The sequence below is a fragment of the Cyprinodon tularosa genome, unplaced genomic scaffold, assembly GCF_016077235.1.
Source record: "Cyprinodon tularosa strain WSP-4 unplaced genomic scaffold, ASM1607723v1 ctg206, whole genome shotgun sequence".
Taxonomy (NCBI): Eukaryota; Metazoa; Chordata; class Actinopteri; order Cyprinodontiformes; family Cyprinodontidae; genus Cyprinodon; species Cyprinodon tularosa.
Window position 1 is genome coordinate 213,063 of NW_024038764.1, and position 72,089 is coordinate 285,151.

Consider the following 72,089-nt stretch of genomic DNA (forward strand, 5'->3'; position numbering starts at 1 on the left):
TATATGAATTAGAGTTTCTCTTCAAGTCAATCAATTAATTGCAGAACCCTTTTGTTCATCAATATGTTTTGTGTTCTGTGCTGTGGTTATATTTTTTGCACCTTGTCTGACTATCTATGGGCTCCTCTATGACTGGTTTTAATCTTTAACTACTTACGCTTTCTACTACTGTGTTTCACTTGCCATTAGATTAACTACCAGCTCAATGTGTTATTTTTGTATGAATACTCAGTTGGCCTTTCTAAGTAAAAGTATCATTACATTAGTTTGATTAAGTTGTATTTTAGAATGCTGACTGAAGTCTGCTAAATCTGTGAAAGCAGACGCTCAACAAAAGAAGAATAAAAAAGTCTCTCCCTGAGGAAAACACTCTGGCCTCTAAGTGAGCAGTAAATCTGGCACTTAGGAGTGGTAGTGTGGGAATTTGAGCGTGTAAATGTACTGAGCGTCGCCTAGTCCATAGCCTCCAGAGCTGTCAAATGTTGCTTTGCTGCACAACATCCGTAACCCGTGACCCTTGTAACTCCCGGTCTGTTCTCGGCCCTCCAGCCCCTCAGATATCCCTCCATTGGTCCCAGATGACAGATACCCCTTTCGTCTCAGTTCCTCCAAACTACCCCAGTAGCCTCTGACCTCCCCAGCACCTCTGCCTCTGTGAACACTGCCCTCGCATTCCAGCCGAAGGACCTGAAACCTGAGCCCGTGGTGAGCTCATCGCGCGGGCCACGGAACAGAGAGTTAGACGATACCAAAAAACAGAGAAAACCTGAGAGAGAAGGGGGTGAGGCAGCTGCTGGGAGCAGGACAGGTCTGGAACTGGTTCTGTGTGCCTGCCTGCCTGCCTGCTTCGTCTCCTTGAGAGGGTTGAGTTACAAAAGAAAAAGCGAGGAGCAAAGAGGAGGACACAAACTCCTGGTGTCTCTGAATGCTCCCTGCCTATGGTTTGCCTTGTTTTCTTTTCTCCTGTCGCTGTTCCTCCTTTCCCGACCAACTGTGCAGCTTTTTTTTTTTTTAACAGAAAATTCACTGCCCTCCATCTGAGCTTTCAAGTTAAGCTTTCATGGTTGCCCTCTTTCTCATGTCTGGGGGCAGGACTGGGATGTGAGCGTAACGCCGTGAGGTCGTCCTCTCTGTTCTCTCAGCGCCTCTTTTCTCCCCTGACCCTGTCATGACCACCAAGTGACTAAAGATGGTAAGTGTCCCACTTGAGATTTTCTTTTTTGAATGTGCGTGTGCAAATAAGCTTCTGGATGGTATAAAAAGCTGCACAGCTCACTTTTAATAGCAAAAAGACTTTGTTCCAAAATTTTACTGTTGAAGCTGTATCTCATCATTGTGATTCATGTCTCAAAGGGTGATGAGTACCATTAAGATAAGTAATCACTGCAAACATAATTACACCAATCAGTGTCTCTCACGCTGAGTTTGGAGGATGACTGCATGTTTGTCTGTGCGGATGGGGTAGGGGCTTGTTGAGGCTTTTTAGCCAAGAGCATCCTCAGTTGAAAGATGAACTTTTAAAACTTTTAAGAGTGCCATTAGACGAACCTTTGGTTCATGCATTATTCATAACCGCCATACTCCCTGCTAGTTGGCTGTCTGTTGTTCACCGAGGCTCTCTGTGACCTCGTGCTTATCTTGTCAACCTTTGGGTTGACATGAAACCTTCGTAAAAGAGTTTTAAAGACAGTTGATGATTTTAATGAGCGACTCATAGGTGACAGTAAATAAAAGGTTGGCAGACATTATTTTTTTTCTTTTACATTTTTCCTCTAGTATGATAAAAGAGCTCTTGCATGCTTTCTCTGGGGTCTTTTTAAAAATTCTAATCACTTTAAAGGCCAGTCTGGAATCAGCCGCGCTTTTTATTTTTTCCTCATTTATGTATGTTTTTTTATATATTCCTCCCTGAAAGCCATTAAAAATAACTTGTAACCTTTTAAGTTTTATCTTCTATTAGTTCTAGGGTGAAATGCGAACATTTATCTCTAATCTCACTCTGCTGCAGAGGTGTCATTATTGAGAAAAAAGTGTGAAGTCTTCCTCTACCTGATGCAAGTAAACACACAAAGAAAATAATGACATCCACCATGATCAAAAGCTTTGTCACCGGGAAAAAAGCTGCCCCCAAATGCACTCAATTTACAAAGCTGCTTTATTTACGGCTTTCACTTAATACACCTCCGGTGCGCTGAACACCAGACTACGGCTGCCAATGGATGTGATTAATGACTGAGCGTTGAATCTTATAGAGAAAAACAACGGACACCTTTCCTGTGTCAACATAACCTCCGCTGTTTATTTTTCTGAAAACATCCAGGCTTGTTGTATAGCTGAAATGTTTGCTGCTTCTTTCCTTTTTTTTTTCTATATCTTAATTACGGAATGATTCAATGGCAGCTTTCACCGGAGCTACTGAACAGCAGATTGAGTCAAGGGTCAGATCTATAATGTGCTGAAAGGAAATAAAGGGCTCCATAACACTGATTCCCCTGGAGATCAGATGAGCTCATCTTCCCTGATCCACTGATTTGTTCTGTATATAAAGAAATTCACAATTATATTGGCTCCTGTATAGAAATCCAGGCTTTTTTCAGGCTCTTAAAATATATTTTTTTCCGCTTAAAGAGTCAAGTCTTGTTAGCTTGTGTCAAGTTCTAGTTTGATTCCTCTAAAACTCCTGCAAGAACCAGCACTGTGCCCAGTGTTATCTTTTTGTCGTTTCTGACATAAAAAGTAATGATTTAATTTTGAACATTTCTATAATTAAATTGATTTGGTTCAGTTTATTTTTATAGGGCCTATTCCCAACAACTCATCTCAAGATAATTCCATCAGTTATTAAGTCATTGCAGACCATTTTAACATAAACTATCAAACATTATGAGAATATTTATATGTCTAGCATATAAATAAGCTTGTTATCTTTTACCTTGCATCTTGTCTCTTTTTTCTCTAAAGTAAAATTAACATTTTAAGTGCCACAGTAGTTACATGAATTTGACAGAGAATGTATGAAGGGAGCTAGAAAATTAGGGTAATTAGAAAAGGAGGATATGTAAGTTGAAGAACTTATTTCCTAAGATAACTCTTCCAAATCCCAGTGAAAACATGAAAAACTGCTCAGCAATTATTGGAAGGGTTTGATTGCTGTGATACCAGTAAATAACTCCCACTTATTATTAATATAAGATATGAGAGAGGTCCTGTTAGTCATAATTTATATTGTTTTAAGATAGGCCTTATTTCATATTTTTGGGGGGAAATGTTTAGCAAGGGCATACTTCTGTGGATATTTTTTTATTTATTTGAAAGCTAAATAAAAAAAGTCTACTGCAAAAACCAGTCTTTGATTACCTTTAGCTTACCTCCGCAGCTTATGAAGGATTAAATATTCTAAGATTTGGTCTGCTATTGCTCATGTTTGTCCTAGCTTTGAGGAAATAGTCTGATAAATACTTCAGATTGTTATATTGAAATTAGCTTACACCAATTTTTAAAGGTAGGCTCTATCTTGATTATTAAGAATTTTAGAAATTAAGGATTAAGCAGCCCGAAAGGAATGCTTGTGATACACTACAGAAAAATATACTTTTTTATTTTTCATTTGAAAGTATGTATCTGTTAAACTTGATTTAGCTCAAGAGTCTGCAACTAATCGCTCTGGACTTTCCACAATGGCTCTAAACAAATATGGCAAAAATTTTAAATACTCAACCTATATTTTTAATTATAAACATATTCAAAAAAATGCAGTTTTCAGACGTTTTTATGATAGAATTACATTGAATTACCTGCAATAATGACACGAAAAATCTGTAATATTTTGTCATTATATTACAAGGTGTATTTTGATTTATATTTTCAAAAAATTTCAAAATCTTTTAGGAGAAAATATATCCATCCTCATTTTGCAAAAGTTTTTTCTTTTTTTTTTTTTTTTACTTTAAAATAAAAATAAAAAGGTGGTTCTTAAAAAGTTCTATTTAGCAATATATGATATCAGTTTTTTTAAAAAGGTATGTAAAGTACTATAACATGTAACAGTTGCAGCTCTGAAGATGCTTTTATTTAGCTGGACTGACAGTATTGCAAATAATGGCTCATTACAAAAAAATTGACTTTCTGCAAAAAAATTGTCACTTTTTAGTTTAAAGTGACGAAGTTCTAATTTATTATCCTTTAACATTCTTATAGTCAATGTTGTTTGTCGAATCTTTGCTGAATTTGGATAATTTTCTGGTACAATCCTTTAATAAAAGAAGATTTTCAAACTAGCATATAACATTGTTTCATTTCAAACTTTACAATTATTATTTTACTTTAAAGGGGGTGCATATAAACCTGCAGCATAAGCTGTACAGTTAATTAAATAATGAAACAGTGGGTTTCTTTTGTAATTCTCCTGAAGGGGCATGTTTCCATCTTTCCTAATCTGTGAATTCCATGCATTGTCATTCAGGTGTCAGCTCTAAAACAAAGTATGTTACTAATGTGTCAGAGTGGGTGACAGCTCAACAGGCTCCTTTTTGAGGCATTTAGGTTTAAGTGCCAAAAGTGAGCTCTGTCACTTGTAATTGCTTTGGGGGACAGGCAGGTAGTCTGAAACTGTTTTTTACATTGCTGCAGGAATGAACACATTCGACAGCTGGAATGTGTTTTTGCAAAAGAGAGAAGGGGGGAAAAAAAGGTTTGAGCCTCTGTTTCAACATGGTCTATTCTAACACTTTTAAGATAAGAAGTAAAATTGTCTGACATTATTTCCACACAGGAATGGCCCACTTAGTGCTGACACTTTTTGACAAGAATCCAAAATCAATTGGATGACATTTCTTGACTCACAAAAAAAAAAATCTCTTGAATTATTCTCTCATGTGAAAACATTTGCTCACTTAAGCCCAGTCCTGTCGTTCAGTAGAGGCAACAAAAGGCAACAGCCTACTATGAGCAAAAATCGGGAGCTGTCTGAAGCTGGACATGGCCAGGGGGCAATCCTGCAAGGCAGCGGAGAGATAGAAGGCGAAGATGAGAAGTAACAAGAGAGATCTTCGACTAAGGAAAGAGAAAACAGAGAAAAACTGTAGCATATTTCTCGGGCCAATAGGGAGATCCAATACAAGGAGAAGCTTGTTCTTGCATCGCTTCGCTGTTCTTTGGGCATGTGGCAAGAGGATACAAAATGGAGCCGAATACCGTAGGATAATGTGATTAAAGTCAAAGAGGAGAATGAAAGTTAATTGGAGTTAAGTGCCTGTAAAAAAACTCTCACTATATACATCTGCAGCGGATCTCCATTCTGCCAACTGGGCTCAAATTCTGTCTGGCTCTTAGAAAATAAACAGAGACGAAATAGTTCTGAAAGAATGTTGTAAATGTATATTTTCAGAGGATAATACCTGGGTACTTGGAACATGGTCATTAGATTAGAGTCTAAAGCCGAGACATTAGGACAACATGAAGCCTAATGCATAAAAAAAAAGCTAAAGAAATGACTTCACATCTTTCTGGAGGTCAGTTCAACTATTACAGCTTCAACCACTGGACATTTTCATCAAACACTCATAATACCTTGTTAGAGACCTTGTTTATCTGAGACCTGTCATTCAGACTTACAGATTACTTCAGCAGACGTTAGAAAAAGAAAAAAAATAACACCATGAATTTATCCTAGGGCTCTAAAAGATGACCTTCCTTTTGCTTCATTATATAAGTAAATATTAGTGTTTAAATTTAATCTCTTTTCAATGAACTACGGCCATATCAGATGAGAAAAGCAGCTTTGACTGCTGTGAAACTTACTGAAACTGCTCAATCGATGTTATATAGATATTTTTCAAACATTAAGCACATGATTAAAGAAATATTTCAGCTAGACTTATATACCTATCTAAATGGAAGAACTACCTAAATTAAAATAACAAAAATAATGTATTTTTTTTTTATAATGAAATTAAATGTGGAGGAAACTCTATTTATTTGTCATGGTTCTTTTAGCACTCTGAGTTTTTAATTTTCAGTTATTTGTTATTCTTTTTTGTTTTAGTGTTTAAGCAATGCTTTTCCTTCCATCCAGTACTGTTGCACGCAAACTGTAATTTTAATTTGAACTATCCATTGCAATGCAGTTTGTAACATGTTGCTATTAAGAACCTCTGGTAGGAACATTTCCACCTAGTGTCCCACTGAAATGGAATTTCCTGACGTCAAAGAAGCAAATAAAATAATTCAGAATGTTTTTATGGTTAGTCTGCTTTAAACAGACCAGAATTAGTTAAACCACTTGGTCTGGGCCTTTTATGCAGGTGTGAATGCAGACCAGCACACTGTGGTCCAGATGAAACCACCAGTCCAAGTCTGCGTCTAAACAAAGTCAGGTGTGGTTTGCTCCTGGTAAAAAAACCCCGTCCAGGACACGTCTCTTTGGAGTTATCGAGCCACCGCAGTAAACATACTACTATTGAAATCATACCCCTTCTATTGTCTGTTGCTTAGCAACACTGCTGCCAGGAAGTGGTGGCTTTTCCTTGAAGAATGTATTTTCCGACATTGTCACAAAATTTAGATTAAAAAAGTCTTGATATCAAAATTGAATGAGCTTCTCTAGACACTCCAAATAATTTTGCAGTGGAAATAACACCAGAAATATAGGAAACAGAGGTGCTGCATGAATCTAATAGTAGTTGTTCTCCATTAGCGGGTCTGTGCTCTGCCCTGCCGTTCTCATATATAACCAATAAAACAGTGTTCACACGCATGGCTTTGCTGTGAGGTATGGTCGACTGGCAAAAAGCACAGTTTGAATCCAAGCTGAACCAAATGAAAAAAATGAAATAAAATAAAGTTAGTTGACGAAACAAGCCAAACAAAGGAATATTCTGCTGTAAAAACACCATTAATCTGAAAGAAGTATGCAAATACTTCTACTGTGTTGAGTAAAAAAGAGATGTAACATTGCACATTGTACACTTTAAATCCCTTGTCTCAGTTTACATACAGCATAAATATGACAGGTACTAATGTTCAGAAATGTATATTAATTTAGGTTCAGTCCAAAATAAAATGTTTTTTTTTTTTTTTAGCAACAGTAAGTTCTGAAAACAGTGTGACAGCAGTATGAACACTGGGGCTTAAAATCTTCTGCTTGGGAATTCTTATATTGTTGATGACATGGCGTTGCTTATTCTATCTTCCACGGCCAAGGCACAAAATCCCCTGTGTGAAAAATTATGTTTTTTGCATTTGAACATGTTCACAGCGAACCTGTTTGAGGGTTTTGTTTAATAAAGTAGCTTTTAATTCAAAAGGAAGGCTGATATATGTTGGCAGAAAAACTGAATATGAACAATTTAATTTGTTCTCAGTCTTTAAAATGAAATCCGACATGCAGGAAATAATGTAGATTAAAGGTACAGAGCTCAGGCTATGATTTTTGCTACATTAGACCTTTGTGTAAATATTCATTTGGCAAATGGTAACATGAAAAGGGGACCTAGTTTGGACTACATTCAGAAATATTTCCAAAAAGCAAGGGTTTTTTGATACGTCCCTTGAGAGAAACTGTGAATATGACTGAATCTGTCTTGAAAAAACAAAGAGCTGATACTTTTATGATAAAAACCGGTACAATAGACCAATACTAATGTTGAAAGAATGTCGTCCAGCCACAGAATTCCTGTCAATCACCACCGTGGGAAATAAATCTACAAATAGTTTAAGCCTGAGGCCATTTTCACCAATTTGTTTGAAAAAAAAAAACAAGTTTTCCTGAAAAAATTATAACTCGCACTCATACTCTTACTAAGGTATAGCATCCAACCTACCGTATGTCGTCCAACATACCATTAATCTAAATCCCACAAGTGGGCCTTTCTTAAAACAAAGATTTATAGAATGTGAGCTCAACATTTAGTGTTAATCTGATATGAAAGGTAAAAACACCATCTTGCCATTTTGTGCACACACTGCTGGCATTGACCACGTAGGCTGACACACGTTTTACAGTGTGTAAGCAGAACCATTACTGTTTGCTTTGGAGCCATCGTAAATTGGCCAAAAAAGCATGGGTGAACGTGAGCCAGAAGGCCCGCCAACAGGCGTATAGCTCACAACATGGAACCTAACTCCTGAGCTTTCTGCTCCAACCACACTGAAGCTTTTTTTACGGGCCTCATGCCTCTGACACATTCTTCACTCAGCCGACCCTGCCTGCCCCAGTCTTTCCTCTTTATCTTAGACTTTTATGTTCACACCTGATAAAAAATACTCACCTTGCCTTTAAGAGCTTGTTTTTAAGACTCTATCTTGCAGAGCAAAACCTTTTGTTGTTGTTTTACTAGCAGAGTTTCAGCTGGTTTCTCTAGCAGCAGAACATTTATTGTGACAGATGAAGCAACATTTTTCTCTCTGAACCAAAAAGCTGATAAGATGAAGTATGAAGATAAGTCCTACTTCAGTACAGATCTAGTGGTGATGAGGACAGGTATCTCCAGCACACAGATGTTTTTTTTTCTTTTTTTCTTTTATAGAACTGTTTAACACCACTGTTTTCGTGTGTTTTCTTACTTTCTACTAAAATTTCTCCACAAATTTAATCTGGTTATACAACAATTTTAAAAATTGGCTACAATATGGTTCCTTTACCCATTAGTGTAAACTATAAAGCCTTTAATCATGCTGCATCTTAAAAGCTGTGAGAATAAATAGATGGAAACTGTGTTTAAATGGTTTAAAGGAGCCTTTATCTAACAAGAAGAAATACAGGTTTTTCAAATGCAAGAATTAGTTTTTATTTTCTTATCAAACGTAGCCAAATAATCATTGAATCTGAAATTTATTTTTATGTTCACCACAACAGCCACTTCTAATAGTGTAGATCTATGGAATAATATTTTATTAGATTATAATATCCTTGTTCTGGAGGAGCTGCTGATATTCACAGCGCAGGTTTGAAGGATCTGTCAAGGTGACAGCTGCTAGTGATACAATCAACAAGTCTGACATTACTGAAGAATTGGAAGAAAAAGGAGATTGACAGTAGAAAAAAAAAGTCAAAAAGAATACATTTTTCTGGTTTGGCATATTTCATGCAGAAGACCCAGGAAACTCCTGAATGTAAAAAAAAAAAAAAAAAAAAAAAAAACAAGTTGAAAGAAGCTGTGGAAGTAATGGTGGCACCAGACAAGAAATTAGAGCAGAGGTTAAAACCTCCTCAGTAAAACAACCATAAATATACAGCAAGAGTTATGCTAAGTTTTTAAATCGAGACAAAAAATGAGAACTGGTGTTCATAAACATTTTTCCTTTCAATATTTGAGAACCGAAACTTTGTTTTGGAGAAGAATAGGCACACGTTTTAGGCTTCGTTAGGTGCAAGGCTGGTAAAAACACAATCCCAAATAACTTGTAGCTGTAGCCGCACAAAAAGCTGCTGTAAGAAGAGTTGATGAGGATACGCAATTTGCAAATCTTTATAAAAAAATAATAAAATAAATAAATAAACTTTTTTCCTTACCATTCATAATTACCTCCTTATGGTTTAGGTTGGATCTAAAGTTTGTTGAAACTGCAGGCCGTAGCAGGACTAGGTGTCAGGAAGCTGGAGGCGTATGAATAACTATGGTATGACAACTAATGTTCTTGTTCCTTATTTAAATAGAAACATATCTTTTTCTCGTGGTCTTCTCAAACAACATTGGTAATGATTAACTTATAACTATGTGCTCTGCTTTACATTTACCATTTTAATGTGATCCTGATGATGGACTACATCATTAAAATTGGACGGGATTCAAATGACCATTATGTCTGCACTGTTAAATTCACTCATTACAATATGTCCTTTTTTTTTTCTTTTCTTTTCTGCCTTGTCAGTCTTTTCCTCACCACTGATGATGACATAATCGCTTGCATTCGTACTGAAATAACAAAAGTTGTGACTCAGAAATGCAGGTGGGAACAATGGGGTAGATGACACAGAACATTAAGTATCGTTTCCAACTCATTCTGATGCTATGAAACTCCTTCGCTTCTGCCGTCTTCTTTCATCAGATAGATATGTGCACATCTCCTCAGATATCTCCTTGGATATGTGTCTGTTTGTTTGCCCACATTACTTTGGTCTCACTTACACAAACATTTATCTTTCCTGTCTATGTACATTCCATGCCTACTTGTTTATTTTTTGTCTCAGCGTGGTGCGGACGCTCCTCAGTTCTTTCACAAACCACAATTATTTTCCTGTTTTGCATGTTGCTCGCTGAGTTAGCCTCAGTCTGTCAGTGGTCTGCTGAGTGATAGATTCCCTTTTATCACTAAATCTAAACCGTTTTTAGCCAGAGGATAGTTGAAAAAGACTCGCCTCTTAATATGTCACATGAAATCACTCAACCAAACCAAGATCTTTTTTCCTGCAGTAAGATAGCATAATTGGCTTCAATTATTCAAATAATCTAAAATGTCTTGAAACTGAGTGAAATAATATCTCCCAAGTGGCATATAGTTCTCACTTTGTTTTAAAAAATATGCTCTCTCAACCGAATACAGCCTTTGGCAACCATCCAGCTCAGCCACATTCCACTTTCACATGACCTTCTCAGCAGACCTGGCCCAGAGCGAGACGAGAGCCGCCCAGTCCGTCCCTGACCACACTTTAGCTCGAGTGGTCTAGATAATTCCAGGGCCTACTTGTCTCCTTTTCTCCTCCTCGGCATTTACTAAGTTGACTCAATTCCAGGAGGTTCAATTGGCTTGTAAATTTCAATCTGTGTATTTACAGTTTTGTTTTACAAGGACAGACAGACATCCTCTCAAATTGTTGGGCCTTTTAAAAGTCTGCATCCTCTTGGGTATTTTACAACCTGCCTTCAGCAGGTGTGCATAAATGTTGCATTTCTAATTAAAATAAAGACTTATTTTGGTAATGCAGCAATTTCTATCATCTAAAATTCAGTGTAATTTTTATTCTTTGTGATGATGTGAGCTAAACTTTGCATTTAAAAAGAATTTAAACACTGTTATAAATTCTGTGTTTGAAGTGAATTGGTTAAGGATTTGTTTAATCTTTTTCTCAAACTCTTAATACTCATTTCAGAGATTTTATTTGCAATGTCCAAAGATTTGCAGCAGTTTGACCTAAATGGTGATCAAATATCTGCTTTATTTATTGTGTATAACAACAATGTTAGAGACATAAAACATTATTTAGCAGTTTTTTTTCTTCTGTCGTTGAAAATTTTTGACATTTTCTGAACATCACAAAAAGTATGAACCGACTCAAAAGGTAAAATGACACATGTTTAATGAATTTGACCTCAGCTCTAAAAAAACTGACTCCAAGTCATGGGGAAAAAAAAAGAAAATTACATAAATGATCAAATAACTTTTAAACAACCACCCTTAGCACAGTAGATATACTGCCATTACCTGATTTTGTTAGCAAAGGAAAATTACAATCTAAGTTCCTTGTTTTCCTAGAGTACTTGGAGGGCAAATAAAAACGTGTTAGCTTACTTTAGCCTTTTTGTTAGATTATACATGTCCAGTTTTCCACCTCACCCATGCTGAATAATATGAATTAGTTTGCTTTCTGGTTCATCCATACAAGGTTTGGAAAATAATACTCATTAGCTTGAACATTTTTGGCAAGCTTTCCATTTAAGTCAGATAACATAAACATTTATGTGCTTCTCAAAATACACTGAACAAATTCTACAAAGAATTTAATTTACAAAAGAACTCAGACTGAGGGCTTTAAAAATGGGGAATCATAAAACCTGTATGAACAAAAATGTCTTGTATTGTAAAAATTCCTTTTTGTATGATGAAGTCAGGATGTGCTTCCCCCCTACAAAGCTTTAACAGCCCCATTATTCTTTCCTACACACTAAAAACTTTCGAGCTTGGTTTTTATTGATTTCAAGCATAATGGGGATCACGGCAGGACTAGTTCACAGACCAGGAAATAAAATTGGGTTTCACGAATGATGTGGGTGTTTATATTCACAAAGTCAGGGAGAAAAAACCGCACTGCACCTTAATTTGCCCAATAACGATAGAGAGATGGGGCATCTGTTAGGGAACTCAACATAAAAGCGTGCAGTGTGTTAGCAGAGCGCTATGCATATATTGCCCTCTTTCTCCCCTTTCAGCAAATAACAGGCAGACACACAAGTAGAGTTAAAGTAAACACAGAATTGATCAGGACTAGAAATTTTCGATGGAAAAAATCAAAATAAAGGGGATAAATTACCAACTATGCTAATACACAGTTACAACTATAGTACAACTTGCTAATCGGTTGCTTTCTCAAGGTTCTGTTCTTGTTTTGGACTTGCTGATGTGGTGATATTGCTGTTCTGTCAGAGCATCTGGAGAAGATTAGGGCCCAATCTGACACTGCAACCCAGCTGAAACATGACTCAGGGATGAATGGAGGACTTTTAGACTGGTGTCTTTCTTCCCACACGCTGTTCTGCTATTCTTTATTTATCTGTCACCCAATAAAACACTCTACGTTATCTGATACCCACAGATTTAGCAAAAAAACAAGCTTCTGACAATCCTATTGTCTACCTGCTTTTAAACAATCCTTTATTGGCGCTTTGAATATGTTTTACATTTGGCAAAAAAACAAGAATTCTCTCTGAAAAACAAGATGTTACCAACGGATTTCGATATTTCAAATCAGCTGTAAGCACAGACTATAGCATCATTGTGAGAGAATTTGTGAGCTCAGCAAATGTGTGTTTTTCTCTGGTAAAGGAATTGAGCTGGAGCAAGACAGAGAGCAAAGCAGAATCCGTGAGGGAATGTAACAGAATAACATGAGTTTAAACCCGGCCAGGGACCAAATTACCTGCTTAAAGACGTCCACATTGCGAGGGCCTTGTTTAGCCACGGTTTACGTGACTGTGGGTTGGACTCTTATTAGATTCTGACTGCGTTTCCACTCAAAAGCTAGACAACAGCCTTTATCCAGTTACTCGATCCCCCTCAACGCTCTGGGGGAATCAGATGGATTTCTCCTGTATGAGCCAAAGATGGAATCATGCGTGTCACCAATGCCACCTGCAGTCTGAATGAACATAACTGATTATAGTTCAGTTGAGCAGCAAGGTTACAGATAGAATAGGGGAGGTCTGGGGACAAGCCACATGTTAACCCACATCACACAGCTGGAATATTTGCAGTAAACTACATTATACATATTTATTAAGTATATCTAGATCTACAGTATCTCCATCTATCTGTCTTACTGTCTGTCTGTCTATCTGTCTATCTATATCTACATATATATCTATATCGACGGACGGACGGACGGATGGACAGATAGATAGACTTACTACACTTCAAAAAATGGATTTAGCACTGCTGTTCCAGAAGTTTCCATCTTAGAAAAATTACTTTCCTAATCAGGCTACTGGGGAAGTTAGCAAAAATTTTTATTTTTTTGAACCGTATCAGAACAGAAGAAATACTTAACAAATACATGCCACATTTTTTAAAATTATCTTGTAATTAAAATTGAAAACTAAAATGTATTGATCTTCCACTTAACAGTTGGTCTACTTTTTCATGGTCTACTTTGATCATAACTTTCCAATAAAATGCATATAATTTTGTGGTTTTAACATCATTATAAATTTGTTGAGGGGATAGGAGCTCCTTTACTGGGCAATGTGTATGGGGTCTGTCCTTTCATGTGTGTTTTTGTATTTGGACGTATTTCAAACATAAGATCCTCCTGTTGCTGTTTAATGCAGCAACCACATTTCCATATCCCTGTTTCACTGCCTCCACAATCACCAGACTAGATGCTGCTGCTGTCAATCAAAAATATTTTTCTAGAGGAATAAAAATGAGTGGTTATCATTTGACACAGGTATGGAGATTCATATCCTCTGCCAAGAGTGCTCAACCTGACTAAGGTTTTTGTGGCCCAGAAAGAGCATCGGCATCGGAAAAAAAGGAGACTTTGGAAATTGTTTCCACTCGTTTCCCTGTAGTCAAAGCGAGGTCCGCATGGACGCTTCTCCCCTTTGAGAGCGTGCCACTGTCACCGAGCTGGGTTTCAATTTCAACTCCCTCAGCACATCGGCGACACAATTGCTTCCTGCTGCAATTTATTACCCTCACGTTGAAAGATTCCAAGGTGTGAGTCACAGCGTGCAGGCTCTGAATGTGCAGGTTGGTTCCTTGCATGCCTTTTCTTCATCTCTTCACACACCAGGGCTTCGGCGTAAGTTTGTTAGAGCTGTAGTTATTGTAACCAGTCTTCTGGAAAGAGAAACAGAAAGCAGGGGGATAGAAAAAAAAAGTTGATGCTATTCCAGGGCAAAGAGGGAGGGAAGATGGCAACGACCCCATTAGATGACCCCCAGTCGAGCTCTCTAGAGGCATATAGACTTACCAGCGTTAAAGCACAAGAGTATGCTCTGGAAAGCATCAAAGTGCAGCATCATTTCAGCTGAGACGCGGGTAATGTGGGACAGAGCACTCTCCGCCATCGTTACCGTAGATCCCCACATCATCTATTTATAATCAATTTTCCATCCTCAGAACATGCTGCATCTCTATCTCCCATATGGAGGAGAGGGGAGGGAAATAAGACGGAGGGCAAAAAAAAAAAAGAGGGAGCCTCTGAAGGAGTTACACAACAGGGACTTTTCACATAAATGGACCCAGACATGTAAAAGTACGAGCAGTTTAGTGAGTCCATTTTGGTTTAAAAGCAAAGCTTAAATGAGGAGAAAAATGCTCCGCGGGAATGGGCCGTATGTCTGGAGCGGTCCACCTCTTTAATTTAGCCCGTAAACCGTGGAAACCTGTGTCATTATCAGCAACAAAATGGCCTCTTTTACACAGCCGCAAATATCGCCAGTCAGTGAGCGAGGGAGCGTTGTTCGGCTGCTTCCGTCCTCCTTCCCACCTTTATTATCCAGGGACGCTTTTACACTCTGATTACTCTGGGTAGAGCTTTAAACGCTTTTTCATGTGTATCGGAAACGCACTCATGGGTGGAATTTGTTTTGCTTTGGGTAAATGTCAGAGGAGTCACACTGTCAGGGGATGAGTACGGCAAAGACGTGCACATCTTGGTATGCCCAGATAACAAACTGAAATATATCTGGCTGAACAAGGGGGTATGTGTCTGTGTGTGTGTGTTCTTTTCCAAAGAAGATGATGAGTTGCCACATCCTTGATGGGGGTGATGAACTCATGTTGTGATGACATTCTGTCTAAGTGTGTGTCTCTGCATGCCCGCAGTGGTATATTTCGTCTGAGATATTGACATGGTGAAGGCAGGTGTTCAGTGTGGGCCTGTGACGATGACAGAGAATTATGATCAAATCAAGGAACAGCAGAGGTCAAGAGCTCTGTGTTTGCTTAATAGCACTTACTCACAGCCATTTTGAGAATTGTTGTAGTCTTGGTGCCACTTAACAACCTACCAACCTCTTTCAGAACAATGGCCAAAAAGTATAATAGGTTTCAGAACATTCACACAATAAATCTACACAAAGATCTTGCCCACATTGATTTGAAAACTTAGATCATTTAAATAATTTAACAAACAAGAAAAAAAAAACGTGATAGGAACAGCATGAACCGGCAAACTTTTTTATGATGAATCAGCCTCTTTTGACCACATCCCCACCTAATGACTGTAAAGCTGCCTGTTTGTGTTTTTCCACATCTATATCACACTGTCATGACTTTTCCTCAAAAAAACAGAAACTAGTGATGAATCATCTGTTTCACATTGTTTCTGGTCTTTTTATGTTGGCTTCCATGTCTCAGTAGCATACATTGTCAGGTGGTTTTGGTTGTTTATGGTTTGCCATATCCTGTTGTTGCCATTTGGGGTTAGCTGTATTAGTGTTGTTTGATTACCTTTTCACCAGGTGTTTGTGCATATATTTTTCTCTCTTGTAATTAATCTGTATTTTCTAAATTGTCATTTTGTGCATTTTCCCTGTTTATCCCTTCTTGATCTTTTTCCGTCAGTCATTGCTGCCTGTTAATTAGTAGATTTCATGTCCCTTTGTACCTCACATTCCTATCATGTGCACCTGCTTTTTCCTGTTAGTAAAGTCTTGATAGTAACTACTATTTATTAAATCCTCAGTTTTTCCTCATGTTTCCACACCTGTTGTCTTGATCATCTGCCTCAGAATTTTATAAAAAATTTCAAAATATACCATTGTTTTTAAAGCATCTATTTGCAGTTTTTTCCAGCAAATCAGAGCATGACTTACGTGTAAACAGTATGAAGCTCATTCTGTGAAACGTATAACTAGTCTATGTTGATGAAATATGAGTGAAACATTACGTTGCATTTTGAATGAGGATGAAGGGTGTAAAGTCATTAGGATGAAGTATTTTACAGATGGGAGCAATGTTGGAAGCCCAAAGTCGATGTCGGTACTTTTATCTTTGTAATTTTGCCTTTTGGTGTTATTAGAGGGGATTTGCCCACTTTTTATTTATTTATTTTTTCCATGGACTCTACCCATGTACTCAACATGGGTAGAGTCCAACCCTACAATGATTTGAATTATTTCTTTATTTATTTTTATAAGCAATATTGTAAAGCAATTATATCTCATGTTGTATTCAAAGGTGTCCTGGAGCGTAGAAGTACGAAGGAGTATATTTTTGTGATTATGTTACATTTGAAACTATCGTGATTGCAAACTGCTTTGGTATTTCTTATTAGAAAGGCTACAAAAACCAACAGTAGTAATGTATCTTGGTTGTATGATTTTAAAATAGAAGTAGCTTCATAGTTGGTAATTGTGGACCAAAACATTTAGGATGTGTTATAGTTCATGTGAAGAGGAAATTTAAGCTATTCCTCTCATCACATTTAAAAACTGATAAAGCTCCTTTCTTCTTCGGTTCACACTTTTTAATGCCCAATCACATGGTGATGTGTTTGTGTGCTAGTATATTGTTTTTAAATCATTTTGGGGAATTTTAAGCCAGTTATATGCTCCTGCATCCACAGTTAACTGCTTTTCAAGATGGCAGCATAAGTACTGTAAGGTTGATATCTACATTAGTTTTGTATTGACCATATATTGTAAATTGTGTAAAACATGAAAACTTGAAAATAGATATTTCTTTATGTTTCTCCTAAAAACGTTTTCATTTTTTTTCATATAAGAAACCAAGCAGTTTTCAGTTTGACTGTTGGTGTTATGAATATGAGGCTTAAAATCTGACATGTTTTGAGATTGAGATTGAATGTGTACAACAAGCAGACTAAAAGCCTAAACCCCATTTTCTTTTATTTTAATTTCTTAATTGTAATGCTTCTTGGTGTTTGCAGAGAGGATTTGCAAAGTTGTGGACTTAACCCATTTGCTCAGTTTTGCTGTTAAGTGCACACATTTATCTCCTTTACAAAAATTGCATTATTTCAACCATTGGACGTTTTTGTAAATAATTATTGCCAAGTAAATGTCTCAAACTACATTCAGGAACATACTAATGCTTTAAAAGTAAAGAGTAATAATACATTTTCTTCTGACTACAGTTGGAATAATAATTATTCGCTACCTCTCCAGTGTTTTTAACTGCAAGGTTGCAAAAACCAAATTAGTGACTGATCAATATAGATTTTATCACTTGATCAAAGGTCTGTTGTTGTTCAGCGCTTTAAATCGAAACAACCCCAAAGCACTTGAGATTCAGTACACTCAGTCATTCACCCATTCATAAACTTTAACACATTGATGGTTGCAAACAACATATTTGCCACAGCTGCGCTAGGGCACACTGGCAGAAGTGGGGCTGCCATACACAGCCACAACTAAGCCCTCTAACCACCACCAGTAGGCACTATGGGTGAAGTGTCTTTCCCAAGGATAGAAATAATAAGATAAATGGAGCTGGGTTTTTTGCAAGCGATCATGCGGTTGCAGAATAAATGTCTGCACCCTGCAGCAATGCTCTATGATTAGTACATAGAAGTAGTTTTATATTTCTGTTTGCCATTATGAGGGAAAGTTTGCAAAATATAACCCCAAAATAAACTTTTTGGATAAAGCATGCTGCAGTTAAACAAAACTAGTTCACAAACAACTCCATCTTTAATAGATATATACAAAGAGCATAAAATCTTTAGTAGTGTCGTGGTGCCATCAAAGAGCAGAATAAAATTTCCAACCAACATTCTGCTCCAGAGCTGCTGACATTAATTTAACTAAAAAACATCTTTCATCTGCGCTTACAAAAACACTCTTAAATTGTTTTTGAGTACTGCATCTAGAAATGTGAAAGGAGTGTTCACTAAATAGCAGTTAAGGCAAAACAAGACACAATAATGCACTACAGCTGGAGTTCCAGTTCAGAAAGAAATGACTTTAGATTTTAGACTTAGACTTGAGAAATGTTATTGTTATTTTATATACAAAGAGTGTATATAAAACAAAATTTTATTGGGAAATGGGAATACATATGGTAATTGTATAAGAGATAAGTTGTTAGATTGTTAAGTATTCTCTTTAGTATATGAACACTGCCTGTAGAGATTACACTGGACTCCTTTACCCAGCCAAGGAAGTTCAAATCACCTCTTCCTTTGATTATGATGGGTAATGAGTGATCTTTAAGAAACATGTGAGATGAAAAACAACCGAGCAGCGGTATTGGTAATTCAATATTATGTGTTTCACTGAGACATGGCTGTAGGATCATTAAGCATATCTCTGCTGGTTTGTCTGATGATACAAGTGGACAAATTTAAGGAAGAGGGACGAAGACGAAGAAGGTGTATTAGCAGCCCTTTTGAACAAGAGATTGTGTCATTCAGAGCATGGATGTTGAATATTGAATTGTTAAAATAAGTTCACCTGTATTATTTGTATGAAAAAAAAGAAAAAAAGTCTCACCATCAGCTGTTGGTGAGACAGCGTCTCCCTGTATCCCCAGTTGCCAAGTTACGGATACATCATAATGTAGAGATGAAGAGGATCACAGGCTTTAACCATAAGAAGGAGCAGATAGATGGTAGGTATAGATAGACATAGAGATAGGAGCCTGTACAGAGCCAAAGGAATGAACATAATCTTTAAGAGTTTCAGTTCAGGGACAACTTTAGAAATCCTGTCCTCTGACGACAGTGAAATAAATATCTCATCCGGCTTTTGTCAAAAACTATGGAGGACCAAAACACACAAAATAGGAATAAATGCAAAAATAAAGTACTACCCAATAAGTTTGATTCAATAAAAGCAAAGGTAAATTAATCCTCAATAAGTATGATAATTGCAAACTTTATTTAATAGCTACCTATTCATTCATTATATTATTTATTCTCCCCCATTATACAACTGAGGAGGGTATTGTTTTCAGGCTTCAACCTCTATGTATTTGTTGGTTGTATGTTACTACATTGCTGGACTCTCCGACTTTCTAATTTTTTATTTTATTTTTTTTCATGTGTAAGCAAGTTTGTCATGTGTAAACAGGTTTACCAACCAGAACTTTTCTTATCTCAACATCACATTCTGATGACAGACAGGACTCTGTGGCGATAGGATGGCAGCTGCGAGGCTGCATGACCCGACGAGTCCTCTGTACAGGTGCAGCCCACAGTCTCGAATCTTCATCCTCCTTAACCACCACCCCAGTGTTATGGTAGGAACCATTCAGACACAGGTTTGGCTGAACATCTGTATTCCTGTTCTCCAAATTGCTGCATTTGTGTGTCAGCACAGACACATTTTTGTCTATATATAAGTGTTGATAATCTTCCAAGATTTTCAAATTATACTGGCATACCCTCCTACCACCAAAGACTCCACAAAGTATGACATTTATACTTTTTGTTAAATTTGTCTTTTTATCACCAGGATTTAATATCATTGCAGGAAAGGGAAATTGATAAACTTCATTATTTTATTGGGAACAAAGTAGAATGTACCCAATATAGGCTACGTTCACACTGCAGCCTGAAGTGACCCAATTCCGATTTTTTTGCCCATATGTGACCTGTATCAGATCTTTTTATGACAGTCTGAACGACACAGATCGGATTTTTTCAAATGCGACCCAGGCCACTTGGATATGTGGTCCTGAATCCGATACGTATCTGATCTTTTCAAATGCGACCTGTGTCTGTACGGCCAGGTCGTATTCATCCGACCTAAACGTCATTGATACTTGACAAATGTTACTAAACGTTACTAATCTGCGTCCTACTAAGCGGAGGCGGGAAAAACTAATAACCATTGCGGAGGATAACACAGAGAGCAGTCAATGGAGAGAAAGTGAGGTTGCTGACTTAATTCATATTTGGAAAGATAGCTCGATTCAGATCGAACTCGAAGGGTCTTACCGGAACCTGGCTCTCTTTCTTTTTGATCTTCTTAAAAAGATTTCGTTCGTAATGTGCCTGCTCCTGTTGGAGAAGAACTTAAAGAACGCAATATACGCTGCGGTATTACGAGTCATGTTTACTTCCGCAAACACTGAGAACGCTTGCTACATGTGACGTCATCGCGTCCTCGAGTGCGCATGCGGGACACTTCGGTTGAACGCTTTCAGTTCACACAGTAGATCACATACAAGTCGCATATACTTGGAAGTGTGAACGGACACGCAAAAAAATCCGATTTCACAAAAATATCGGAATTGAGCATTAAGGCCTGCAGTGTGAACATAGCCTTAGAGTCATCACTATCCAGTGTAGTAAACACTGACCTTATTCAATGCGATATTAGTGGCAGAAATAGCTTAGTGGTAAGAAAAACAGAAATGCCCAAAAATCTACAGGGAGAATTTGAAGCCTGAAGACATTGTACCTTCTCATTTGCATTTTAAGGCGGAAATGCATACAGAAATGAAAAAATGAAATATGAAGAAATAACTAAATAATGGAACAATTAAATAAAAGAAAGAAAGAATGAAAACAATAAATGAACAAACTCATTTACAAGTAAATAATATTTAGATAGAATAGTCTTTATTGTTTAAGAAAAACCAGATGTGTCCAATTAATCAAACTTATTGAGTATTTATAATCATACTTATTGACCATTCATTTAGTCATGCATTTATATTTAATTAGGTCAGTTTTGGTCCTCCATAAAAAAGCTTCCCTATCACACTTTTCATGTTCGTTTGCAGATCTTTCCAGCCAAAAGCCACTTACATCTCCATCAACTCTTTAAAGGAAACTTCATAATGTTTTGACAATAATTACTTTCACTTACGGATTAAAAATGTTTTTGAATTAAATGTGTACATTTATGTTCCAGAATTTTAAATCAAGCGGGAAACCTTCCAAGCATTTAAATGCTCCTGTATCCTTAGTCATTTGCTTTTGAACATGCCAGCATAACTAAGGCGCTTATTCAAATTGGTTTTATGTAAACCATCAAATGTGTATCAAGAATTAATACTAGAGAATAAAATTGTTTTTCTAGCTGGCCTTAAAACCTTCTAGCTTTGTGTAAAACATTTTTTTATTTAATAAACTGTGTAGCGTACAATGTGACAGCAGGTTTGTGTAAAGGACGGTGACGCTTAAAATCCATGTGACAAGCAGATTAAAAGTCCTAAAGCCTATATTCTATTTATTTTGAATAAATGTAGTTACAAAGCTTAACAGTTCCAAAGTATTTGATAAAATATAAGCAGATTTGTACATCTTTGCCCTTTATCAGTATTTGATAACTATAAAATTATGTGTAACTGAGAATTGATTTTGGATTAAATATGATTACATATTCACAGTTTTTATGAAAAATGTAAAAAATACTAATGCATTATACCAAAAACTTGAATGAAACAACTCATGATGTTTGAAAAACACTTACATCTAGATACCTCAATTTAGCATTTGTCACAGAAATAAAATCATTATTTTGAAAAGTAAATTTTTATCATTCTATGAAACTCTATATAAAAACCGTATTTAAGAGATTATTTCATTATTTCGTTTGATAAAAGATTGAAAATGTATATGATAGTCCAGTCTTCTCTGTTTACTATATATGAAAAGTTTAATAAAACCAAGACAAATAAAACTGTTTATAGCTAAGAAAACACAAAGATTTAAGGTTACCTAATACTCCAGGACAGATTCACAGCTACTCATTCATAGGAGCTTATTTTTCATATGAGCATATTAATCATTCATTACATTATAAATATTCTGAAAACCAGGTAGATGGAATGAAAGGAAGTGTTGCTCTGAAACCTCCCTGGGACAATAATGAGTTTGAAAAATAAGCGCCTGATTATTAGAAAGGAAAAAGTGGTTCCTCTGATCAGCATGTCTCCATCCACTAACACTTGTCATTGCTCAGCTTCCTGGACTGAGCGGCACTCAGTGTTCTGCCTGAGCTGTGGAGTTATGGGACCGCCTGATGAGTGGTTATGTCATGTCAGAAGGTCCTTGGCTGGAAGCCCTGGGCATCACTAGAAGACTATCAGAGTGCAGAGTCATTAGAAATCCCTCATTCTCACTCCGCTGTATAAAAAGGGCCCGCGGCCTGTATCCGAACAAGCCCAAAGGAAGGATCATCAGCGTCCGGCTGAAATTGGATAGATTGCAGACGAGGGAGCTGTGGGAACAAAAAGAAGGAGAGAAAAATAAAAAAGGGTTTGTTTTGGTTTCTGTTTAGTCACCAGGCTATGTAAACTATTGCAAGTTTAAGGAGATTTCCCCAAAAGCACTGCAGGCATTTAGGGAAAGACTAGTTCCCCTCATAAAAATACAGCATGGTTATTGGAAAAGAACTGCGCTGGTAAAAAAAAATCTCAGCGTCTCTCCGCTTAAAAAATGTCATTTTCTTTTCTTGTATAGTAATTTTTAATTGAGTATTTAGCTATTCAACCTCCTCCTACACAGCTACAAAAATTCAAAAGAGGAATCCTAAACAATATGAATTTTATAATAAATTAATGTTTATGCCACAGAACATTTTGGGTACTTATGCCAAAAGATAGACACACTCTACTTGTATTTTTAAAGGATCTCAAGTACAATTTCCTGTTGTTAAACCTAAGTCAATCCCTTCCCCTACCTCTGGCACTTGATTCAAGAAACAGATTAAATATTATACAGATAAAGCGGAAGCATTGTCAAGAAGCTGTAGATCTGCTGTACTAAGATCATAAATAAAATTATTCCACCTCATATTTGGTGTATAAACAAAATATATTATATAGTGATTTATTGTATATTATATAATGTAAAGACATATTAATACACTAAGAAAATGTCTTAGCTAATACAGCACAGTTATTGAAGTGTTTTTTTTTTTTTTTTTTTTTATACAATTGTAATTTAAAATACCAAGCTGTATCATTCAGAATAACTGTTAAGTGTAGAGTTATCTAGCTTAGGTTTGGCCCGTTTTAGAGTTGAAGTTCCCATTAGACCAGGCATCTTAGTTTTCAAAAGCTACTATCCAGTAACGCTTAAAAGTATCACTTCCGCGACACTCCTGAATCAAATGGATTGCACCTTCCAGGCATATGTAGAGCTAAAGCTATGTTAATGAGGAAACTTAGCTATTTGATTCTAGACATTTGCGGCAATGATGCTAGAGAAACGAAGAGATCATGAATAATATATTTTAATTGCATGATGGCTAATCAGGAAGACCATTCAGAAGTAATAAAACAAGACGGGAAGATTTATATGATTAAGCATCTGAGTATAAGTTGTCTGAGTATTAGTGTCTGTTAATTTTTTGTTTGATCAACTTAGTTTGTCTTCTGTTGATTATTTTCTGAAGGAATAGCAGTTAATTGTTTTTTCTAACATCACCAGGTACTAGTTTGTTCTAATATAATTATTTACTGTGGCAAGTTCTTGGTCTGAGCTTTTATACATGTTAGGGCATCTGAAATGCTTGGCATGTATTGCAGGTCTAGTCTCTCACTCGGGTTTCCAATTTTCTTTAAATTCCTCCTGAGAACAAAAAAGGTAAATTTTTTAACATATTGTTTGAAATTTAATGAAATTAAAGCAAAATGGAAAAGGAAAAAAACATCAACACAGACATCTGTGTTTTAGTTTTTTGTTAAATTTACAGGAATGTACATGTATGTTCCATAAATTAGTTCTCATGAGGCTTGATTGTCCAAGATAATGACTGTATGAAAATAAGCAGGAATTAAACATTATTTTCATTAAGCTCAGATTCCTGTATAAAATATATATTTTTTTATCAGTCTAACATTAAAATATGATGTGATATAACTGTGTTTTTATCAGTTGTACAGGAAAAAAATCAACATAGTAACACAATAAAGGTTCAAAAAAAACATTGAATCATTTTACTTAGTGAAAATTATTACTTTTCAGTATTTTTAACTATAGGAAATAGATTAATTTTAAGATTTTATTGTATTAAATGGCTCTTAAAATTTTATTTGGAAAACACACTAACAAAATGATGTTTCCCATCATAATATTGGACCTAACCTAACCTCTTCCAGACACGAGATTTCATCTGAGAATCCATCAAATTCTGTTTAGGCTGCTCTCTTTTTCTATGACTGCTATAATCTCGATCTCATATCCAATTCAATCCGTAGCTGTAACACCATAACAAACTAAATCATGATTTTAATTGCTTTTGCACTCTAAGTTTGGATTTGTACTCTCAGCTAAAAATATTGAGGGTGTTCCACAGTAGAATACACAAAAATATCCCTAATTAAACCCAAGAATAAACTGCGTGATGAAAAAATATAACCCAACATGTCTGCTTTCAGGAAACAAAGGAGGCGTAGTTGGCTGAAAGCACAGGCTCTGTCTTCTGCAGGCGGATTTAGAAAAATCAACAGGTGTGTGTTACTTCCTTTTTGAGGCAAAAAGCAGGCAAGGACCAGACAAAGGAAGCTCCTGATGGTGTCAACCACATGGCAGATCTTTCAGAAGCTACCAACAGCAACATGGTGCTGAGGGAAAAAGTATTAACATCTTGCCTCCGCACAAGCTTGCACTCTTTGTTCTAATGACACAGAGTGTGAGTAATGCAGCACTTGGCCTTGGTAGTGCTTAAGAGTGGGAGCTGTGTGTGCTGGATGTGGGCAGCAGGCCTGAGCCATGAAAAAAGGGAAAAAGTGGCTTTCTGTTGGCATAAGTAAATGGGTCTGATTGTGAAATAGGAAGAAGCATGGGAGGTCTGTGGAGGGGTTGCTGATAGAGAAAATGAGTGAAAGTATAGGAGCTTGTAATTACACTCCTTCTCACAGAGGTAGGCCGTGTGGAGGGCAGGGGCTGATAGGGCAGAGCACCGCTCCACGTCTGCCAAAGCCAGAGGCAACAGCCGAGTAGGAGACAGAGCGCAGTGCTCTCTGTGCTTCAACCTCTGCGAGCCAACAGAAACAGTGATGTCACACTTCTATCAGCTTCTTTTTCCAGTAGTTTACTCTGTATTCTTTATTATACAGAAAGTCCTGTGAGACAGAACAGCATCCAGATTTTATCATTAATTTCTTCATTTGTTTAAGACCGCATGTAGTTATGTTACACTATAAGAAGTAGGTTGCTTTTCTTACTTCACAATTGCTAAGTGTTGATTACCTTTCAGCATCTGGTCTTGTACAGTGCTCAATAAGATGCTTCATACTGATTTACCAACAGCAACATGAAGACCAGGGAACATGCTAGACAAGTCAGGAATAAAGTTGCAGCAATAGCTTTAGCTGTATCCAGGGGGTTCCTGTTGACACTGTGGAGGAGTATGAGTACCTGGGAGTGTACTTTAACAATAAGTTGGACTGGACTAGAAACACAGAGGCGGTCTACAAATAGGGCCAAAGCCGACTATTCTTCCTGAGGAGGCTGAAGTCCTTTAACATCTGTGGGACGATGCTGAGAATGTTTTATGAGTCTGTTGTTGCTAGCACGCTCTTCTTTGCTGTCACATGCTGGGCAGTGGGCTGAGGGTCGCTGAAAACAACAGACTGAACAAACTGATCAAGAGGGCCGGTGATGTTGTGGGGGAGCAGCTGGACACTCTGACCACCGTGGCAGACAGGAGGATGCTGTCCAGGTTTTAGTCCATAATAGACAATGAAGCACATCCTCTCCAGCCCCCTCTCAAGATTCAGACCCCCCCCCCCATTTATGCACTATTATTTGGATTTAGTTTTTACATATGCATAGATATACGTATAGATATATATATACAGAAGAGTTATATGTCTTTTTATTCTTATTTTTTATCTTTATTATATTGTATAGTTGGATGTATGTGTATATATTATATAAAACTGTAACTGGAGCATGTAACAAAAGTAATTTCCCTCTGGGATTATTAAAGTATTTCTGATTCTGATTCTGATTAGCTTTTTAAATGATGTACCAGGCTTTTATTCACTCCCTGAAAATTATTCAATCAATTTGTAGAGTTTGGCACAGGAGCAAACTAACCAAGACAGGGTCCGTAAACAAACCTTACATTGATCAGCAAAGCTTTAAGGATACCCATGGTGACTCTGGAGTAGCTGGCCAGATCTGAGCCTCAGCTGGCAGAATTTGTAAACAGGGAAACCATTGCACTCTACAAATGTAACTGTTATGAATAAAAGGCAAAATTATCCATAGTTCAGCTGGCAGTTTGCCACAAGGCAACCATATAGGACAGCAAATATATGCAAAAAGAAACTCTGATCAGATGGGGTGTATTTTACAGTATGTTTCCCCTGCTTGCAAAATGATTTACAGTGAAAAAAATAATAATTAAAAAATTCTATACATTAGTCTGAGCACACCAACCCACTGGTGAAACACAGGGATGGTAGTGTAATACAGTGGGGATGCACTTCCTTGGCAGCGAAATAAAAACTGATCACAATTGATAAGAAGACAGAAATACCTAAATTTTGGACAGTTTTGTTATAAAACCTGAAAATATTTGAAACTGAGGGGAATGATCACCTTAAAGCAGCACAGCATGCAGCAAAAGCCACAATAGAGTTGTTTGTATAAACACATATACTGGACATTTCAAAAAGCATACCTGATCTGGTTTGCTAATCTGTAAGGACCAATCAAAAAAGATTAATCGGTCAAAGATTAGTTGACTTTGCACAGAAAAACAGGGATTAATATCAGTCTCCAAATATGCAAACCTCTTTTAGGGAAACCCTTAAAGACTTGTTGCTATAATTGCATAGGAGTTAATGCAAATGCATGCCACACTTTTCTGATTACTATATATAAAACATTTTCTGCTATTGTGCAACTATATGTCAAATGATTTCCTGTCTTTTTTTGATTGGGGACAGAAGGAGGACATCACTAATGTGGCAGCCTGCTTTGATCCTACTAAAACAGCTGAGGATGTTTAATTTTAATTTAATTAAATTTTTTATTTAATGTTTAAAGTAAAATTGACTACTGCTTAGCTATTCAAAGTATTGAAGATGTTTAGATTTAGAGTTTTGCAAAAAGGACATTTATGTATTCCATTGTTTTGTTTTGTTTTTTTCCAATCCTATAATCTAAGTTAGCATGCTTGGATAAGCCAAAAATACTTCACTTTATTTACTCCCTGATTTTTTTGCAGCATATATCCGCTCATTTTCTTTTGTGAGCTTTTCAACTTTACCTTTTATTTGTTTTGATTCCTTCTCCTGCTTCTCATCAGCACTCTGAGGTGTTGTTTATCAGAGCCACTCAGACCTTCATTCTCAGCAGGTGCTTTGAATTCAGACTTTTTAACAAGGAGGCCGCTTGGCACGCTCCTTGTTGTCTTGGGCGAGAAGCAGGAGGAGAGGGATCGATAGCAAAGGTATCAATACATCCAAAGTCCTGCTTTAAGTAATGACGAAGGCTTTTAGGTAAGGAGCTGGAAGAATGGAGCCGTCTCATGTTGTTTTTAACAGAAACAGTTTAGCAATGAAAGGATCAAAAAAGGAATATTCTGAACATTTTAAATGTGACACAAAATATGCATTATTCAAAACTGATTTATGAAATACCCAGTTCACTAACCAACATAAAAGTACTAAAGTTCTAATCAACAAACAGATGATTGGAGGGATTTTTACTATCAAAATGACTGCAGTGCTCGTGGAGAGATGATTTTAGAGCCCATTCTTTACTGATTCGATATAAAAACAAGTTTATTTTCCACCATTTCTTGCTTTTTCTACTTTCATCTTATCGTGTCACCATAAACAGCTTAAGTAATCTATGCTTGAGGGTAAGTAAAGCATGAAGACTTACACAAATCACTTTGTTATCTCAGCATACCTGCAAAAAGATACCCTGATACACCACATGGAAATGTTGCTTGTAAACGTAAGCTTTATATTCTACTCTTTTAATTTCTGATCAACAGGTGTGGGAATATTTACAGCCAGATTTTATTGAAATTAATGATGCAATAACAGAAATGGCATATGTGGATTTAATTGAATAAATTGGTTGTAAGAAATCCTTCAGCTCTATGACAGGTGAGATTTTACTAAACAGTTGTAGGATTAGAGAGCTTGTGTAAGCTTGTGTTTTTTCAGCAAATCTTCCATCATTACCTTTAAAACATTGTGTTTTTACAGGGTTTTTAGTCTTAAATTGGGGAGATGCAAATAATAATAACTCCAAAGATTTAAACTTGGTTGTTTTGATTGCTTTAAGTTTGTATTAATAGAAGAGGATACATATTTAATGTAAGTGCTGTTCAGGGGTTTTAAAGTCATACCTAAAAAAAAAAAACAAGAAAGTTATTAACTTCTAGAGAGGAAAAATTTTCTATGCACTTATTCATTCAGGCTGCCTACATATTACAAGGATTGCAGTTAGTAACTAACCATGTTACATAGGCTAGCCATGCTAATCATGCAAATGGTAATATGAAATGCTAAAGGCAGGTAAGGAATTTTTGCTTTATTTTATTTATAAATATTTTATTTTTGTTCTGCAGAGCTGTCTACTAATGATTGCTTTAGAGATTTTCACCTTTGGTCCGAAAGTAAATAATTAAAGGAGCAATAGCAAATAAGTCACTATTTTAAAAGAAAGTAAAAAAAAAATAGATAGTAATGTGAAGAACTGAGGGTATATTTCTTGATGGTATATGTTGTGACATCATAGTTTCTCTGTGTGTTGTTCTCCAGTCTCATATTTAGAAACCAGTCTGGCCACGTGTGCATCATCATCCTTGTGAACAGTTTCCACTTAGGCTTAGCCTCTCTCTACCTATAAAATGCTATTAGAGCAGCATGGTGTGCAAAAAAGCAGGTGTGCAAAAAATGAAAATAAAGATGTTAGAACGTTTTGTTAAACCCATAGATCCGTCTATCCCATAACCTACTGGATTCAGTGATTTTCATAGATGCTGACAGATAAATTCATTTTAACTCTGAGCTCCTAATCTTACTGTAAGCATGTAGTTTTGTCGCCAATGAGGATATTTTTTTTATTTTAAACAGAAAAAAGGAATGAAAAAAATGTTTTCCAAAAGGTTTGTTGTTATAGATGGAAATTAGACTAATTAAAAACAGGTATTGGCAAGTCAGAGAGGTATATATATATATATATATATATATATATATATATATATATATATATATATATATATATATATATATATATATATATATATATATATATATATATATATATATATAATTAGCAAACTGTACATCTTTATGTAATGTGTAGCTTCACTCTGTGATCAACATGTTTGAGTGTATTTAAGGGTGGGTTATGCCCTCCTCTGTCGGTATGTCTCTCACTAACTTTGTGTCTGTTCTGACTAGATGCCAACGAAGGTACTGGAATGTTTGATGTTAGCATTTCTATGTCCGTTGATCAGTGTGTATGCTGGTGTGTGTGTTTTTGTGTGCAGCATGAATAAAGCAGCCCATTGATAAGAACAAGTTCTTCTTGTTAACATATCAGGAGATCTGGACCTGAGCCAGGGCTCAAGTCCCCGGGGTACATTTCTGCTCAACCCCCCACCTTAACGTGGCGGTTGCTATTCTCCAAGGCCAGTTCCACTCACACATACCCACACACTCATGGGGAAGGGCAGCCAGGGAACCAAACATGTGTTAACACTCTCTTTCCAAGAGATACATTGAAGAGGACATTGAGCAATGTTTCTCCTCACATCCCTCTCGCGGACAGTCACCTAAAACGATTCCACGTGCAGGCTCTGCATTTAGGCTACCTTTCTGTTGCATTCTGCAACTTTATCCCACAGATACCAGACACCCTGTTTAAGACAGCTATTTATGAGAAATATCTGCAAGCTTTTAGAAGTTTAAAACAACAACAGCAGGGATTTTTTTTCCCAATTCCCTAGGTTGTATTTTTTTTTTCCTTTCTGTTTTTATTTTAGTTTTAGGATACACCAGCTATTGTTTCCTGGCTTGCATGCACCCAAAAGATGGAGTTTTTCCATCACATTTATAATTGCTACTCCTGGTGGCACCAATCTGGTTTTGCAGGCCACACCTCATCGTCAAACAGAAGTGTGTGGATGAAGGTCATGGCAGAACAAAGACCTACAGTGTGGAGGAACGAGGCACCTGCAAATCCCAGCAGTGTGGCACGTTCATGCTCCGTCTCCCGTTAATGTTTTTGCAGGCCAGTTCTATAGCCTGTGTACACAAATCCCTCGACAGCAGGAGCCAATGTGCATTTCTGCTGAGCCACACAGCCAATCACAGTGATGGGTTTACAGTGGCAAAAGCATGAGTTTGGCTCATGCTGGGAGCTGAAACAATCCGTTTTAATGTATCAATTATAAAGATCAATGCAGTATTTAATGAAAAACAGACACTTTCTAATGGGAAGGCACTAAACATTAAAATACTCTCAAAGAAAGACTTTGCTAACATCTGTTTTTGTCCACAGATCAGGAAATGCAAGGGTGTCTAGGGACGTGAACAAGGGTGATGACAGACAAGCCATCATGCTCACTGCATCTTAATTTAATGGGTCTTTATACTCGTCTTCAAATCTTGAAGGTTTGCATCAACTGATTTACCCACTTCCTCCCTGTTAAACTTGGAAATTAAAAAAAAAAGCATAAAACACACTTTTAAAATGCAAGCCGAGAACTTTTATTTTCCAGATGGCTTTTATAGAGATCACAGCCATGTCACCACCAAAGCACGCTTTCTGTTACTGGTAGTGCTTAAAAGCTTCCCTCCTTAAAGCAAATGCAAAGTGACAAATGCAAAAAGGTTCCAGAGTAGGGGGTAGGTTCTACAAATGGAATTGTCCCTGTGGGCAAACCACATAATATTCATATCAAACCTGATACATCCACCACTTGAATTTCTAACCATGCAATCAGGGTCCCTGCCAAGCTAGTGAATTCACCCTGATGAGGCTGATGATAACAGGGGGATCAATGGGCACTGTAGCTTTGTGAAATGCTGTCCTCTCATTAGCTATCAGACATCTTGAGTTAGTACTAAATATTAGCTCACAGGCAGTAAATTCCTACATTGTTGGGCTGAGAGAAAATCATATTTGACAGAAACAAACCAACCCCACGAGTGCTGCAAAGTCTGCATTTCCCTTCTGTTAATGGTTTTCACCGAAGTTCAGGAAAGTGCTTTTCCTCTTGTTAGATATTCCTAAAAAGACTACTGTGCCTTGAAAAAGCATTCAAACCCCTGTGAGCTTTTCACATTTTGTCATGTAGCAACTTTAATGTTTCTTACTAACTGTATGTCACACACCAACACAAAGCAGTAAAAACTTAATGAGTAAAAGAAAAGGAAATATGTTTTCTTTTGTTGTACTTGAAAAAAAAACTTGTATTCAGACCCCCTCGATGAACAATTAGCTTTGCAAATTTATAGAGTAAATATTTCTTCTTTGCAAATAGCTAAATTTCGACAGATTTTATATTAGATTTAAGTCTGCACTTTGTCTGGGCTCGTAGTTACATGCTTTTTCCTGCAAGGAGGTTCTCCATTAGGAATTGACAATTTTGAATCTGGCTAAGAAAAATCCCAAAGAAATATTCAGCCACAACCTTTATTCTCATATGAGGGATGATCTGTAAAAGGTGATGGTGCAATAGTTGTTTTTCTAGTAAATTTTGTTTTCTGCATACACTGCAAAAATTATTTAGTAATGAGTAAAATGTCTTCAATCAAGTGTAGTTACACTTAATTTGAGCAGGTAAACAAGACGATCTGCTAATGGAATGAGTATTTTTTATAAAATTTTTAGATAATATGCACTTGAAATAAGAAAATGCTATTGTTTTTTTTTGTATTTTAAATGTAAATGTCTTGATCCATTGGCTAAGTATCTGCCTTTCCTCCTCAATTCAAGAAAAAATGCACCTATTTTTAGAAAAAAATTACTTTGTTAGTTTTATATTTTTTGCAGTGTATGGATCCAAAATCTCATCAGAAAAGAATAGACCACCTGCCTCAATATCTCTGTTGTGTTCCCTACCAATCATACAGAACATAAATATGACTGTTAGTGTTTCTGGGTGACATAAACATGGAGGAATAGAGATTATTCTTGTTTTTATGTAAACACCAGGTAACCTGAAGGCTTGATACAGGAGTTGACATGTTTCAATAAATGCTTTTCTAGTAACATTTTTATAAGACCTGAAGATGCTGTTTGTAAAAAAAAAAAGAAAAAAGAAAGAAATATAAAAAAAGAAAAAGGATTCTATTTCTTCACTTTCCCCTTAGTTTGAGGTTAATTACTGTACATGTACATTTCCGATGTCGGTAAAATTATGGACATTTATTTTATAACAACATTTATCTTGTAAAATGACGTTGTTATACAAAAATATTGCCAAAAACCCACTGATTTTGATGACTCAACTAACAAATTAAGCAAATCCTCACCACACAGCTTTGTCCAAGCATGATGTTTATGTGACAAGCATGCCGCTTTGACATGACAACCCAATAGAGCCGTCTGGCAGGGCACCGTGGTTAATGTCACTTTGGTCAACACTTTTCTATTACTTCCCTGTGAGCGTTGCCAGAAAAGGCCCTTAGCTCCCCATTCAGTCTGTCCCCTTCTTTTTAGTGCTGTTATTCTGGGCAGCGGGTCCTTATAAATAACTAATAAAGACCAACTCTGGGACGCATTCATCTTAATGCATGGTGACATGGAGGACAGGTGCGAGGGCTCATTCCTACCTTTTGTACGACAGCGCAATTAATCTGCTTTGTGCTGGGTTCTGAGTGGACCGCAGTACCAGACAAATGAAAAGACGAAAGGAAAGTCATGAATTTTACAGTGAACTCCAACCGATGAGCGTCTGACCTCGGTTATCTCTACTTTTTCTTTAGTTACCTCTTATCTAATTTTTCTTAAGTGGTAGAAATAAATGCAAAAAAGTGAGATCCGACTAAAAGGAAAACTGAAATATAATATTTATTTGACTAAGAGGTTCATCAACAGCCCAGGTGAGAGAATATGCAGCTGCAGCTGTTAGTCCTGACCTCCAAAAGGCTGCTTCTTATGGAAGAGATGTAAGCTAAAAGCTTTTGAATAACTAAAAAGAGACAAACAGAAGTAGCAACAAATTCTGGTGGGATAGAAAACGGTGTGAAAAAATGAGCTCTGATGAAATGAGAAAAACTAATCTCTTTGATGGAAATGAAAATATTATCCCTGGTGGTGGCAGCATCATGCTGTGGGCAGGGAAGTTTTTTCCGAGTTTGGTAGAAAGATAAAATGAACTTAATACAGTAGTAGCCATTCAAAATGACCCCAGTCAAAAGCCAGCCGAATGGCAGCAAAATCCCCTCCAACTTCCAGCCCCTGGCTTTTTCATAGGTGTGCATTTTTTTTTTACTCTGACTCCACCCTTTCGCTGAATTACAGGGTCTGACCAGGAGAAGAAGTTTCTCTTTAGATCTTAGTGTCCACAAATCATGACAGAAAGAATATTTTAGATGTTTAAAAAGGAACTGTACAGGACCAGCCAAGGACCCACCAAGGAAAGTGGGGACATTTTCAATGGCTACTACTGTACACACTATATGTAGAAAAAAAAAACATACACAAAGCAACCTTAAAGACTGCTAAAGACTTAAGACAGGGTGTTTTGCTGCCCAAAAGGATACCAACGTTAAACATAAAGCTAATGCTACCATAAAGTATTCATTTAAAATCTATTCATAAGCTAGAATGGCCCAGTCAAAGTATAGAAGCAGTCTAATAAAAACCTGAGGTATTTTGAAAAAAAGAATAGAAAAAGTCTTCATCCTTTAAAGTAAAAAGCCTATAAATTTACAAAGGACAGCTAAAGGTGGTTCCATAAAGTATTAAATCAGGTGGGCTGAATTAATAAGAGTAGGATGGAAATTTTTAAAAACCACGTAATGTTTCCTTTTTAAGTTTCCTATTACGCATTACTTTCCTTCTAAAATCTCACTAAAACCCATTTAAATTATATTTCTTATGTGACAAACTGTGAAAAGGTTTAAGGGCTGTGACTATCAGTGGGAGATATTAGCCATATGTGATTCATTTAAGACGGCATGCTCCAATTAATCTGGACATGGCAGCAGTCGCCAGCGATGGGCCCGATGCCACCTTAAAAAAAAGGAAGGAGTGATCTCTGACTGTGTGAGGGGTTAAAACTTGTCGCTTTGAACTGATTGCTTGCTTCTAGCTCTTCTGCCTCTTAGCTATCGCAGCTCACAGGACATGAAGGCCAGACTGAAGAACTTGTTTGCTGGACATCCCTGAAGCCTCCTGGTAGAATGGCAGCTACTATCCACTTCAATGGATGCCCCTGGGAAGTTTCTTGAAATTACTCTCACACCGGTTGCTGAGAGAAAGGAGCTGATGAGGCAGTGAGGCAGAGGATGGGGGGGGGGGGGGGGGGGGGGGGGGGGGGGGGGGGGGGGGGGGGGGGGGGGGGGCCCACAGTGACCAGATGGAATCGCAGATTGCCTTAAAGGGGCTGGGGCCTCTGTAAAACCTGATAGGGTAAAACGCTATTTCACACAATCTTAGATATGGTGAGCAAAGAGAGGGAAGGGACGCCATGAGCACGTGTAAAAGAGAGGTCGACATGTGTGGGTCTCCTGGGCACGTTATCGAAGGGAAGTTTCGCCTCAACTTGAGAGCAATATTCTAAAATGAAAGCAAATGAACACTTGCCAGACTTTAATATCACAGCGCATTAAATTACGCCCCAGCGTGCCAAGGCCAATACTGTGATTGTTACCAGAATAAATAACATGAAAAAGTATGATGATGATGAATTAACCAGAGGAAAGAAACGCGAATTAAGGCCGGGGATAAGAATATTGGATTTCAGCTCGTGATGGGAAAAGACAAGCGACGGTATCTGCATGGCGAGGGATTAAAGGCTGCAGCTTAGCAGCGACTGACAGCATAATTATATTTTTAGTTGTTTTTCTGTTGTTTTTTTTTTTTTTTCATTCTAGTTCACCTGCCTGCTGATGTAATCTGGATTTATCCAAACTCCTGCCTCACGCACCGGGGGGATTTCTCATGCTGAGAGGGACAACAAAAAACAGATAATGGGGGCCTTTCAGGCGGCCAAAACAATGCCTGCTTTTGGACGCACAGTGAGCCTGAAAACGTCTCTCCGCTTCTGAGGCAATTAAACATCTCCAGGAGGGATAAAGATTGGCAGAGTGGTTCATCTGAAACTGAAGACAGCAGAGTGTGGAAGTGGAATGAACAGCCTCATCTCCAGAGTGCCCGTGCATCCGGTTTGATAACCCAACCTGCTGCAGTAAATTAAAAAAACACCAATAAAAATAAGGATACCAGTGGATACCCCTGTATTTTACACATGAATAAGCAATCTTGATGATTACACCCAGCTATATACTTAAGATAGAGTAATTTACTTTAATTAAAATATAAGAATTAATAAGAGTCTCAGGCCACATAAGTGTAAATTGATGTGAGACATCTTCCACTCGCCACTAATTTAAAATGGTGCAATAATATATCAGCTGTCAGAGAGTGAGAAGGTTCTGGGGACTGTGTGTTTTGGTGTTCCGGGGTTTAGTTAATTAGTTGGAGAGGAAAGCCAAAGATAAACACAGATTGTCATTCAAGCACAGGCAGAGCTTTTAAACAGCTGCAAGGACCTGATCAAATCAAGGTGGTGTTTAGGTGGAGCAGAACGCTGCTGCTGTAGACAGTTTTTTTAAAACACTACAGGCTTCAGAGAGCATGTTGTGTTACTACATTTAACTTCTAATTTGTACCATATCCCAGTCTTAAGTTATATATATATATATATATATATATATATATATATATATATATATATATATATATATCTAATATATATTTATCTTATTAAGTTATAATACAGTACAGAGTAAAAAGGGTTCTTTAAAAATGCATGCATTTCAGACATAATAAAGTGTCAATTTCTGTTATTTATTTTTTTATAAATATGGATATACTGTATGATACTAAATTTGCATCATCCTTTAAACCAAAATTCACATTTCTATTTTAAGAAGTTTTATATATATATATATATATATATATATATATATATATATATATATATATATATATATATATATATATATATATATATATATATATATATATAAATTTATAAAACTTCTTAAAATAGAAATGTGAATATATATATATATATATATATATATATATATATATATATATATATATATATATATATATATATATATATATATATATATGTGTGTGTGTGTATATAATTCAAAGGAACTCCACTAATATAAAATTATATTTTTTACCAGAATATTAACATAAGTTCCTATTCAAAACATTTCTATAAGTTCTAATGTAAATGTCCATGTTTAAATGAAATTATGTCTGCATTGCGCTATACAGCTAGTTATGATAATTACTGTAAAAGAAATAATCAATTTGTTTCCAAAATTATTGTTTAATACCTCAATTTTTTCTTCGATGCTCTTGTGTTATAAAATTACTGAACTCATGTGACTGAATTAAAGAATCAGTTCGAAAACAAATCGCAGGACTGTAATAATGCATAGATATCTAAAAAGTCTAGTTACAGTATTTTTTTTTTTCCTGATCTAAGTTGACATCAGTTGGAGGTCAAGCAGAGTGAAACAGGAGAGATTATTTCTTTAAACAGAATATTTCGCTCATCAGAGATATGATTCAGCTTTGGTAAAACTTATATCAAAGCAAATACAGTTTATTGGTTCAGATATTTAAAATGTTTTAGATATCAAAGAGCAAATTAAGATAAAATATTTACATCTGTCACAAAAAAAAAGCTAGAATTTGGAAATAAATACAGCAAATACAGTATATGGAAGAACCTCCGTAGATCAGATAGTTAATGAAAGCCAACACTGCATTGTGCCCCTGTCACTCCATCCCAACCATTAGACATAGTGGTGGCAGTATTACACTGTGGGAATGTTATACCTCAGTAAAAACAGCAAGCGGTTCAGAGCTGATATACTGAAATTTGCCTTCCCCAACCTTACTGGGCTTCCTTTATGCGGCAAAGAGCGGACAAACATTTCAAAGTTTGCTAATCAGTTTCAAATTTCTTTTCTTAAAAAAAAAAAAACACATGAAATAAGTCCACAAAAATGTACTTTTCACTTGCCTGTATCATTGTCCTTCCACTTCGCATATGTCCAATACTTTAGCTTTATCTGTAAAAAATGTACAATAAGTTTTTAAAGGTAACTAGGCGGGATGCCACATATTTTTCACTATTGTACAGTTTGACTCTTTACTTTTCCTTCTTTGATTTTTCATTATTAACCTGTTAAAAGGGTAAAAGCCATGACGTAAATCTAAATGAGTTAAAAGTCAGTCTTTAGCTTGTTCACTATCTTTTGTCCAGTGTTTGGTGAGCTTGTGGTGACCTTTGTCTGAAAGGATGTGATAACTGTAGTGATCAGTCCACCACCCCCCAATGTTCAACAGCCCCCAGTGTGTTACTGAATGATTTATTGCCCACATTCTCATATTAGTCAACGGTTCCTGTGAAAAGTCCATACTAACGGTCTGCATCCATGGTTACGCCGTCCCTTCTTCAGTGACTCATGGATCTACAGTATTTGGACTGTTTAGGCTGGCAGGCCGCAGTGGGGCTTAGCCTCCTTGCACCCACCCAGTACACTTCCTCTCTGTTCAAGTCAGTAAGGGGAAATTTAGCCCAGATGTGACTTCAAACAAAAGAAAAGCTGTAGGGATTGGAGGTGGGATCAGGCCCATCTTTCGCGTGACCCCAGGACCCGCTCCTTCCTGGCATCTGTCTATTTTTCTTCTCCACTGTTCTTTTCAGTTCTGACGTCTTGAAAGTTGCTTTTCCCTTTGCTCCTTTTATGGCTTGTGGAAGGACTAGGCAGTGTTTAACATGTCGTTGAGGGTCTGATTGACCTTGTTATTACCAAACATCAATCATAGAGAGATAAGGAGACGATGTGATACAGTATCTCCAGGAACTTTGTTCTCCTTTGAACTATCAATCAACTTGCATTGTTCTTGTGTTTTCCTTCCTCCTTAGCTTTCTCAACACATTTAGTTTGCCAGTACAATGGACTTTGAGTGGGTAAGCGTTATAATTCACCCTAATGAAGGTTATATTATTGTTTGAGTTGCTGAGCTCAGCATGAGGTTTAGCACAAGTGGTCATTTTTCAAAATGTGGCTCTCTGACTCTGTATTAAGGCACAGAATTTAAACATGTTTTACTAGAAATAATGCAAACTTTCTTTGGAAAATTTCAATACTGGTTCAGACTTGTTTTGCTGTTTTTTGAGCATTATGGACATTTTAAGCTTAACATTTAACTGCTGTGGTTTTATTACCTTTGTTTCAAACATGCAGTAAAGAGTTTTGATGAAAAGCTACTTTAATTCTCTCTGTATATGGAAAAACTTTAATCAGGTTAAATTGTTTCATTATCTACTCTATTTTGACTTGTAACCTTTTGAGTCAATAGACATTTTAATTAGAAATCTGCAAAACGTTGGCTGTGTTTATGCGAATGGAATAAAGCCAGGTCAAGCTATTCATTGTGGGAATTTAAATTTTCATGATTTTAATATTTTTTTTGTGTCACATATATATATTTTTTTTAACTAAATAGATTGGTCTATTTCCTTGCTCTGTTGTGCTTTTGACTATTAAATAATGTTTTATTTTTTTAAGCACATAAGCATTTTAATTTTATCAAACATATAGTCGTCTAGTGTCGTTACTTGATTACAAAAACCCTAAAAGTTTTGTTGTGTGTTTTTTTGGGCAAATAGATTAATTTAACAATATATATAACAATATATAATAATATATAAAATTGAAAACTTTGCAGCAAAAAAGAGATCTTAACAATGTGGGCCTGCCTTTTGAGAAATAAAGCTATGCTTAGGTGAACTACCGAATGCTTCTGAAGAAAGAAAGCTTTAGAATGGCGCGGTGAAAGTTAACACATCATTTTAATTAACATGCTGGCATTAAACAGGTAATTTAGGCCCAGACGCTCTTTAAAGTGCTTGAAATTAATCATTTGTGTTGATAAGAGTGGGAAAATCCCTCCAATATGATACAAAAGCAGACACTTGATATTTATTACCAATATATATATATATATATATATATATATATATATATATATATATATATATATATATATATATATATATATATATATATATATATATATATATATATACAATATATATATATATATATATATATATATATATATATATATATATATATATATATTATTACCAAAGATGGGATAACCATTTATTTTTTTTTTTTATAAAAGGAGCTTGAAAAAGATGTCAAAAAAGTCACAAAAAAGAAGAAACTGTAAGGATGTGAATACTTTACCACTGCACTGCATTTTTCTCTATAGGGTGTTAATTAATTTATACATTGAAGGAATTTTAAAACAAGAAATACTTCAGTAAAAAGTCCCCAAAATGCAGAACAAAGGAAAGCATTGGTCAAGCTGTAATACTGTAGGACAGCTTTGAAACAGAGCAGAAGGCAGCTATTTCCCTTGATCTGCAAGTTATCTTGCCAGGTCAAAGAACTGCTTGATCTGCAGCCACCATAAAAGTTAGCCACGTTCACATTTCCGATTTAATTAAAAACTGAAATTACCAGTAAGGAGGTCTGTTTATGTTTGAAATATTCAATCTATTAATAAATCCTAAAGCGTGACAACTTTTTCCAGATGATGATGTTTGATACAGACCAGATCAACATTTTTTGTCTGTAATGTTAGGGTTGTGAACACGTATGCATACCAGTGGAATCCATTCAGTATTAAGTTTATTTTTAATGTCTTGGTTACATGATCTTAACACCAAGTCTGGAACAGTGTCTTTAAATATTTAATAAAAATAAAAATAGACCCTCCTTTGATAAAATGTCTAAAAATTAGAAGCTATAATGCTCTATTTGAATGTGTAACATACTGTAAGTTGAAAATGGGATATCGCATGGCGGTTATCTGATATACTAAATGTTAGGAGGACAAGGATGACATGGCAGTCTTCTCAGAGTGCTTTTAACCCACCCCCACTAAGTCTCCCTCCATCTCTGAGCTCCCCCTCCCACTGTATCCCTCTCCCCAGCTCTCTCTCTCTCTCAGCAGAACTACAGGGGCTCGCTTGTTGTCAAGTCAGTGTTTTTACAGGCTGGCATTAGCACAGGGCAGCATTCAGTGAGGACCAGGCATTGGCTCCCGTCTCCTCTATAATTCACATCTGAGACCGTGCTTACTGCATGCACCGCCACATATGAAATGGCCCTGATTGAGTGCTGCTAGGCTTTTGACAGCTTCGCCATCAATTCTACCCTTTTTATTAAAGCAACTGTAGGCCCTGCTGCTAAATCTTTACACCACGCTTAATATCACATGAGATTTTACAGACACAGGAAGAATGTTTCAACAATATCTTGCAAAGGTATTCACACCCTTCGAATACTTTTCACAGCTTTTAGTGCACCAACCACAAGCATACATATTTATTTATATATATATATATATATATATATATATATATATATATATATATATATATATATATATATATATATATATATATATATATATATATATATATTCTTTTGCAAATAAAAACTGAAATTTTGGGCATGGATTTGCATTCAAGATACTGTAGGTAGCAGGAGCTTTTTAGTATTTCTCTACATCATTTGCATCTCTTCTGACTGAATTTTTTTCGTAACTCCAGCTTGGTCACATTTGATGAAGAAGAGGTCTGAACATAGATTATTAATTGCATCTAAAGATTATTAGACTAGATTAGTTTTTGACTGGGCCATTCTTACACATCAATGCTTTATGGAAACCTCATTGTAGCTCATGATCTATGCTTGGTGTAGTTGTTGTCCTAATAAAAGATTCCTTGACTTCCTTCCATATGTGTGTTGTATTTATCTCCATCTATCTTACCTTCTGACCAGCTTCCTTGTGATGCATAAAGGTTTAGCATCCTCACAGCCTTATTCTCCCACCACGATGTTTTTCTGTGGGTGTGATGTGCTCACTCTGATGTCAGATGTTCTCATTCCACCTTATTCACACATCTGTAAGTCCACATTTTATCTGATTTGTAAATGAAAACAAATCTGTCATAATCCTGCAAAGACTAGCCACCTCTTAGTTCCCTCTGAGACTTTATAAATTACAACTGGAGAAGGTGTCATATCCTGTCACAGCTGTGAGTGTATACAGCAGTTTTTAATGACAAAAAATCCGTACAAAACCATAATATGAGCCAATTAAGTCAGCCAATGCAGGCCTGGATAGTCAATGGTGTAACAGAGGTGAGGGTGCTAATATTGTATGACCATTGAGGCAAAAATAATTTTGCCTCATATAAAATCTTGAAACCATTCAAAGTTTGTAGTGATTAAAAAACAATTGTTTCATTACTAAAAAATACTATATTTTATGTTTATTTGTGAAATATTGCTTCTAAAGGTATATGAGACAAGTTTAAAAGCAAAATGGAGTTACACCTAAAGATGCTATTTTCTATGTTAAAACATACAAACTATATTTGACTGGATCATCTTGTCAGTTGTACAAAAACAAAATAAAATGTTGCTGTCGGAGCGATGCTGCAGCATGAGGCATATGTAGATTGATAATCGACGGAGCCAGACTTAATTACGCCGCCTTAGAAACTAATGAATTCATTGATCCTCCACTCCAAACATAATCAGCATATTTCCCTCAAAGCCTTGTGAATCTCAAGCGACAGTGCCCGATTACATCACAGCCCGCCATGATGCTGTGGTTTCCCACAGTCTGGTTCCTGAAAAGGTTTGGCGGGGAACGTTTTTTTAAACACTCGTGGTGTTGGCACCTTTGAAGTGCCTCTCAGCGTCCAGATGTAAATTCATGCATTGGGAGGAATGCGATAAGCTAATGATGTCTCCCGGGACCGGAGTGGATACAACCAGGGGAGAAACATATCTGCATATCTAAGTGGACAGTTTTTTTTTTTCTTCTTTCTATAACCCATCTACTCTCTGTTAACAGAGTCTGGGGCCTGAGCAGGAGCAGATGGACAGAGCGTGCTTTGAAGTTCTCTGGGGTCATGAGTATCTGCAGTTTTATCACGCTTCACAAGCGTGCAGAGTAAATATGCCACACCAAAACACAGGGCAAGGCAGGGGGAATTTCCACTTTGAGATTCACCAGAGGCTGTATACTATATATATTACATATACTACACTCCTTCTCTGCAATATGGATCCTTTAGATACCCTGGAAACAGGAATTATTTGTTTTACTTTTAAACATTTTTTGCAAATTTACCCCCCACCCAGCCACAAATTGTACAGTAACATACATACTTTAATTGAATTTAATTCAAAAGACCAACAAAAAGTAGTGCATAATATTGACTCTTTACAAGTAAAAACCCTCCATCCCATATAATTGCAATTTCTCTATTAGCTCTAAATAAAATACAAAGAAAGAGCTGAAGCAGAAAGCAAGTGTTGATTGGACAGCAACTAGTTTTGATAAATTACACTGTTTGACAAAAGCCTTTCCCATAGATCCCCCTGCAGAAACCACCCTCACACATGGAGATGTTAATGGCAGCATCATGGTATTAAGTCTATTTTTCAAACAAGAGCAGGGAACCTGTTCAAAGAAAGACAATAGGAGAATTCATGAAGGTTAAAGCAGGCCCAAAGTCCAAAAACTAGTTTCTGGAAGTTCACCTTTAAACTAGACAACAATTTTAAACCTAAGGCAAAAGCTACAATAGCCTGGTTTAGTTTAAAGCAACATGTTTTCTTAGAATGGTCAAAGTCTATACCTAAATCTAATTGAGAAGCAATGGTTAAAATTAAACGAATGGTTGTACATGGTATTGACTCAGAGAGGCTGAATATAAAAGCACACAATATAAATGAAACCATTAATGGTCTTTTCTTCGACTTCATATATAAATATTTTATTCACATTTTTGGCTGTGAAGTGAGAACTTCAGACAGTGTGAGAATGTTGGCAAGGTAGTGAACATTGATGATTTAAAAAAAACATAAAAAGAGGAAAAACAAAGTCATTTCATCAAGACAGTATCTGTAAAACATCAATACTATTCGAGCGAGTTTTACATGAAACCGCTTCTCCGTTATTTTGCTCTGGCAACAATAAACACAATCAAATTAACGGGCTGTTTAATGGTGCCAGTGTATTTGTCCTCGCAGGGCCCCTCAGGTAGATGTAATTTTTATTCTCATTTGCGTGCTTGAAAGAGACATTCCACATAGCAGCAGGACGAAGTGCACCGCCTCAAAGCACGTCCATCAAAGAGCAAATAAAAATAGGCCGTTTCCTCTACATTCACTCAATCAATAATGCATGTCGTGCAGGGAAGCTTGATTTATAAAGGAATTAAATGTTGTGGACTGGGCCTCTCTAAAGCCGTCTGTCTCAGGGACACAGCAGATGAAACTGGATATGAAAGGAGGACGCTTAGAACAACGGCATTGTCTCATGACAGAGTTGACAAGTTAGGCTGAAACAGCACGTGTTAAGAAGCCTTGCTTAACAAAATGAGGGACGAATGTGACCTAAACAGGAGCTTTGTTATTTGTTGGAAGTCTGGTGTATGATTTATATATGTTGAAATGGTTTGCCAGAAGTCAAACATTAATACCACTCAGGGAACTGGAGGCAGAGATGAAAGGTAAAATGTGCACCTGCTGACCCGTGTGGATTCTGTGACTCCTGTGTGCCTTTCTGACCTCAGCTGCCAGACGGAAAGCAGAGAACATGACAGATTTAATATTTTTTTAAGGTAAAACCAAACCTCTGAATCTGCTTGTCTTATGGTTTGCATTTGTATTTCATTTCTTTTCTGTCTTAGTGAATCTAAATTAAGCAGCAATAAGATAAAACTGCTGTAGCTGGTGTACCTCAGAAACTTGATACCTTTAATTGCATAAAGAACCACCATGAACAATCAAAGGGAATTACAGGCGTTCTTTTTCATGGCCTACACACAGATTAAACATATAATTATAATATCCAGCTGACATATTTGCACTCACACCAGAAGAAAAGACGCTATATACATCAACATTTCAAAGTTACTTTGATAGGGAGAATAATTTAGATTGTCCAATAAAAGGACTCTGTTCCTGGTCTGTTAAGAAAAGGTGTTGAGGTCCTCAGCAGAAATATTTAATTGAATATACATAAAAAACACAATGTTGCTTTCTGTTTAAACAAGAGCCAGTTTTAAATTGAGGTAATTCGGCAAACTGACCAGGGCACCATTCCATCAGGGGGCAGCAGGAACATTTGAATAAAGCAAAAAAAAGGTTTTCTGTTAGGTTCACCAAAATATACTCTGCCTGTCATTTAATAGAGGCCACTGCTCTGTGTAATGGTTTATACTTTAAGAAAGTATGGTTACACTCCACTGGAAACCAAAGTCGTGTTTTAATATGGTTATTTATTAGATTAATCGGGGTTTACTTAATCATTACCATTTTGGAGTTTAAGCAACTTAGAAGTACCAGACCTGAACTTTATGGAAAGAAAATGTATGATTCTTGGATCTCAAAACTAAAAGCAACAGTATTTGCAACTACTTTTTGGCATTTGGACAACTTAAGATTTGTCCATCTCGACAGCTGTGGCATTTGGCAAGACACTCTAGGTGCCTTGCTTGTAGTTGTTGGGCAGTTGGCTCAATGGCAAAGATATATGTCAGCATTGGTTCTGTCCATCTGGTACAGGGTAGCTGTGGCTACAATGAACTGTCATTGTCCACCATCAGTGACAAGCCAATGTTAACTTTTGACTCAACATAAGGGGTTACACAACTAGCTCATGATTGATGTGTTCAGGTATTAACACACTAATATTGGAAAGCTATACTGCAGCTACAGCTGCCCTGGCGCTTAAAGAAGTGAGGCTGCCATACAATCATCGCCATCAGGCTCTCTCCCTACTAACATTAAAGCAAGGCAGGTGAAGTGTTGCCTAAGGACACAACAAAGGAGACAGATGGCTTAAACTGGCAACTACAGGTGACAGGAAACGCCTACCTCCACAGCCATCGTCATCCATGAAGAATAGAAAAAGATATCTTATTTCTTTAAGTAATTTGTTCATCAAACGGAGCCAATCAAGAGAAAAGTTGGTTAGCTGAGACCTTTATTTCTGATCACTGCGTCTATCTAAACACAGAAAATCTTGTGTAATATCAGTGTAACCAGTGCATGTTTACTATAAACACTGAAGATTTCAGGAAATAGTAGCCTTTTCTTAAGCACAAATGGGGCCATTTTGAAAATATAAGAGAAAATGTTTTCAGACTTTACAAATAAAGGAGTCTTCAGTTTTATATGTAATATTTGCACACACTAGACTTTAGACTTTATTTGTCCCCAAGGGGAGATTCTTTTCCACATACACAGAGCTTGTTTACACAAAGACATAAAAAAAAAAGACACCAGAGTAAACACCAACACCAGCACAAGTACAAGACGCGATACGAGACATGATCGACTAAACGGGCCCTGTTGTTTAAAAAGGTGATGGCTGAGGGGATCAGGCTATTACAAATTACTTTTTTTACTACAATATTGAAGGTGATTAAGCCTGATTTACAGTCAGAAACTAGGTTGTCTGCACGTGTTTCACAGTGAACGCAAATGTGCCCCCGCCCATGCCACAGCCACTCCGGTGCACCTCTCTTTTATAAAATTATTTTAAAAATTGTAGGTGGCCGCAGACAGTGCCGCAGACAGGAGGCCTCTGATTGGTCAATTCTACATCCTTTCTACACTATGCGTATTTCCTGTTTGGTACTGTACGTAACCAGCTTGTTTTGTTTGTATGACCGCCATTGTGGAAAGCGACTCGTGAAGATGGACCAGCTAGAAGAGTGAGGTGTGCAAGAATGCTGGGACCCTTTTTCCACCTGGATCTCTGCTCTTTTTCGCCCTCATGTCCCTCCGTTGTCGAACAAACTTGCCCCGACTTCCTCACCTCCTCGGCCGTATCTAGACCCACAGCTAGTTCCTGATTGTCCCTCTTGCATTGTGATGTGGAATAACATAGCGCAGACCACACTTTAATATTGGGCATAAATCAAAAATATCTGAGACAAGCTCACTGCGACACACTGCAATGGGAGTATAACCAGCCCTTTAGTATGAAAACTACAGAAAGGGTATATTGTACTTCAACTAATCCCCATAACATACTGAATGCAAGAAGCTTCTCCAAATATCTCAAGCTTAACCTAAAAAATCTAAATAATTTAGCTAATTATTATTTCGCAGTTTATGGATCCTCATAAACAGTGCATAGAAAAATAAAACTTACAAGGTGAGGTGGTCATTAAAGGTGAAATATGACAAAAATTAAGATGCCAAAAGGTTCTTTAAAGCCATTTCCCAGAACTTAAGATACTGCACAAAATATGGGTTGATCTTTAGCCTTTGGAGTTTCTTCATTTCTTCTCATAAAATCCATGTAAAGCCAATTACTAGAGATAATAAATACATGGCGACATCAATGCAACAGCAGCTATAGAAATACAACCATCTTCCAGCAAAGTACTTTGGTGAATACTACTGTACCTCTTAGAAAAAACAATATTTTTTATAAGTTTAATTAAAAAGAGTTGAACTTACATTTAAAAAATGTTTTTCATAAAAAATATTAGCTTTATTTGCTGTCAATGGAAATACACCTCTCATGAGAAATAGCACAATTAAGAGTCACAATCACAAAAAAATGCAAATAACTCATAAAGCAATTTTCTGCATCAAAAGATGAATGGGCAACATTTTAAAATCCACCCAGGCTCTATATGGCATGATGAAAAATGCTAATGATATGATCAGAGTCATGTTAGTACCATTAGGGTTTTAAGCAGTGTCAAATACTAGCAAATATTTGGCTCTTAATCATAAATTAGAAGACCAAGGCTGTAACAGTAAATCCCCTGAGCGTACTGAACAGAGCCAGTGTGTAACTTATGGCTTTAATGTTTTACCACTGGCTTCCTAAAACATTCACATGCAGGGCTCCAGCCCTGTGTGCTTTGTGAAGCTTATACAGCAAAATGGGGGAAAAAATGCATTCTCTATAAGTTTAATTCAAATAATTTCTTATATCTTACATGTTTACATATTTACAACACCAGGCTGATATTTTTTTATCTAATTTTTTTTTTATCTTAGTGATACATTTTTTTATTTAATATCTATTTTTTTACTTAATGCAAACACATTTTAGAATAGAATCTTGACTAAACTCAGTTTTTTTAAAGATCTGGCCAAGACATCAGAAATGTGTAAGTTGTTTTACAAATGCATTATTTTTATAAGAAGAACTAGAGGCTGCAAGGGTGAAGCGGAGCTTCAGAGAACACAAAGAGTGTACCAGACAGACAGGACAGTATAGAATGTGGACAGGTGAAGAGATAAGGCGGTTATCAGTTTGTCAGAGTATAAAGTGACCCTCTTCACATGAGAGAGCATAGAGTGCTGCAACAAACAATTTACCAGACAAATGTCATCAGCGCTGAGGCTGTAATTGCTTCCTGGTGTTTGCCTTTTTTTCTGGGAACAATTAAAATAATGACTGAGATGAATGGGGACTCAATCAAAAGTCACTACATTTTATTTCAAGATGTAAAACTCAGGCTATGAAAAGGAACAGCAAAACGAATCATGCACTTGTTTGATACCTGAATAACAATGACAACAACTGTGTGATAATGTTCGGACAAAAAAAAAATCCAGGGATGAAAAGTTATTATCTAAACACCACTTCTGGTTTTAACTAGTTGAATAAAATTTGAAATGTTCACATTTCTTCCCTTTATTTGATTTTATTTTGGATTTGTTGGAGAAAACGAGAAGAAGCGTTTTGCTCTATGGTTGTGTGTGTTTATAGTTGATTACATGCATCATAATTAGTTTGAAATATTGAATTCATCCATCATGAAACATAGTGAAAGTTTGAGCTATGAATGTTTGGGATCAGTGTTAAATATTTTTATATCTATTTCCCAATAAGTTTGAATACATAACGTTTAATCTGTTTTTAATTGCAGTGGTGGTCTTTTTAGTTATTTTTTCAACCTCCTCACTGTTAGATTTAAGATGGGGATTGTGGTGTTCTAAGAACCTAGTTTCTGCTTTGGAGGAATGTTTAAAAAAATGCAAGATGATTCCATGATCTTTCACTAACCTCAGTTTTATAACTAAACATTTGCTGCTTTGCTGTTCATTAAAACCATAGAAATGTTTTACTTCCTTAAATCACCTAAATGCAAAGTACGCTACAACCTCTGAGTATTTAGATACAGTTTGTTAATACAAAATGTTTATCATTGTTGCCTTTTTCCGCTAATGACAATTTAGCCAAGTCACTTAGAAAACCAATTATCAAATCCACTGATTTTGTATACATACTGTTTAGACTTTTACCTTCAGGTCAGAGCTGCAGAGTAATATTTAAAACCAGCTGCCACAGAGACAGTTTCTTCCCCAAGGCTGTCATTCCGATGAACTGATAACAGTGTCACGATCTATACCATTTATATTTATGTTTTTACCCTTTCATTATATTTGCATTTGTTAATTAAAAACTCTTTTTTTGTCGTTAAAAAAGCCTTCATTGAGTAACACTAAGTCACATTCCTTATTTTGTGCTCAAACTTTTGCTCAAGCAGATTCTGATGTCACTGGTTATGAGACTTGTAATCTGAACCCAGCATGTGGTAAACAACCTCTGGGGTAAATAAATGCATCATTTGGCTGAAGCGAAAACATTGAATGAAGTAGACAGAGCTGAGCTTCTTGATACAGGTGCTTTTGCTCTTTCTTGATCGGCACATGAAAAAACAGATAATAATATACATGGCAACAACATCTATAGAAATAGCAGTCTTCCATTGACAGCTGTTCTAACTATGTTATTTGCCTAATACGACTAAACTACTTGGAAAGAACAATATTTTTGTAAGTCTCTTTATAAAAATACTATTATGGCAGTGGAAATATACCTCACGAAAAAAGTAGATAACTCATAAAGTAGACTTCTGCATCAAAAGGTGAATGGGCAAAATCTTCCTGAGAGTAAAATCCATTCAGGCACTATTCCTTGGGAGGCACATGTGAAAAAAAAAATCCGTTGCAAACTAAACTGTTTCTTATTTGCATTTCCAGCTGAGGGGAGTGGGTGCCCTCAGGTGTTAGGCAACATATAAACACTGAAAAAAGCCAATAAACCACAGAGGTTAGTGTCCCTTTTACAGCTTTTAATTGTTATTTAGCTCCAAATGAAAGGGTTACTTTTTTGCTTTGCAGGGGCGTTTTTATACCTTTAAACATCAGTGCATTATTTTATACACGTTTTTGTATTAGCTCCTTATATAAAAACACAACATAGGTGTGTATTGGTTATCTAATTGCAATAGAACTGTAGGTGCACAGGTTGGCATGGCAGAGAGAGAACAAACCAGGAAAAATAATGCAGCCAGAAATTCTTATAAATTTCTGTTAAACTATTTTATGCGTACGGTTGTTCTTGTTATCTAAGAAACTCTGAGAATGTTCCAAAGGATTTTATTTGATCAAATCAACTAAACCAAAACTTTGAAGAGAGTTTGGAGCAATCATAAAGTATCCCCACATTGTGAATACTGCAGCTAACGTTTTATTATAGAGCAAGGAAATCCACTAATCCAGAGAAATAAAAGAATCTGCTGTGTGGCTACGTTTTTTATCACCGTGGATGTGACTCCAAGTCGAAAGCCTGGATTTTGCGCATAAAGCGCAAATGAAGGCTGTGTTATCGCTGCGGGGTAAGGTAGGCTGGTCAAAAACCGCGTCAGGATCGAGTCTGTTGAGAGGCAAACTATTTTGTGCCGTTTGAGGATCTGTGGCTTAGAGCCAGGAGAAGCATTCTTCAGCGCGAGGAGGGGGCGGAGGGACGGAGGAGAGGGAGAGGAGGGAGAGGTGATCGGAGCAGGCACGTCGCACTATCAACTGAATCCATCTTGGAGAGCAGCTCGCAGGGAGTCTGAGCTTTGAGCTGAGCAGGCAGAAGAAGAGTTAAACCTGTTTTTTTTTTTTTACTGCGCACACGAACGGACGCAGTTGGCCGCGGCATGGCCAGGGTTGGATCAGGAGAGCGCGTCCTGGCTGCGCGGAGACTGTGTGCAAGCGGGGAGCCGCGTTTCTGTGTCCCGGTGCGCCACGGACTGTGCTGAGTGGAAGCGGCGGAGCTCACTAACTCACTCTCACACTCACACTCAGTGAAGAAAAGTGCGCACGGAGGACGAGAGAGAGCGCGGCAGGGGGACCCATGCAGGATAATAATATGCTTTTCCGGGGAATCGCCGGGTCCAAGCCGCTGATCGGAGCCCTTTACGCACGGACTTACAGAGAGAGCGAATGAAGGACGGAGGCTCGGAGAGAGAGCAAAAGTTAAATGCGTTTCTGGGGATCGAGATGGACACGGGGTCGCCAAAGGTACGGTTAACGCCTTATATTAACCCCTTACAGGTGAAAAATATATAAATGAATAAATCCATCTATGGCTCCGGCCTAAATTAGGTTGACTTAAAAAAAAAATAGATCCTAAAACATATTTAACAACTTAACCTCTTCGTCCATCACTAAAAAATGTTCTCCATCCATTCCAAATGTCTAATTTATGTTAATTAGATATTTGATCAAGTCAAAGATCACTGCGCTTTCTGCTGTTTTCTCCTGCTTTTGGATTTAGGAGCTTTACACGCTCTCCTGCCCCCTTCCTTTAGAAATAATTCATTCAGATGAGCAGCGCTCACTGGGCGGCACTTTGAAGCATACCTGATCGCCTCTTTCTAAACACCCAGATCCGTTAGAAAAAGGAAAAGAAAAAAAAAACTTTTGTAAATTGCGTCTCAGGCTAAACCCACTTCTAATCGGATTGTCCTGGTCGCATATCACAGCGTTCATCTGGGTGGTGAGAAACTGTGCTCCCTCAACTGGAAATTAAATTAAAGAAAAGACGAAAAAAAAAAAGATTAAAACAGAAAGAATAAGCCTCCTGGCGCGTTGGTTCCTGTCTGTAGTTTATATTTTAGGAGGGTTTGGTGTTTTCCCGTAAACTTGTTCTGCCTTTTGAAGGTTATAATTTGGATTCCTGGTGACGTTTGATTCGCCCTGCCATAATAATGTTGATGCTGCCGCCTTCTGCTGTTGATTCAGCCGCATTTTATCGCCTCATGTGGTTACTTATCCTTATCCACCCCCCCCAACCACCACCACCCCTGAAGCTTATTTGATTAAATTTAGCTCTTTTCAATTTAGAAAAGTAGATCACAGATGTGTGTCAAAGGATTGCTCCACTGTCTATGCCTTCCATCTCCACAACAAGCAAAGAAAGAATGTCAAGGGAAAATGTTATTATGCTATATATATATATATATATATATATATATATATATATATATATATATATATATATATATATATATATATATATATATATATATATATATATATATATTTGTGAGTGTGTGTGTGTGAACATTCATTTGTGCGTACTGTAAGGCTGAGACAGAAAAGATTCATGATCTTGGGCTCAGCGGTAGACATTATTTTAAGCAAGTCAGAGAGCTGAGAATGTATTTTTCTTAGTTCTATTAAAAAAGGTTTCAATGATTGAAAAATGTTTGGTTCAGTCAATGTTTGACGAGTTTATAATCGTTTTTGATTGTTCAATTTTAAGGCTGCCCTAAAACACACAAAAAAGAAAAGCTTTTTTTTTTTTCTTTCTATTTTCTCTCAGGGTAAAGGTTTCAGAAATCTATGTTCAACTTTGATCAGTCTATATATTTTAGATGTGCAAACTGGCAATATAGTCTCATAAAATAAACCTGGTGAAAAGTTGAAGCAACTGCTTCAACTGGTTTTTTTAGCAAAGAGTCAACAGTAGAAAGTAATTATCATTGGTATTAGCTGACGTTAGTCATTATTTAAAACAATCAATTGTAAAAGTTGACTGATAGTAATGATTGATATCTATTTTCATCTAGTTGTCCTTTGAGTGTTTGTTTTAGGAAAGGTAAGGAAAGGGATTGGCCATGTTTTTATTTTTAGTTATGTGACAGTGATAATGATGTAGCATGGCAAAGAGAGGTGCGTAGCTGAATTATATCCTTTTCACACCGGCCGAAAAACCCAGCTTAAACCCGGGAACAATCTGCTTTTAGTGGGAGTGGGAAGAGCTCACTGATGCGTGTCAAACCACTCGGCAATCGACCGGTGTTAAAATCTTCTCGGCTCTGATTGGCAAGCTGTGGGAACACCAGAGCCGGGTTTACCCGCTACATTATGTGACACCATATACATATGACATTGGATGTCAACACACCGCGCCAGCCACTTCTGATCTAACGAACCAAAACAACTGTTTACATTTTATAAGTATGGAACAACACTAGTGACAGGGATTCGGACAGATGAAGGAGCGAAATAATAAAGAATACTGACAACGCTCTTGCTCTCCATTATTTACTTCCCTGATTTCCGTCGCACTGTTGACATCATCAACGATTATCCAGCTTGATGTTGTCATCAGACACACAGTGGTGTACGAAAGTGGCCACGCACCTTGCCAGCAGGAGGTCAGACTCAGCTGTTCGGTCAAATGGAAGAGCTAAAAGCTGATTGTTAGCGGGTCAACCCAGTTTTGAAAACGTATTAACGTATAAACGTATAACGAAAAGGTATTCAGTGGGAATTTTTATGGTGTTGAAAGGGTAAAAACTGTATATAGTAAAATAATAATTGTAAATATTGGTAAAAGCAGTGATAATATTTTAGAATATTAATTTGAAACAATATTTACTTATATTTACTTATATCTATCTATCTATCTATCTATCTATCTATCTATCTATCTATCTATCTATCTATCTATCTATCTATCTATCTATCTATCTATCTATCTATCTATCTATCTATCTATAAATGTTAATAAACAAGGGGATACAATCATATTTTTGGGTTTTCTTGAAAATAGCCTCTGGCTTTAATGACTTCGAGACGCTATCGAATCAAAAGTATTCTACTCTTCTTAAAAGAAGCACATATTTCTGCCTATTTTCAAAATCTATGCCTTTTTTGGCTTCTCCAGACCATGCAGGAACCCTTCATCTACACTCATAGCCACTGCAGTGCTTAACATTCAACTCCTTGCTTCCACTGTTGTACTGACACAGGGAGGGGCTTTAGTAAAAACTGAAAGCTGCAGATAATGAACACAATCTTTCAGTCATGTAGAGATGGAGGAAGAGGTGTTTGATGGCTTGTAAAAGTTAGAATGATGGATCTAGCTGGAAAAGGGCTCATTAGTGTCTCCAAAAACCTCCAGAATCCAAAAATATGAGCATGTATTGATCATTAATTGCAGGTGGAGAGGGAATATTATTTTTCTACCCAAATCTGGTTGGCATGTCGTCGATGTCACGCTGGCTTGGAGACGGAGCAGCTGACACGCAGCGTCTCTATTCCTCGACTGCCACCCACCGCCCCCACCAACCCCCAAAATCCTCAGCCCTAAATCTGCATGTCATTCCAGTCTGCACTGATAATAGCAAGCTCCTCCACAGGCCACTGGCAAAACAGTCGCTTCTGTTTACTGTAAGCAGTTGTGTTTACTTGTGCACCTCTACCCACAACGTCTGCTCAAGCAGCTGGAAATAAAGCGAAAATAAACCATAAAAACAGGTTCAGCTTTTATTTATCTATCTTTTTGCCTCATGTTGTCTTCTTCCTCCCAGGATCCATCTCGTACATCCATGTTGGCACTTAGAAAGCTGATGTCTTTATTAGCGTTATCTCTTTTTATCATGTTTTCCATTAAGCAGCCCCAATGTTGCAGAGAAGCCCCCGTGAATCCATGAGTGAGTGTCCTTGCAGTGCTCCATTACCTCCTTTGATAGAGCGCGAGGGGAATAAAAGCCTTCTTTATGTCTGTGAGACCGGATGTGCAAGAGCTGTTCTGAATATTTATCAGACTTCTTTTTTCTGTAACATAGTCACTGCATAATTCCAAACAGTATATGACCTGGCCTTCCTGTTCAGGAGACAGGGAAAGATTGATTGGAAACTGTGTGTGACTGTATGTGTGTTTGCACGTTAAATAAAGAGAGAGGGGGGTAAAGAAAAAAAAAGTGGCCCCTATTTTTCTAAAGGAATAAACATTCCTGAAAGAAATACTTATCTAGCTTTTCTTTATTTTCCCAGGTCTCTGGATCCAAACGTCGCCCCCCGTGGGCTCTGCGGTGGTCTGGGACCAGCAGTGTGTGACGGACAGGCGAACGAAGCCTGTGGTGGCCTTCTACTGTGCGTCTTCAAATTGGCTCTGGCTGAGCTCTGCATGGAACAGGGAGTGAAGGGTCCTGCTATTGTTTTGACGTCTCAGCATGGATGGGGTCGCCACCACAAATGAGGCCTTCGTTCTTCTGCTGAGGACTAGCATTTACAGGATTACTGTCTTTGTTACCCACTCCGTTCCCAACTAACTGCGTTGTTGCTCGATTGTCCTTTGTTGGACCTTGTTTTTTTTTTAGTGGATACCTAAAGTTTATTGCCTTTTTTCGGGGAGGGAAAGTCTTTTTTATTGTTGGTTTAAATTTTGTCTTTTATTTTTCCACTATGGAGTTTCTGGCTGGACCGTGGAATAAAGATTGGGCCTCGTTTTTGCAGTTTTGGTTGACTGTCATCCTAAGCCTTCAAATGCAGTTCAGCACAATTGCTTCATGTCCCCAAGTGTGTCGTTGTGACAAAACGTTTATATACTGCAACGAACGCAGCCTGACATCAGTGCCTATGGGGATAGGTGAGGGGTATAGAATCCTCTACCTACACAACAACCAGATCAGCAATGCTGGGTTTCCTGTGGAATTTCACAATATAGAATCCATAGAAGTTGTTTCTCTATATGGCAACCAGCTGGATGAATTCCCCATCAATCTGCCCAAAAACACAAGAGTCCTGCATCTTCAGGAGAATAACATTCAAACAATTTCCAGAGCAGCTTTGGCTCAGTTAAGTAAACTTGAAGAGCTGCACCTCGATGATAACTCCATCTCTACAGTAGGGGTAGAGGAAGGGGCCTTTAGGGAGGCACAAAGCCTTAAGCTCCTTTTTCTTACCAAGAACCACTTGAGCAGTGTTCCTATTGGCCTTCCTGAGGAGTTGAAGGAGCTGCGCTTGGATGAGAACCGCATTGCTGTTATAGCAGAGGAGGCCTTTCAGAATGTGACAGGTCTGCAGCGCCTCCTGCTGGACGGGAACCTACTGACGGATGAGGGCATTGCGCCAGGGACTTTCAGGGAACTGAGCTCTCTTCAAGAGCTGGCCCTGGCTCGAAATTCCCTCACCTTTCCTCCGCCCCTCTTACCCAGCCAGTCACTGGTCAAGCTCAGTCTGCAGGAGAACCTGATCAACCAGATCCCTGTGGCAGCCTTTGCAGACCTTAACAGACTAGAAAGATTGGATATTTCCTCCAACCAGCTGCAGACTCTTACGCAGGGAGTATTTGATGGGCTGTCAAGCCTGAAGAGCCTCATGGTGCGTGGCAACCCCTGGCGTTGTGACTGCTCTGTGAAATGGGTGGTGGTGTGGCTCAAGTCTTTACCATCCTCCATCAATGCCCGGGGATTTGCGTGTAGCAGTCCAGAGAAGGTGAAGGGCATGATAATCAGAGAGCTGACATTGGATATTATAGAGTGTCCTATTTTCCCTGACCAGACGCCCTGGCCAACCCTTCGCTCCACACCTCCTCCTCCACCCACCACCTCCCCTATCACCACCATGATCTCCACCCTCATCACCACATCTAACCCTTACTACTTTGACTCCCCCTCCCCTCCCTTACCACCTATCCATAATAACCCCCCAGGACCACTTCCTCCATATGAGGATCCCCTTCAAATCTCCTTCCACGTGGTCAACTCCACCAACATTGAAGTGAGCTGGGCGTCCTATTTCAAAGTCACAGCCTACAAAGTTACGTGGGTGAAAAGGAGCCAAAGCCAAAATGAAGGGATGCAGGAGAGGACAGTGAGTGGAGATCAGCGCCATCTAAGTCTCACCAACCTCGAGCCCCGTTCGGTGTATCGGATCTGTGTTCATGTTCTGGACACCCTCAACTCCTACAGGCCGGGGGAGGATACTATCTGCTCCGAGGCTAGGACCAAGGCGCCTGCTTCTACTAAGCCTCCGGGGCGTGAGCAAGCCCCGCAGGACAGCCTGAACTCCACACTGCTTATGGCTGGGATTATAGGCGGAGCAGTTCTTATCATCCTAGTGACACTGTTGGGCTTATTCTGCTGGCACATGCACCGAAAGAGTCGGTCTGCTTCTACTAAGTGGAAATACAACCGTGGTCGGAGAAAAGATGACTACTGCGAGGCAGGAACCAAGAAGGACAACTCCATACTGGAGATGACCGAGACCAGTTTCCAGATAGTGGCTCTGAACAATGAACAGCTCCTCAAGGGAGACTTCCGTATTCAGCCTATCTACACGCCCAACGGGGGCATTGGATTTAGAGACTGTCACCTCAGCAACAACAGCATAGCCTATTGCAAGAGCAGTAACGTGCCCAGTACAGAGTTCTGTCACACGTGATGCAGCCCTCTTACTGACACGTACATGAAACAACTGCTCACATAGACACTGTTTGTGTAGATGACATCTAAAAAAAAAAAGTTCTAGTGAAATATTACTGTACCATATATATTTCCAAGATCCATCTACAATGTAATTTATACTGTGGATAATAATGTGGGATTCTCTGCTATCTTTTCTATTCTTAGAAAAAGAGACACAAGTGTTTTCTTTCTTTTTTTATAACCAGCAGGGTTTTGAAAGTCGTTTCAATGGTCAGTACTGTACAAGAACATGGGTTTGTACAATCACAACACCCCGGGTGTAGCTCCCGAGAGAACGTAGCGACAGCCTCGGAAATGTAAGAGCCACCTTAGAGGGCTGGGATCCTTTGCTAACCACAGAAAAATATAAGGCCTTTTCTGGTGTATAGTACCTATACCCCAAAATGATCATCCCCCTTCGTTAGGTTTGCCACCGTGGAACATAACGTGGATTTTAAAACACTTCTTATTGCAGTGTTTTTAAGGAATATGATACTGTTTGTTTCTAGAAAGTAAAATAAAAAAGGAATTAAAGTGCACTTTCTTATTAACAGCAGCTAGGCAGGAAATAAGGCAGAGGTGGTGACCACTTGCAGGTCGACATGGATGGAAAAATGTAATCTCTGTGGTAATTAAATTTCCCAAAAGTGCCACCCTATTAAAAAAGCATGTTGTTGTGTTGCTTTACAGAAAATAATTGTATGCTTAAAAGCAACAAAGGATCTCTTTTGAATTGTAATTTGCCCTTATACTACTTTTTAAATGATTTTGGCCACAAGGGGGCAGGTTTTCATCCAACCGTGTGTGGGACCAAGTAATGTTAGTGAGGCCAGTGAGATCACATTACCTCCAGCATTCCCCCAGAGCTGATTACCCAGACAGCATTACTCATGCTCAGGCAGCATTGTGTGAAGTATTTATGCTCGTCAAGCTAGTTAATGACATGGAAATAATTTAACACTAACAGTATTTTCAATGTTTGGTGGCTAAATGTTAAAGATTTTTCACTGCTTTCTACTACAGCATAAAGATTCCTCTGAGATTGGAGCAAAAAAAAATAAAAGAAAGGATGATGAATTTGGATATGTCTCACACATGACGCTAATTATACACCCACATATTTCATCCTTGTCCCAGCGTTTATTAGACATAGTGATGAATTAGGAAATTACTTTGAGCTCACACCCCGCCCGTGATCATATCCAGAGCCATGACCGAGAACCTCGTCTATCTCATCATTATTTATCCCTTTGTCCCCGCTCACGAGACGCCTTATTTGATTTTCAGTTTGCTCGTCTCGAACAATGCACCTGCTCTCTTTGCGGCAGTAGTAGCTGAAAGGATGATTCGCACTCTGTCCAACCCGATTTACCCTCCATTCCAGGCTGCATGCTCTGATCCCTGCATGGGCTCAATTAAAACCTTTTTCCTGCCCCTGGGCTCAGACGCTGCGGCGGCAGCTCTTCAACATGTGAGAGGTCTCCATTTATGCACTTAGGACTTTATTTGATCTGACACAATTTGATTTTAAGGGGCCAAGCTTAAAGAATTCCCACCCACCTCTTTTCTCATAATCCTACCAAAAAAGGGAGAAAAATATGTCAACCTTATTTTCTCTTGGCTGCAAGAAGCTCACTGTAGAGGAAACAGTCTGTAACTCTTTGAGGGCACCATAGATGTCCCTGCTCCAACACGTTTTATAAGGTTCTAGACGTTTGCTTGGAGCAGAATATCATTCAAGGGCTTGAAAGATTTCTTTCAGATAAAGATTTTCCCTGATGGGATTTACTGCAACACTCAGTGTCTCAAAATTAGTTTAATTAGATTTTAATTTCAGCGGCAACACTGACCATTATCATGCTTAATTTAGGGCATTCCTAACACCAGTGCCAAAAAGTTATATAACATGCGATTAAATCATTTATTGCCGTTATTTGATATATTAAAATCTTGTATTTTTATTAAATTTTTTTCAAATAGAGACGCTACAAATTAACATCTAGTTTACTTAAAATCCCACATAAAGAACCATCTGCAGAGCTTATGTTTCTAATGACTTCATGAAGCTCGATCTATAGCATGTTTATGTCTTTGTGAAACTCCACAGATTTGTCTTTTTTTTAAAGACATTTTTACAAAGTGGAAACATTGAAGCAGAATAACTTGGAAAGGCTCATAATATATTTATTCCAGATCATCGAGATAATCTGTGGAAGGATCTATCCACTCAGAGCAAAGCCACATTAGTTTCACTTGATTGTAGTTCTAGTAGGACAGATTTATTTATTTTTTCATGTTTTGCACATAAAATCCAGTTGGTATTTTCTGTTTCCCCTCAATCAAGAAGTTTGTTTCTTACAAAAAAAGGATAGACATTTAAGGAAATGAAATTATATAAACATTTTATCAAATATAAAATAAAATTTTTTTTATTCTTTAAAGATATATATTTATACAATAAAATACTCAACATAATCAGTGGAAAAGATCTTTATTTGGCACTACTCAAATGAACCCCTTTTTATAATTATAGAGATTTTTTTTCAGTGTTTCCACTTTTATTTTGAAATATATTTGATGATGATCTCCAAAAACTTTGAGGTCGGAAGGTCTCCTGCTATTACCCTAATTTTTAGCTCCAAATCCTGACTGGCTGGGCCACTCTAACATGCTATTATTAATTTTAGGGAAAACACAGCTGTTAGAGGGATTAATTTACTTTTGCCAGGGATTCAGTCATTTTATCCAAAAATTTAGCTTGGAAGAATAACCTTTAAATTCATCACGTCTTTGATAACAGCTAAAAACCCAGACGCATTAGCTAATTGCTGTGCTTACTGACCACATAATGGTTTTAGTAAAACAGGTCAGTTAGAATATTTAATGGAGCATCACCAAGGAAGCAATTTTACTAAATAAATCTCATAGTTGCTGCTGTTCTGTGTGACAGATTTTTATGAAATAAAAACGGTTGCTAAAATAAGGAAAGCTTCAAACTGCATCTTTTGCTCTATTTGTTTTTTACACAGTGGATTTTAAGGTTGAAATTGTTAAGAAATAACTATATTTAAACGTTGTATTCTGCCTTTATTGTATAATTTTTTAAAACCTAAAGAATTCTGGCCTATCATAAAAAAATGGGCAAGGAAGTTAAATTAAAATATTTTTTTCCATCCATTTAGTCTTTTCACTCCGGTTATTTGTGGATGAAATCAAACCATGATTTATGCTCAATTTTCACACCTGGTCTTGATATTTTGAGCGTGTTCTGAGTTCAGCTGACTAGCTTGTGAATGTAAGCTTGTTTTAAAATCTACTTTAAAACATTTTTTCCATAAATGTTAACTGTTCAGTGATTCCATATGAAATAAAATGTGTAAATTGACATATTGCAAAGTAATCAGCTGCAAAATTCCGTCTGAAAACCAAAAATTAGAACATAAATTCCAGCTATGCTTCAATTAGGTCTTCCCTGGACACTGACTGACTAATTTAATTATTTTACCTGTGGATTTAATTAGACTTTTTTTTTCTCTACCAAGTTAAGAAGAGATTATTGTGCTGCATGGGCTTCAATAGAGGTCAGTTAATTTATTTATAGACCAAATAAACAGTGGAAGTTCCCAACTTTGAGCAATTCAATAATAGTGCCAAAAAGATTTAATTATTGAGTACACGGTTATAGTCAATAAGTTAGAATGTAATTAAAACATTCATTTATTTTCGACAAATCAATTCACTACGTAAAACACATTATATAGAATAATTAAAGCCTCTATTTCTATCATGTTTATTTTTATTTGACTACAGCTAATTAAAACATCTAGGATTAAAATATATTGGACCAATAAAATCACATTTTCAGTATAGACTAAATAGAAAGGTGGTTTAAAACTTGCTTAAAGTTATTTTAAGGTGGTATTTTTAATCTGACCAACAAACTTTATCAAGCACATTGTGAATAATTCATTATGACTTCTGAACCCATAATTAGCCATTTGCAAAGGAAACTTGCGGAAGCCCTGAATATAAAAAAAAACTGGTCAAATTTTAAATAAAATAAAAAATATGTTTTTTATACAGTAATACCTATTTATTAAAAATGATAGTAATACTTTATACTCAACCAATAGTTGAAAGACCCAGTTGTCTTCTACTGTCATTTGGTGGGCCAGTAGGTGAAAAGTCTGGAAATAGCTACTCAAAGCAAATATTGTACCAGTTAGTCATAAAATGCGTTTATTATTAACTTCTGTGGTTACCAAAATCTCCCAAATTTTAACTTAAACATTTTTCCAGTGATATTTACATATCAGCTCACCCAATTCACATTGCCCAACAGTGACCAGGCTGCCCTAATTATCACCCAGACTTGCCCTGCTAAACATCTAAATGAAAATTCCCCAAGCTTTGTTGTTTACATGCTGTTCCAGTTGATCATTCTCCCACACGGTAACACTTTGCCATGAACTTTGTTTTCCCACTTTTTGAGATGAAAGCGCCGTGCTGGTCAAACATGTCAGGTCAAATCATTGCCACATAGTATCTGCCCTGTCGGTGAATGTTTAACGAACACAGATAATTGCCTTATTCTATTTTGCTGGACTGAGTGTTGAGCTGTAGGTGGTTAAATGGGTTGAAGATGAGAAGAAACGTCAACAAGAAAGCTAAAAAGAAAGCACATTTCTGACAGGCTAACATGAAACACACTAGCAAATCGAGGACTGTTGATCTAACATATTGTGCCAAAAACTTGCCTGAGCAGTTAGTGAGGAGCTGTGGTAGTTGTTTTATGGTTTGCGATTTTTTTAAACTTTGCTGACATGATGTGGCATCAGTGTTGGGACCAACAGCATCATGGGAAAAAAATCCTTTCGGAAGCTCTGAGTTCCTTTTTTAATCTATGGAGGTGGTGAAAGGCTAACTTTTTCGCAGTCCATGCATATTATGTTTATTTAATATGCATTATATAAAACTTATATGAAACCAATAATTAATAAATGGCTTATTGGATTTTTGTTGCAAATAAATACAATTAATACACCGTTTTTATGTCTTCAACAGATAAGTAGAGCTCTAAATGTGGCTTTTCTATGGCTTTTCTTAAATCATACAAACATGAAATCCCAAGCAGGGAAAGGAAAAAGAACATTTATTTCACAAGATAAATAAAAATGAAATTGTTTTTTTTTTTTTTTTATCGGGCCTTTGGATATTTTGCTGAATATTCCAATGATTAAAAAAAGAAGGATTTGCTTTTAGTTTTAAAATTAAAAATATTCTATTAAAATTCGTTACTTTACCATTCTTTGAATGCTATCCCTGAAATATCACAATTGGAAAACGAACATACATACATATTTAATTCTCATACTTAAAAAAACAACACCCCACCAGCATAGAAATTAATTGTTTTCTTTTTCTTCTGTTTAGTTATTGTAATTCTGAGGATCTTGTTATGAGCCTGTAGAAGGCGCTGTTTCTCACAAACACATAAAAGGTGCTGTCCCAAAAGTTTTTTTTTTTGTTTGTTTGTTTTTTTTTACGTAAAACCTGTGCTTAAACAATAAAACATAAAATTTATCTAAAGCTTAAAAGAGTTTAGACAACTGTAAAGGCTGAAAGGGGGTGTAAAATATTTTTTGTGCATTTTCAGATGTGGATGGTTTGAATAAAGCAGACCATTTTTTGTTTCCTTTGTTTCTTTTTTTTTTATTTTATTCTATATTCTAAAGAATAGCAAATTCTAATTTCTATTTATCTTATGTTGACCACAAAGAGAAATCAATAGACATCATTTTTATTTCTTTTTAATTATTTCCAAAGAGAAAACTCACGCACTGAAACCTGCAGACTTCTTTGCCAATATTTTTATGTTGTTAATGTCAGAATGACATTTAACCAAATTTTATTTTATTTTCAACCAGTCGTGATCACAAAATAGAAAATTCCATATTTTCAAGCAAACATTAAATATTTTCAGTGTTCAGCTTCTCATTCTTTTCCTTTTTTTTTTGTGAACATCCTAAAACCAACACAAGGATCTGCCACCTAAAATAGTTTTTTTTGTTGTTTTTTTTATTTACACACAAAAAAAACAAGAGGATTAAGGTCTCATTTCCTTTTTTTCTACTGATAAAATCTGTTCTAAAACTATTAGTCAGTGATATTTTTTGTTTCTTTGCATGAACTATATTTAGCTGCATAGCCTTTCATTTTGTTCTCACATTGGGGTTTGGACTGGCCTTTTTTTTGTCCCCCAGTTTAAGGAAATACCCAGAGGTGGTTGAAGTGCAGTGTGAGCGACCATACGCAGACTACTTGAAGTGGTTTGGAGGAAGCAGGCTGGAAATTTACAGTGCATGTAAAATGGCTATGTTTGGAATACTGGCTTCTCATTTAGACGCGGCAGTGTTACATTAGCCATCCACACCGAGATATTTTTAGGAACCAAAGTTCAATTTTTTTGTTCTCATGATGAAATATTGATGTTGTTCCATGTATGTGCCTTGAGGTTGAACTTACAATGTAAAGTCCTTGAAACCTTTAAATGTTTTTGCACAAACTGTAAATACTTAAGTGAAGCTTTTTGAAAATAAAAGAGCCATTGGATTTAAACGATCACTCTTCGTTCATTTTAGAAGAAGTAAGAGAAAGTTTCTACAAATGTGAGTGATCAAACTTTTGTTGTTTTACACAGAAATGGGGCTTTCTAAATTAATGCTAGTTCAGACGGTTATATTTCTGGGTCAAAGATTTTTGTTCTACCCCACAAAGCCAAGTTATCCACATCTTTCTATATAGGAAGGTTCTGACATCTTAGTGTAGCCACCACAGCTCGGCAGTCAGCTGGGGGAAATCCAGGATTTGACTTGCATGGCGCTAGTTAATCCCAGAATGAACTATTTCCCCTAAACCTTGCAGCCTCCGTCCCAGTCTGGAAAGCCACATTAGCCCAGTCCTAATTCATTTTGACAATTAACCACAGCTGAAACACAAAAGGGTGTGTCACCCTGTTATTTTGTGTGGGAAGTTTTTATATTCCTTAAGAACCCCAAATTTTAAAATGTGATTTGTTGTTGCAGGACTGAAGGTTTAATGGGGAAGGCAGTTGGGTGAAATGAACTGTGGCTTTGGCGCTACCTTGTTGTTCTTCCCTCCTCCCGTGCTGTCCAGTTCCATAAAAGTTATGCACTCCTTAGTTTCTTTTTTTTTTTTTCTTTCCTTGCTTTCTCTGCTAACCTTTTGCTCCCAAAATCAGTAAAGCTACAGTAATGTTGTAAAGTTCCACTATAAACTTTAGGGGGAAAAAATTGAGTTTAGGCTTTGTTTTGGCCCAAAATGCACCTTTAACACAAACATTTTTTAGACATCATGAGGTCTGCGGGAGGAGTTGTCTGATTAAATTGCTTAAAATGTTTAACTTTAAAGTTAGACCGTAAAAGAAAAATAAACTGTTAGCTGTATGCATGCACTGCATTTTGTATTATTTTTTAAATACCCTTAAAAATATAAGATTTGAGTTCAAATAAAAAAAAATTGAGTTTCACTGCAAAAAATCTAAATCTTGATAAGTAATTTTTTCTTAAAATAAGTGCATTTGTTCTTGAATTGAGGAGATAAAAGAAATATCTTGCCAATGGAACAAGACAATTTAGATTTAAAATAAAAAAAACACAATTGCATTCTCTTATTTCAAGTGAATACTATCTATAACTCAAATCAAGGGTAAATACACTTAATTTAAGAAATTTTTACTTTTTTCTAGATCGTTTTTTCAGGGTATTTAGTTTATGAGACATGGTGGTGCCGTTTGCTGCATTAATTCCTTGCAGCAAAAAAAGTCCTGGTTTCAATCATTCGAACTGGAGTTTGCATTTCTCCTTGCATCTGCATCTGTTCTCTCTCTGTAGTGTAGTGTTGCTGCCTCCCAGAAATCCGAAACAGGACTATTAGTTTGGTTGGCATTTCTAAATTGACCTGATATATGGTTATATGTATCTATGCTGCCAGAATGGATTTGCCAGAAGGTTTGCCCTTCTTTTACCTGTAATTTGCTGGCAGCAGTGACCTGACAGAAAGACAGATGAATATCTAGTTAAAACTTGTCCATAAAAGAATGTCTGTATAAATAAATTCTATTCATTGCATCTAGGAACATATATCAAGAAGGATGTTCATATCCTCCAGAAATATATTGATTTCTACATAGAATCTCGCTTAATCTTTAATTCAAAAGCATTTCTATATGTTGCAGATCTATAGTTTTTATATTAATCCAGACAATATAATTGCTTTTGAGGAGAAATGAGACAGATGGATCACAAAAATAAAGTAATATTGTAAAGTAAGTACATCTAATAATAAGTATATCTAAGGAAATAAATATGTCTTAAAAAAGTGATCACAAATAGCATTTTTAAAGTAGAAAAAAAATCTATTGACATTATGGTAAGAAAAAGCTTTTCAATCCTGACTTTCTTTTTGGATGTATCCACGTATTTTGAGCACTTATCTTGGATGACTGGAACATATTCTAGCCATTCTAATCTTTTTCTCCCTCCAAAGATTCTCTGTGTGATAAAAATCTGGCGCGGCCACCAAACAATTTTAACATTACTTACAAATTACAAAATTAAAAGACGACTTTAAACCTGTGGCATTGAATGTTCTCTGACAACTGTTTGCCTTTAAATAAAATTAAAAAAATAATAAAGGACGACAATTCCATGATACTCATACAGGGTGTTTTGGTTTAAGACATTTTAATTTTCAGTCTGTTGTTTTTGTTATAAAAATCTTTTTTTCTGGAGCTCAGCTAGAGGAAATCAGTTTTGAAATGGAGTCCAGTTGGTAGAAATGAGGTGTACATAATTCTAAACTGCACACATTTTTATTTAAATGGACTTTGAATTACATACTGCTGCAGTCAGCTAGTTAATTTTCATATAACTGAAAGATTCTCCTCTATCACAGTTTGATTTTAAACGTCTTTGATTGTTTTGTTTCATTTAAAAGAAAATGGGCTGTCGTACTCCTTATGGTGATATCAAATGAAGTGAGAATTTCCCATTTTGAATCAGTGAGTGAACAGGTGGTAGCTGCAAGTTTGTTTTCCTCCGTTTGTGCCAGAATAACATTCAATTTCCCGATTACTAAAGCCCCTTTAACAGCTTCACCGTGATCCACTTTTAAACATCTTATAATTGGTCTCAATATGAAGAAAATGTAATTAAGGGATGCAGTTTAAACAAGGCTTAAACCAGGTAGAACAAACTGAAACAGTAAAGGGGCACATTTAACCCTGTATAAAATACATTTTACCTGTATTTTATTGGCCCTATAGTCTTTTAATTCCAAATTTAGTCAAAGCCTTGTGCCTCTCACAGTATTTAGAGGAAATATGTAATTAAATCCATTTATTTTTCTTCTTGCATTGGAGTGACACATAAACACAAGAACAAGTGAATAGACAAAAGAAGCAAAGTTTTATTAACATAAAGAAGTAAAAGTCTAAGGTCACCAACAAATACATAGGTGCTCAATGCAGTAGATCTGTGTAAGCAGATAGGTCTAAGTTAAAGATGCCTCTCCCCCTGAAGTCTGACACTGGTGGTGCAATGGAGGCTGCAGAATGGCTGGAATAAAGGAAGAGAAGGGGCGGGGGATTTGCAGTTTTACTGTGAAGTAAGGACATCAGTGGCAATCGAGATTTAAAAGCTGAATCTTTATGCTGTTTCTTAAAAACAGAATCTTGATAGATGGTTAGATGAGGTCAAGGCGTGACATCGACAGATGGAGCATGGGCACACAAGGAGGTGAATGGAGTCTTCCAGTTGAATTTAAATCTACAGTAGGCTTCGTCACAAAATGCATTTGCTTTCTGTTTAAAAACTCTGGTGAATATGCAAAGTGTGCACACTCCATTAAAGGCTCAGGTTTTATGATGTAGCAAAGTAATTTATTTTAGCTGTGACCAAAAACCTGAACAAAATAGAATAAAAAAAAGATAATACAGAACAAAGCCTTGTGTCATCACTTTGCAGCATTTTGTCTCAAGTTAGAGTAGTGCTTTATCTATCTGTAGTATTTAGATTGTCTAGATAATGTTTCTTATGACTGAATGAAATAATCAATTAATATTACAATTTTTCAAATATTATAAAAACAAAAAAACAAAAACTAACCTTAACAAATGAGTAAACTATTTTAGGAGACAGATACTTTCTCATGGTGCTATATGTAACACGTTGAACCCTTATTCTAAAACCAGCCAGGAGCCTTTTGAAATGATGGAATAAGGATCTAAGTAACAGAGAAACAATTTCTAACTGCAGACATGAAATTTTGGTCATTTCTTTGTTATATGGAGCACTTCCTTTTTCTGGAGGCATACACTTAATTTAATGTCAATTACAAAATATTTGATGTTGTTGTGAGTTGAAAGAGATTGAAAAAGACAGAAAATGTTCTATTGACCTCATCTGGATGCCTTTAAGCATTGAACACAGAAAATACTCTAAATAGTTGTCAAGCTGGGGACTATTAATCTTTGTAAATTAAATTACCTCCCAGCTCCCCATTTCTGGGCAAAAATGACAATGTCAGGCTGACATTCAACTAAACTTCTTATTTGCTTACCTGCAGAGAAAATAGGCTCAGTTTCATTCAAATAAAAACAACATTTCTACAGCATACTGAACAGATCAACCTTTTTAGGAAAAAACAACAGCATAGATCAAATCTGATACAGTACAGGTTAAAGATTACATAAAAAAAAACTTTGTTGTAACTTATGAATCAATTCCATTTTCTTTACTTGGAGTGCATTAGCTTTTGTCAATTTTAACTATCAATATTTTCAAATTCTATGTTGAAAAATATCTCAAGGTATAACCAGTTGTAACTCACTGTTATTTTCTACATAACATTTTAAGCTGGAAACTGAAGGTTTTGATCAAAAACTAACTGGTATTTGGAATTTCCTATGATGCTATTTACTTTGCCCTCTTTGGTTCATATATGCAGATTTTATATTTGAGGTTCTTCAGAGAGACACACCCCTCACCTGCACTGATCCCCGTCACCTGCGCTAACTTCCTCTCCCCAGAAGAAAACAGTTTCAAAAGCTAAAGATGTGAGTGGGAAAAAGCAACTCCCTGGTGGTAAAGTTAGGATGAATAGGAGGAAAATTATAACTGCAATCACTGGAAACACTGTAAACACTGGCAGTGTTTACAGTGGAGTACAGTGGTGCACAGAGTATGATTACTTTGCCCGTATTGATAGTTAATGTGGAATAATGATTATTTATTTAATATTTTATAGTAGCTAACACAAACAGGTATTTAACGAGTAAACTGGGATAGATAAGTGTAAAAAAAAATTTGAAAACAGGCATTCAAGTATTGCTAAAACAGGCCTTTGAAACATTTTCCAGTTTTTTAGTGTTTTCGGTGCGCTTAATTTTTTATTTTAAGTAATCTGTATTCAGAGATCCAACAATGTAGATTCATTTGCTGCTTGTTTTGTAGCTCTCATAGAGCAGCTGCTAAAAAGCGCTAAGAACAAATAATATTTAGGATTTGAAAGTGCTTAATTACACACCTCACACAAACTAAACATATTCAGGTGCCAGTGCTGCTGCCATATGGCAAATTATACAGTAGACTGCATTAAATAGTTAATTGGGCAATAAGTTTAATTAAGTTGTGTTCATATATCACCTTATAAATTACTTGCTTTTTAATTTGTATGCCGCTACTTTTTTATAAAAAAATGAATATTTTTGATGACCCTTTAGCTAAAACAACAGCATAGTTTTATTTATGAGAGATTAGATTAATTTGGTTAGAGTTTAATTGCATTGCTTTTCTTTTCAGCACTTTTCTTTGGTGTTATGGCAAAACATTTCTTTTTAAAAGCTTCAGATTAGGTTTCAGATTCCAGAGAAACTGTCCACCATCCTACACTTGTGAAAATTGATCTTTCTCCCTGAGGAGACAAACTAGGGGCCAGGTCAAAATAATGTTGTTAAGAGATTCTCAATCCATTCAGTAAGATTTATTGAGAAAAGACAAAAAAGAGACCCAAGGTTAAAAGTAAGGTGTCCTATCAACTTATCTCAGGCTGTTTTCTGTCAGCCTTTAAAGCCTTTCTCTGTGTAATTAGTCTCTTTTATGTAGCAAGTACATAGAACTCAATGTACTCATAGAATACATTGAGGTTTCTTGCTAAATAAAATGACACAAATTTATTTTAATCAAATAAAACCTTCAGTCAATGGAAAACAATCTGAGAATAAATTATGACTCACTTTTAGGCTGCAGATTCACCTTTTTGTCAGTGAAACAAACTAGTGTTATAAGGGGGCTGTATCCGATCTAAGCATTCTATTTTACATAAATACATATTTTCCATCTTAAATCTCTCCCATTCCTTTCATACACTCAAAAAAGGAACAGAAACATAACAGAAAAATGACAAAGCAGTGACATAAAGGGAAATTAATAATTAATAACATAAATACTTAAAGACAATATAAAAATAAAAAATCAATATGATAAGATGATTATAACAAATAATGAAAAAACATTATTGCTAAGAAAAAGTAAGGAAAGTTGGACTGCAAGCTTAGTTAATATTGTTTAGATAGTACAGTCAATGGTCACTATAAACAAATGACTTTTTAATTTTGATTTAAAGCAAGTTTGGCTTTCAATTTTTTTCTGCACGTTTGTTTTAAGTAAAGGAGCATAAGAGATTAAAATTGTTTCTTCATGGTTAGTTCTGATTTTGTGTATTGGTCAAGAAATACAGGAGACATCTAATATTTGCATTGTAAAGAAAAGTTTCTATACCAAATGTTACATTTTGTTTGTCTGTTGTAGCAAACACTTATTTCATGAAATGAAATGCAAATTAATTACATAAAAATCAGACAGAATGATTTCACCAAATTCATGTTTTAGATTCCACCAGTCACAGCTAAAGAGTAATGATGTTAAGATTTGAAGACTTCTACATGCTTTGAAAGTGAAAAAACGTTCACAACCAGCAGTGTATCAAATACTTAATCTTCCCAGTGCATGTAAATATTTATAAAGGCGTGTTCACACTGAATGTGAAACCTGCAAAAAGTTCAACAGTTTTTTTTCTGCTTTTGCTTGCTTTGAGATTCATCTGGTCGGAGAAAGGAATTTAATCAGCCCCGTGGAACTTCGGCACTATGGCCTCCGAGGTCAAGCCCCTCAGAGACTAGGCCCCTTTGGGGTTTGCAGCCTCAGGGGTTGGGCTCTGGATGCTCCTGTCTGCTCTTCTCTGGTGGGTGGGACCATCTCTATGTCTGAGCTACTTGTGATGTGTCCCAGTGATCTGGAGTGCCTCTGGATAAAGGGGCTCAGGTTGCCTCCTTTTCTGTCCTGGGCCCTGTAGGGCTGGTCTGGGGCCGCCCACACCTGCTATTAAAAATACTTTCCCCCTGAAGAAGCTTTGTGAATTCTTTATACACTAGCATGCTTGTGCATTTGTTTCCAGATGTTCATGGATACATACTAATACTAAAATACTAAGCTATAGATATATACCACCCTGTTTAACACCGTATGTTCTGAGTCTGTACACACACGTGGAAAGGATACCTGCTGCTCTCTAAGCTTTTTTTTAAAGTTTACTTTGTTGTCTGTTGTCTTCCATTTGCTGTCATGCTCTCTGTTTTTGTGCTTCTCATACAGGTATGGAAGCAGACTTCTAGAAATTAATGTGTTGTCTATTTTTGCTGTTTTGATTTATTTTCTTTCCTTTCATGTACTCTTTCCTGTCTCTATTACCTATTAATTCATTGATTGACTTTACTGATCTCACAGTGCAGAAATGTATTACATTGCATCAGCTCAAATATCAAAAGAGTAGAAGAAGGTGCCAAAGGAAGAGAAGGGTGCATGGGATATATATATATACTGTATTTACAGTGCATCCACATATGACAGCTTTTTTTTTTTTTTTTTTTTTTTTTTTACAGTGGATACAGCTAACTGACACGTCTGCCTGGGTCAAACGACTCCCCCAAGCGACCCTCATTTAAATGGCCTTAGCTCTGATCGGCATCCTGTGGCAACACCAGACTACACTAGACCAGTTGAGCCCGCTAAATTACCTGACACCATAGAACGCAACGCACAGACTTCAATACACCGCTCCAGTAACTTCTGATCTAACAAGTCTGAAACAACCGTGTTTACATTCGATAAACATGCCGCAACACTGGTGTGAGGGATTTAAACAAATAAAAGAGCGAAATAATAAACAGGGTTCGTACGGGTGCTTGAAATCCTTGAAAATACTTGCATTTTGACGTTGTGTTTTCAAGGTTTGAAAAGTGCTTATATTTTGGATGAAATGCTTGAAAATTGTAACTATTTCTTTCGCAACAAATACCTATCTAACTGAATCGTTTGGTTATTAAATGGAGAAATAAAATGTTGGAGAGCCCGAAAATGAAACCTGCTCTCTTATGTGTGCCTGCGATCTGCCAGTCTATTTCCATGTGTGACTCCGCCCTCATGAAACCACTACTGCACCATGCCGGGAGGTTGTCGTTTCAATGAACGTTGGCTGGAAGAAGAAAAATACAAATTATGGATTAAACGGGGACAAACCCCACAAGTTGCCTCTTGTAAGTCTGCAAAAAAGATGTGCAGCTTTTCACAATGGGCGAGTCTGCGCTCTCGGTTCACATGAAGAGTAAGTCATAGACTTTTTAAGTAAGCCAACTGAAGTAGCCTTGTACATGTTAACGTTAGCGCATATTTGTTTACGCTAGTAACTGCTAGCTAGGAATTCACAGGCTAAGTTACTGAGTGACTGAGAGTACGGTGTGATAATGTAATGTTAGTATTGCAGTGTTTCCCGCAGCACTAT

At 36.8% G+C, this 72,089-nt stretch overlaps 1 protein-coding gene across 2 annotated transcripts; it reads left to right on the top strand.

The window, feature by feature from the left end:
• Positions 1-750: 750 nt before the first annotated feature.
• flrt2 (fibronectin leucine rich transmembrane protein 2) lies at positions 751-58,741 on the top strand. Of its 2 annotated transcripts, XM_038285095.1 has the most exons (3): positions 751-941; positions 1,019-1,192; positions 54,757-58,741. In XM_038285095.1, the coding sequence occupies exon 3, from the start codon at positions 55,168-55,170 to the stop codon at positions 57,145-57,147; it is 1,980 nt and encodes a 659-aa protein (XP_038141023.1). In that variant the 5' UTR covers positions 751-941; positions 1,019-1,192; positions 54,757-55,167; the 3' UTR covers positions 57,148-58,741. The 2 variants fall into 2 exon arrangements, with proteins under 2 accessions (XP_038141023.1, XP_038141022.1); XM_038285094.1 differs by lacking the exons at positions 751-941; positions 1,019-1,192 and adding an exon at positions 50,450-50,988.
• The last annotated feature ends 13,348 nt before the right edge of the window (positions 58,742-72,089 follow it).

What these genes read in the sequence shown, in the direction of transcription:
- flrt2 (XM_038285095.1), top strand. Translation starts at nt 55,168, where the DNA reads ATGGAGTTTCTGGCTGGACCGTGGAATAAAGATTGGGCCTCGTTTTTG.